Source organism: Cyphomyrmex costatus, unplaced genomic scaffold (genome assembly GCF_001594065.2).
Source record: "Cyphomyrmex costatus isolate MS0001 unplaced genomic scaffold, Ccosl1.0 scaffold457, whole genome shotgun sequence".
In the NCBI taxonomy this organism is placed as follows: Eukaryota; Metazoa; Arthropoda; class Insecta; order Hymenoptera; family Formicidae; genus Cyphomyrmex; species Cyphomyrmex costatus.
In genome coordinates, this window is record NW_017278823.1 from 234,169 (window position 1) to 301,818 (window position 67,650).

At 37.3% G+C, this 67,650-nt stretch overlaps 2 protein-coding genes across 2 annotated transcripts; one reads left to right on the forward strand and one right to left on the reverse strand.

Annotated features, from left to right (window-relative positions):
• Positions 1-38,384: 38,384 nt before the first annotated feature.
• Positions 38,385-53,279, reverse strand: LOC108777710 (probable ATP-dependent RNA helicase DDX31). Its single transcript, XM_018544666.1, has 9 exons — positions 53,119-53,279; positions 51,849-52,949; positions 51,505-51,771; positions 51,209-51,429; positions 50,491-51,040; positions 50,179-50,409; positions 45,893-46,235; positions 41,187-41,388; positions 38,385-38,617 (listed from the first exon to the last, which is right to left on the reverse strand). The coding sequence occupies exons 1-9, from the start codon at positions 53,182-53,184 to the stop codon at positions 38,479-38,481; spliced, it is 3,120 nt and encodes a 1,039-aa protein (XP_018400168.1). The 5' UTR covers positions 53,185-53,279; the 3' UTR covers positions 38,385-38,478.
• A 935-nt stretch (positions 53,280-54,214) lies between these two features.
• Positions 54,215-56,738, forward strand: LOC108777711 (uncharacterized). Its single transcript, XM_018544667.1, has 5 exons — positions 54,215-54,283; positions 55,028-55,178; positions 55,258-55,340; positions 55,814-55,964; positions 56,300-56,738. Exons 1-5 carry the CDS (start codon positions 54,215-54,217, stop codon positions 56,500-56,502), a joined length of 657 nt encoding a protein of 218 aa, XP_018400169.1. The 3' UTR covers positions 56,503-56,738.
• The last annotated feature ends 10,912 nt before the right edge of the window (positions 56,739-67,650 follow it).

Genomic DNA, 67,650 nt, shown 5'->3' on the forward strand with positions numbered 1-67,650 from the left:
ATATTATATGTAATCCTCGAAACCGACTTTCGTTTGGCACTTTTCTTTCTATTCTTAAAAACGAACGAATTATTCAGGTGACCTGTTCGAGATGTCTCATTGTGTATTCTAGGATAAATATTTTTGACAAATGGTTCTCTCACACAGGAAATACTTATTAACAATGAGAAACTGCAAACTCACCCATAGTATTAATAATATTTGGACATGTTTTATATTCTCATAGCATTGAAAGAATTATTCTTATAATGTCCCTAAATTAATCGTGAAAAAGGGTTTTTTGACTTGGTATAACTCTTTGTCACCGTTCTAGACGAGGTTAACTTATGCCCACTAAAGCGAATTGTTAAGTAAAGCTAACCGACATATTTAGCTTTAGAAGAAATCAGTCCAGTTGTCCAGATAGAAATAGGATAACCATAGCTGAATTACAAAAAAAGAATATGTATATACATGTATACATAAAAAACAAATAAACGATGATCTGGAGGCGGAACAAGAAGCTGGTATAACTTTTTTTATTACACATTAAATATGAGTATATTTAATAAAATTTTCTCGGAAAAAGTCTCGAGATAAATTCTATAAAATTCTGATTTTTATTTCTATACTCCAATATACATATCCTACAAAATTTGAGGGGTTGTACTGTTTAACAAAGATGTAATGCAAAGTGATTTTGTTGTAGAACGACAAAAACATCTTTTATCTTATGTTCATCCAGCGAAGATGTTAATCCTAGTCAATCAAGAAATCCTTTCTCCGAGGTGAGAAACAAGATTCAATAACTCGATGCAATCGCAATAGGAAACTTGTGGAAGCTTATCAGTGAAGATTGCCCGGTAAACTCGGGACATCCCTCTTCGCAGCCCGGGCACGCAGCAGATAGTAAAGGGAGGCAAGCGTCGTCGTCCTCTTGAGGACGTGCTTCTGTAAGTACCCGAACAATTCGTCTTTAAATCCAATTAGCCGCGAGTCGGTCGGCGGTCGTAACAATAACACTTTGCCCTTTACAATGCGGTGGCGCGGTTGCTTAATACCATGTTCGCCACGCCCCCGCGTGCAAAGTCCCCTCTGGTCCCCCCTTCGCCGCTGTCCCCACCACTGTGTAGCCACAACCCCTCTCCGGATTCTCTCATGTGCCGGTGCCCTTTTGTTTCGCGGTTCATTTGTCTTTCCTCCTATCTCTCTCTGTGCCGCCCTTTCGTCTTCTCTCACTCGTTCTCTCTCTCTCTCTCTCTCTCTCTCTTCTTTCTTCACGTCGGATCGGTTTCTCCTTCTCTCTTTGTTTTCCTCGGTCTCTCTTCCTCTAAGCGTTCCCTTTTCTCACTCTTTCTGTTCACGGTTCGGCCCACCACGGTATCTTCTCAATAGGATCTTCCTTTCCTCTGACCGCATTATGGTCGAGGAACTAGAGAATTGCCTAGTCGTCGTGCGGCCACAAAGCGATAGATTAAATATATCGATCGTAAAAGCATTATTAAACAGCATTACAAACATTGTGGTCATGGACAACTTATAGTGTGGAATCGTGAAACACTAAAATTTAGCTTAGTCTGGAAATCCACCATTTAAAGATTCCAAAAATTGGATTAAAAATCAATTGTAAATTTTTTTAAATATGCGCGGGGATGCTGTTAGATGTTCTTGATGACAGCAACTGCGCGTATAACAGAGATTCGAGTACCAACTATTAGATAGAGCATCGCAATTCGTAATTGTAACAATAGGAAACGGCAACAAACAGTACAAAATAAATAAAAGATAAAAAAAAAGGTCATTATTATGTACTCTCCCCTGTCTTCGTTAACCAAAATTTCTACACCTCTTGGTGAGGTAATAGCTCTCCTGCACGGCAAAATGTGACGTGATAGCCAATAAACTTACATCTCATTGACATAACATGTTCATTGATTATCTCATCGCACTTTGCCGCATGGCCAGCGTTTCCGCATCCAGTGTGTAAAAGCCATAAGTTACTGCTCCTGATTGTGGTCGATCAATGAGAATGTGACTCACAAAGGCAAGTTAGATGGTCAGATTTCTTCGATGTTACGCAGATAGCAATATAATGGTAAAGAATAAAATAAAATCTTCTATCTTAAAGAAATTTGGTTTATTTGACTCGAATCAATTTTAGTCATTTTAAACTTTTTTGATACGATGAGTAAGTATGCAAACTAGATTTATTTATTATTTATGATTTTCTGACATTGTTGTTTCTGACATGATTACAATCAGGGTATCATCCTTCATATTCTTCACAATGTATTGAAAGACTTTTAAAATACTAATTATGCATAGTTAGCCTAAGTAAATAAGAGGCATATTTTATGAAAAGAAAGTTTCGGCTTCTTTTAAAGGGATTTCTAAAGTGAATCTATCTTGTGAACTATCTTTTCAAAACAAATTTTCTAACTGCCTTTACGGATTAAAAAATTCTCTTCTTTACAATTAAAGTATTAACGATAATAGTTCAAACGGAGGAGTCAACGTATTTTGTGTCAAAAACGAAAAGAAGTTGGAGAATTATAGTTTTTTTTTACCGACAGAAAGCTAATAATTTATAGATCTATTCTAACAATAAATTAAAATAGAAATGTGTGGTAGAGAAAAATCTTTCACTGTAATTGTATTTTATATATTTTATATAATATATTTATATACTTATGATTTAGATTTTAGTTAGTTTAGAACACACACATTCAGCTGTGCACTAGCTGCAAGTTATGCAATATCGATCGGTAATAAGAGCGTTCTTAAGCACTCGACTTTTTCTTTGTGATATTGTATCCGATTTAATGACTTGATTACTAGTCTATTCAAATCAGGAAATTACAGAGAAGCTTATTAATCACCGCGCTGTTTAGTGCAAGGCATTAGAGAAGAGTGTTATTAATTACCGCGCTATTTAATGCAGAGGATTATGAAGGAAACGATGAGAAAAAAATTTCTAATCGATAAAAAAAAAAGAGAAACACAGCGAGGAACACTGTATGCTTCTCAATGATATAATGAGCGACCGCTTTAATAATAATTTAAGGATAATAACAATGACCTGATTTATTTTAACGAACTTTATTATTTCTCGAAGATTACGTTTAGACTATGATGATTTATGCGAGCATTACTGTTGCAATCTGTTGTTATAATTCGCTATAATTCGATCACTGTGAATGGTCATCTCACAAATCGATTGCCTGAGAAAACAAAAAAAATCGTCCGTCCCGTAACAACGATTTCATGCGATTCCTTTCAGATTCGTCAGGATAGGCAATTGATAAAAGACTATTTCGTCATAATAACGGCACGAACTCGCGGGCATTTAATTCCCAATGACTCGCCTCCCTCGCAGCAACGATTTATAAGCGATCTTTCGTCTGGACCGGATAATAAGGACTCGATATAATAAGGGCCAGATTCCGCGCGATTGATCACGACCTACACGGTCGAACCGCCGCCCGTCGCGCCGGCGACATCCGTCGTTCACCGTTGAGGGGAGCTTTTTTCGCGATTCCGACTCCGATCGCTGGCGATTGTCCCCTTACCCCTTTTATTCTAGATAATGACGGAACGATCTCGGGCATTTAATTTCCAGGTCTCTCCCGCGCAAGGGAAGACTCTCGTCGGGCGGGGGCGAGTCCGTTCAAATGACAGTAATATCGTTGCCTTGCGGTTTTGTGCACCACCGTCTGATTATAGTCCACTTCCGCCGCGTAAACAACGGTCTCGGACAAACCTCTCTTAATGGCCTTTACCCCTCCACGGTGGGCAGATGTGGGGTGCATTGTCTCCACACATTGGCACATCCATCTCTCCCCTAATTTCGCGAGGGTAGTTATAGCGAATAAATGTGGAATTTATCGTTTGTTTCTGCGACTTATGCGGTTGATTCTCTCTAACGTCTAAACTAAAATTACCGGTTTTATTCCTCGCGTGGAACTATCCTCATATAAGAATCCTGACGAAAATTATTGATTGGAGGAGACATATGAATTGTAAAATTCATTTGGTATGTAATCAACAAAGAGAAGGCAACGCGCCAAAGATACGTGAATTACTTATGAAACATATTATACAAACGCATTTTCTTTTACTGTTTAATGGATTATGCTCTCTGGAAACGTTACAGAGAAGTCGCCAGATTACGGTGGGCGAGTTCGCTGCTTTGACATACATATATATCTGCTGCAGCTGCTGGCGTGCTGAAATTCTAAGGGCCAATTATACGTATTCCGACGTGGAAGGTGGAGAGATAGTTGAGCGGGTCACGGGCGCATCCCGCGTGCAACGAGCTTTAAGGTACGGGACCGGGTAATGAATTGTGTTTCATTTCAGTTGCTCCGAAACGTGTAATTTCGCCTCTCTGAGTCCGCCTAATTAGGCGGGGACATCTGTGCCCAGAGGCTCTCATACGGCGAGCGCAGCGCTTACGTTACGTTTGCGCTGTTCCATTGTGCTGAAACAGCTTTACGGTGATAGTAAATTGCGGTGAGCAGCGTAAATAAAGACAGACATCTTGGACAGCAAAAAAGGAAGAGAGAGTGTGAAACGCGATCAAAATCATCAATTCTTGTTAAAGATTGTCGAGCTAGTTGAATGCCTTTTCGATGATATACCGATTTTTTCCCAATACTTTTGCAAGGTATTCATTTTTATACACAAAAAGAATTATTCTGCTAAATTTTTTTTAAATTTGAGTATAGATACGAATCTGAAAATTTTTTTAGATCAGTAAATATTTGTGAAACTTTAGCAATGCTGCGAAAAAATGTGACGTTCTAACAATCAGTTTGAGAGTCCTACATAATTATTTTGATAATTCAACAAAATTTATTTTTAGATCTGTATCTAGTTAAACTTTTAGATACTTCAGCAAAACCATTTTTTTTTCCAAGTTATGAGCAACCGTATTGGATTGGGTATGTTATACGCCAGTGTTGTTTCCATAGTGAGGCTAAGGGTTAACTAACTGCGTGTTTACGCCTGTTTTGCTATGTGTGTTTGTCCTGCAAACGCGATAATCAAATACCTTGAAGCCGATATTCTTGGCTTTTCCCTTTTCTTTTCATTTATGCATCTATTGCGCGATAATGAAATGTTTGGTTGAATTATAAGTCATCCGCCAGGTTGGCAAAACGTTTTCGAGAACCGTTCACAAAAGGCGACCCAACGATTTCCAAGCACGTACGTTTCTCTACCCCAGCCTCTGTAATTTCGTGCTAATACCATTCGCCGTGGAAAATTTCCACGTGCCAATCGCAATATAATCTCCCTATCTATTACGAACGACTCGAGACTAGCGTACACACAGCCACGAACTTTTGATCTTATCAACGCGATATTACAGAATCACACACGGAAACGCGTGGAGAAACGTATTTCTCTTATTGAAGAAATCAGAGATCTGTAAACGTCTAATCTTGAATGGAATAAACCATCGAGTCATTTTCTCACGAGATGTAACAACAATCTAGATATGATTATTGATTGACGTCAAACGCTTAAAATTTCTGAATATCGTAAATAACAATCTGCTTCATAATTTGCAAAATGCTTTTGATTAAAGATAAATCAATAATAAATAAATCAATAAATTGTTATTGATTTTCGATGGTGCTTATAAAGCAACGCATTATTTAATAATATTTAATAATGAGTAAATATATATAATATAAATTAAAAATGCAAATGATATGTTAAAAAAATAATAATTTTGAATGGGGAGGGATAATCAATTCTACCGCTATTGAGATAACCAGTAATTTGTTGTTACACCGTATCCGTAAATGATGAAATGCTATTTTTGCAGCAATCGCGGTCTTTCTATCTAGCACAAACGATCCGTCCGTTTGCCTCGCATTTCCGCAGATACATACTTCCGATCTTATCGCCATAATATTACGTCGCAATCTAAAATGTCCAAGTGCTTCGTTATCGGAGAAAACCGTATGTTCGTTCCCGATCTGTATCTAGATTTAAATTGCAAATTCTTAAACTTCGACGACATTCAGTCTTTGGACAGGTTCCATCGCGCAATTTGTAACTTTGTTATCCACCGTGCCGATCGTAATCGTTCTGTCGATCGCCGCGAACCTGGCCTTTACAATTGTGGAATCGCGATGGAATCGTATTCGATTTTATCGCCATTACGTTGCGGCGCGCATCGAGCGGTACAGGTGTCCGTTGACTGAAAAACGTTGTACGTATCTCGTTCATCGATAATATCCTAAATATAAATACATACGTATTTTATTCGATGCCAGCTGCAATTGCTTCTCTCTCTTCAAAAAAAAAAGATGGATGTTTAACGACTGAAAGAAATGACTCGTTATGATACTTTTTATTATTGACTAGCAAAAGAAAAAAGGAGAATGACTTGAACTCTCGTAATAAGTTCCTGACATTTACGTGCGTCACAGAACGTTAACTTCATTGGATAACCGTTTTCTTTGGCAATCGCAAACTAATCGTTTTAGTCATTACCGGAGAATAATCGCGGCACACTTATCCGCAACTAGTTATCTCTTCGCAATCACCGCGATTTTAGAATCGAAATTTTCAGGCGAGCGCGTGCACGCTCGTCAAGAAACTTTCTTTTCCTGAAACGGTAACGAAAACAGTGAAACTGATATTACATTACGGTTAATTATCTGCTTTGTTGCTCGTAGAAGGTTTTTAAATAAATGCTATAAATGAGTCTCCGTATTTCGGCGACTTTGTTAATTCATTATCAACAATAAACGTACTTTGTAAGCAAATACATATTATTTTTTGACATTGTCTAAAATTATTCCGTAAAAAATTAATGTTTAATTAAATTTTTTCCATTGCTCTTTCTGTAAAATACATATTTAACTGCACTTAATTTTGCTTACTAATGTAAAATTCTGATTTCAGTGATGTCACCATTTAAGATATTTGTATTGTCAAATACAAAGTTATTTATTATTTAAGACTGAGCTGATTCGAAATAAATTTACATAACAAAGATAATATGAAAAAAGATAATCATTATAACAAATATATATATATTCAAAATTTTTAATTCTAATTAATGATATGACTACATTTTGTCATTTTCCATTTCTTTGTCGTGATGATTTTTCAGGGGAATTATTTACCCGTAAAATTTTTATTTTTTCCCTTTCTTTTCATCCTGATATTTTTTCAAAAAAACCTATATACATCACATTGTATCCAAGAAATGTTCAAAAAACATATTTGAGATTGAAAAATCATTTACTTAGGCCTTCAAGAAACAGGAAATAACAATTGTTTGTCCGAGAAGTCATGGGAAAATTGATAGAATATCTTAATTAAACGAAATGATTGCACTGCATGTGTGGTATTTTTATCATTGTTAATCTTCAACTACAGCTGTAAAAATTATACACTTAAGTTTTGAAGTTAACAATAAGTTCTTATCATTTAAAGTACAAAATGTAAGTAAGAGCCTTTGTCTTACGGCGATTAATAGAGGATGAATCAACGTTTCCTTACCTACAATTTAGAGCTTCATAATATCAATTGTACAGACTGTATAAAATTTTTCGGTTCGAATAATCGTTACTGTAATCGAGGAGGCGGGTTAATATAAGAGATCCCAAAGAGTTAATTTACTTTTCAAATAGTAAGTTACGTTCCAAATTATGCATAAAGTGCATCATGCATTATTTGCCCTTGATATTCACCAAAAAATAAAGAAGGATAAAATGGTAGGTACCTCATATACCTTTTGCATAATTCGAAAAGCACTCTTGATTCAGCTAGAAATTTTTTAAAATATTCTTCATTGTATGCATTAATTGCTAGCATTTTTTCGTATTTTCTGCTGGTAGCATAAATCGTGCGCTAAATATTGTTTATCGTACTATTTTGATAAACAATATATTCAAAAATTCGAAATTTTTCTAAACAGAACCTTATCTAGTTACTTTGCGTTAAATATTATTTTTATATCGTACACGCAATTTGGATAATTCATTCTGTTAATATATTATGCATATTCACAAAATTAGAATTATATAATAAATAAATGTTTAAAACGTATTTTTATTGTTCAGATTTCCTTATATTGTGTATTTTTAACACGATAATAAATTTCAAAAAAAAGTAGCGGAGATATTAAAAGAAAGTCTATAGATCTAAGGGTTATATTTTTATCCCGCATTTAGCGCTAAATGTAGGTCGTTTGATTTTTAGTTTCAGATAACGTTGCATGCAATCTCCATATTAGACAAATATAAAGATAGTAATTTGTGGGTTTACCGAGTTATGAATATATGCATTGGTAAGATCTATAAATTTATGAATCCGCTGATCTCTGGATATAGCAAACTTACAGCTTTATCTCGTATATCTTCTGCTAGATTACTATCTTTGTTATACATATAGAGTATTCTTCAACTATTCCGTATGCTATCGTAATTCTACATAAATGTTCATTTTAACAAACGTAATATATTGAATTATTAAGCAACGTTTTGCATTTCCACCCCAACGATCAATATATCTCAAGCACAATTTTGTGTGCGACTGTTCTTTTTACAGTATGACTTAAAAAACTCATCATTAATTATTTCAATAATTACTGTGTTCTCTTTATTGATTTGATTGTGCACGCATATCATAGGTGTTAAATCTAACAATAAATAATAATTTAAATTTAACTTCTCATATTATGCGTCAATCATTCGGGGCAGCACGATACTCATTTCGTTGCCGAGATTACTGTATTACTATTTTAAAAAAATGCATTGTTTCTCGTTATTTTAATAATTATTGCATTTTTTAAATCAATTTAACTATACCAGGTGCCAAATCTAAGTGATAATTCAGATTCGGCATCTCACATTATGCTAATGCGTTAATCGTTTCAGACAGCTCGACACTTATCTCATTCCCGAGATGCAGGACGAGCGTGCCGGTTTCTCGAAACGACCTCGTGTCAAGAGCTCACATATATATACGTGTGCCCGGATCACCAAAGTGATCACGCTGCACCGATCGTGTTACAGTGTCTCTGTCCCTTCCAGTTCGTTCGGCCAGATTTCTTGCATGATCGCACTCGAATTATCACCGACATGTAGACACCTTCTAAATTGTCACAATAAGGAAAACGTAATAGAAACTTTTTGCAATGTACGGTATTCTCAAGTAAATCGAAAGCTACGGTATGCAATCGTTTACTGATGGTAATGTAAATTCAAGATAGAAATTACGACACCTTGTAATTTACTCATCTCAATCAGTAACGGAGAAGAGATTGCTCTTTATTGCATCATAAACGTATCTGACTATAATTTTTTTCTGTCATTAAAGCTAGACACCAACTTGTCTTGATTTTAAATTTATTATCGATACATAATTACACTATTGAAAATAAAATTTTAACTAAAAAACGTAAAGTAGACTTTTTGAGAGACATATAAAAATATTAAAATTAACATTTTATTTTTAGTGTAATTGTTAATTAATGATTAATTTAATTATTGATATATATTTTCATTAGTATACAAGTGTAAAATAATGTGTACAAAAAAACATATTAATTTTTTTAAAAAACTTATATTGTATATTAATATACCTTTTAGTTCAATTCATTTTCTAGCGTAGTATTGTAGCCATTGTGTTTCCGACGCGTATATTTTTATAAATCATCGGATTCGATAAATCTGGATTATTTTTTACGAATTTTCTTTGGATGAAGATTCCGCAGAAAATAGCATGTGATGGAAGCCTCTTACGGAGTTCCACGAGCTCATCCCTCCGTAAGAGACACTCTGGACCTCCCACGTTGGAAATATGATACCTGAGGATTGGGGGTGACGATCCCGATAGCTAATTGACCGTGCCGGCCGTGTCGATGATCTTTAAAAACATGCACCGAGTCATAATCGCCTGAGACACGACACGCTGTATCATTCAAAGTATAATGTTTTCTCTGCCAAAAATCTTCAAAAGATCGGGTATGATAAGGTATTTTTAAAATTGCGTCACATGTATTTTAATATTTTTCCAATGTTTCCACTTTTTGCATAAGTATATAAAAATGTATCGAAAAATTCGGGATCTGTATACTTTAATTCTACACTGCGAAAAAATTTAGGATAGAAATGAATGTAACATCAAACATTAAAATATAATGCTTTTTTACCGCCAAAATTTTAGTGTATCAGATAATAAATTCAGTGGGTATATATTGAAGAATATTGATAGATTTTTCACTTACAAAAGAGTTTTTAATAAAATCAGTCAAGAAAAGTTTTTTAATAACGAAACAATGGTATCACCGTTAGAGGATTAAATATTGCAACTCTTTTATGTTTCTTTTTAAGAATCGATTTATTTAATTTACTTAACTCAGTTATTTGTTTTTTGTATAATTTTAGAAGCATAAGACCGAGTGAATCGACGAGATCAATATTTCTAGAGAAAAAGTATTATGCGAAGGGCAAGGGAGAACGCGAACAATTTTTGTGGGCCTCGGTAAACGGATGGACGATTGTTTTCTGAGGCAATCACGCGACGGGCAGCAGTACGGTAGCAGAATCGTACGGCGGCACGAATTCCGCGCAATCACGGCGAATTATCCGACTGATTGGATCGTTTATGCTGATCCTTTGATCTCGCGCTCCCACCCCCAGGATCCCTCTCCTTACGCGTCTTCGCGAAGTGGCGTCATGGGTCCGTTAGAATTTATCCATCGGCCGAATAAGGACGGAATAAAATAAGGAACGCTGCCCACTCGTGGATCGAGCTGCGGTCAGGGACAATCAGCCGGCGAATTACCGATATGATTGCTACTGAAATATTCCTGCCGACAAAGGTCGAAATCCCTGAAGGAGATTCCACCGCGGCCACCCGCCAGTCTCATGTCGACTTTTTGCCTGCACACACCTAGATTGATATTTCACCAAGCGCGCGCGATGTGAACCTGTTGACATACATTGCACAGTTCATTTATATTAAATGTTAGAGCGGCATGTAAGCGAGGAAAGTAGCTATACGTAACTAACATACGTTAATTGGCATAATCGATTTTAAAGACTAATTTAATATTGACTTTTATCTCAGATGAGTATATGCGAAAGATAGATGCGAAAAATAAAGTATTGTTTAATTAAATCCTTTCAACAAGAATTCGATCGCAATTCAGACAGTACAGAAGCTTGTAGCAACATTGCTGCAACGCTTGCAATGTTCCTGCAATATTGCTGATCTGTATAACATATGTATAGGCCTGCTCTTTTTACCGAATTGGTGCACAGAGTGCAATAAGTTGAAGTGAAACAGATATACGTTTGTTTCATTTCAACTTATTGCACTGCATGTACCAGTTCAGACAGTGCAGGCAAAAAGAACAGGCCTTATGACATACATGTAGCTATAGTTGCTATCTTTTCATATTACACACTGTTAAATATCAAAGGAGCAATGGTAATCCAAATCCTTTGAATTAAAACAATATTTATTATTTTTAGCTTCCATATGTATCAAAATGTAAATTTTTGTGGTTAATTTCAAAGTAAACGATGTCCACAATAACATACACACTTATAATTAGTAAATAAATTTCAAGCAAATTTAATACACTTTCTAGAGTTGAAAATTATCTAGTTAAAATACCTGCAGAAACGATTAAAAATACTCAAAAATAACTCATATTGAATATAATTTAACATTGTAAATTTAATAGTATATGATGCTAATTTCATGATAACATTAACATTATTCAAAGAACGGAGGAGTTTATATTTCGTGGTTTTCAGCATTCTACGAATAGCGTATAATACTGTACGGTGATTCCGGATAACAATGGGAACGCGCGTCAAAGATGACGATAAGAGTAATAGCGCAATGGAGCTCCCCTTCTTACCGTCATTATAGTCGCTGCTTTATTATTGCGTCGCTGGGTAGCCTGCTCGTTATTACCCGCCGTTAAACGAGAGCAAAGGACTAATAATGAAGCGGGACCGAGCTCGCTGCCGTGAATTAACGCCAGCATAAATTCCCATAGACACCTCCTTAATCGACGTGTTCCTCCGAACACGCTTATACACACGCGCGCGCATTTCACACACGTATTATAGTATACACATATATATGTCCTCGTTCAGGTAATACCTTTGCATTGGATTAGGCACACACACTCATCTCCTTCAAGAAACACCGCGAACCGGCCGACAATACAGTAACCGATACAGTTACTCGCTCTTAATTGTTTCGAGCGTATATGAATAAAGAAATCGTTTAGCAACTGAAAACACAGAGCTAATGAAGGATAATCGTGATAACTGCCATTATTCAGAGGATCGTGAAGACTATAATAATGTAACGGCACACATGGAAGTAAAAAAAGCACACACAGCGCAATTGATATTTCTACAGATTGTTAACGAAGTTGTTATTTAAAGATGTTTAAAAATGTTAAGAGCAAGTGAATTTTTTTTAGGTTTATAGATCAATGTGTAACAATCTTCTCTCTCTCACACAGACACACACATTTGTTAAATGTATCATGGTTTTCCTACATTTACAATTAGCATTAAAATTTGAATTATTTATCGATAAAATATATTAGAAAATGAGAAAAAAAAAGTAAAAAAGAATGAGACACGTAAGTACAAAAAATCGATATAAAACAGGTAGAGTACGAGTGACGGAGTTTAAAAGAAGAAACTGAAAAAATTTAATATCTTTATAGAGATATAATAATATCATCGCTTTCTTACGCCTTTGAATAATTTGTGCGGCATACGAGATACGAGTTTAGCACGCGAGTTAGTCGCGGGGCCGAACCTAGATGCATTTTCGAAGCGAGAGCGCGCGAGCCGCGAGCGAGAAATTAGTGCAGCCGCAGTCGCGGATTTAAGCGGGAAACCCCGCGGGCATACACGAGCGGGATTTCTTCGGTGCAAGGTGGCGATGTGATGATGCGGTGACGGTGGTGGGTTGTAGTGGTGTTGGTGGCGGTAGATGGATTCGCGGTGAAGTCGGTGCGGAACGACGGCAATTAATAGCGGGTGCCTATAGAACGCCCGCGGAAGTAAAAATAAAGCGGCACGAAGCGCGCCCCTTTGGCGGCACCGTGGTCGAGTCATTAAGCAGTCCACGGGGGTGAGGTGAAAGAAAGAGAAAGAGAGATCGAGGGGGGGGGGAGAGGGGGGGGGGGCTCTGACGATGGGGCGAGGGGGGAGGGCACTGTATAATGTCCCGCGCGTTACCGCGGGAGAGCGAAATGCGGTGCATGCGTTGCATGCACGCGCGCACGCTCGCTCCGCGATGCAGTGGTACGGATCGAACAATAAAATCTGTAATTGCCCGTAATTGTCGGTCCTACGTGTTTGTTTTCGATCGAGAGCAGAATGGACAGGGGGGACTGCAGCGACAGTCGGACTCAATACACTCGCTAATATTGCGAATTGTTTGATGAATATTTATGACGTACGGAGTTAACGTGAGTCCCTCGTAATTATGTCGTAATTTATAGGGATGTTTTTTTCACAGTTTCCTTCTGCTCAGAACATACGCAGTAGAGAGACTCAAGAGTTATACGGTAAAAAATTCACTTAGGCGAGATCAGATTTTGCAATTAGAAATTATATTTGTGCATAATTTATCGATTATTAGAAACACGCGGTCGTAGAAACATTTCGATTAGTAACATTTCATAAAAGTATATTTATACCTATATATACTACGTAAAAGTGTCAAGGTGCGCGTTCTCTAAACTTTCACGTAAATAAAATATAATAGATGTGTGGATGCCGATTTCTCGAAAAGAGCGAAATGTTGCAAAAACGCGCGTGAAAGATATCTGCAGTTGATTGCAATTACACAGCCCCATTAACGTCGTTTTGACGTCGCTCGATAACCGGCTTTGACTCGCTCGTGAGTAGTCAACGTGCATCCGTGGACGAAATGGACGATTGATCAGCCGCGATCAGACGCGCGGCCCTCACTTAATGAAGGTAATTAAGTTTTTCTGCATCTCGAAGTCGCCACCACCACCACGTGCATGATGGATGTTTTGTCCGATCTCGTACGAAAGTAGTAGCACACAGGGAAAGGGCGTGAGGGAGGTGCGAAGGGGGAGGTGGGGGTGGGGAGGGGAGAGGAGGGCCAAATAGACCCAGAAGACGAATGAAAAATTAGTCCTTCGAGAGAGAGCGCGCGCGTTTTTGCGTCGTTCTCGCCATCCTTTCGTCTCCTCGGGCAACGATCTGATTGCCGTCTCAGATGCGGTGCATCGATGCGCCTGTTACGTTATTACGCGAATTAATTTGATTTATTACAGAAAACACAGGAGAGAACGATACGAAAATGTTCCTGGGTTCGACGTACTGCGGGAGATTGAGAAGGTCGAGGGACATCACAGAGGGACGAGCTCCGTGCGCCTTTATGATTGCGAGAAGGCTTTTGCGCACAAAAGAAATCTAAGAAAACGATCGCTAATCGTTTTATAATGATGCAGCGGATGTTTTACCGTTTTTTATAATCGTGTAAACTTCCATTGCGTATATGGTATCTATTCACGCGGTGAAAGATATCGATAGGAAAATTTTTATTTTATGTTTATTTCTACTAATGTATAGATTTAATTTTAAATTGGTTCAATATATTTTTTTTGTTTTCTTTTAAGACTAGAAAAAATAAAATAAATAAAAAGTAAATTAAACTAAGATTAAAAAATTGATCTATAATACATATATTGGTGAAAATTATGTAAATATTGATGACACAAGGATATTAACACATTTCTTAAGCAGCTAAGAATATTTAATTAATTATGCATTATTTTCGTAAAAAAAAGTAAATATTAATTTTTTACATATTACGTAGCAAGGTATCGTATTCTTAATACCTTGCTTTTATTTATGTAACAATAATGAACCTGTATTCGTACAGTCTTTTTAGTTTTGTAATTCTCGCCACTCGAGTGTTAAAGCGCAAATCACTCGATGCAAATATGCGTCAAATACACGATGAAGTTTGCTACCCTCTACCCGCGGAGAGGAGAGGGAAGGCATAGTAACTAAGAGCACGGTCCGGTCCGGCCGAAGGATCGCGAGAAAGAAATAAAGAAGATAAGAAAAAGAAGGAAAGAACTGGACGCGATGGACGAAGAAGCGCGACCGCGGCGGGCAATGAGTTCTCAATTTAGCCGGGTGCCTCCCGAGGAGGGATTAAAACGATTACCGAGATTGAGGGGAGCGAGATGGACCTCGCTCGCCTCGGCGAAGCTGCGAGGGAAACGATCATGCGGCTGGAATTCTCGTTCGAGACGATTACGTCATTAGCAGGAACGGCAAGGTAACAAGAGAGGAGATATGCCCATACGCGATATGCGTGCGTGTATTTACGCGTGCCCGCGCCGCGCAACTCCCATCCGTTTCCACTTCCACGTTACGTATATCGAGCCTCGTGCGAGCGTACGACGCATCGTATACGCAGGGCACTTGTCTGGTATCAACAGAACCGCGCATCAGAGCGCGATACGTACGTTACGTACGTGTACGTATACCTATGCGCGCAATGAATGCATGCCGGCACGCGGGTTCGCTATCATTTTATCAATCACGCTGGGAATAGGAGTCAACCTGCGGCAGCGCCTCGCGAAACGCTGGGAATGCATCGTTAATCGAAATAACAACAATACGACCTACTGGGACCGTTGTACTCGGAACGTCAGAAAGTTATGCGAATATTACCCGATGGAAAACGCATACACTCTCCTGAATCTAAAAGATATACGGATGCGAATCTAGTCACGTAATATGTAATCTCATTGCATTGGCGTTGATTATACGTCAACATGATGTGTGTGTGCATAACACCATGGTTTTTAAATCTACACCATGTCGGCGTTTATATTAAAATCAACTATATCAGTACGGTGAAAATTATATATCAACACCTTGTGCTAAATTTACGTATTTTTTAGATTGTGTATTTTTAATTTTGTTCATTTTGCCTGCGATTATCTTGTGAGATTCCTTGAGTATAAATATTTGAGCTCGACAAATGACTATTTGAAATGGTCTCCATATTTGTGTTTCCTTGAAGTATAATACATTTGAAATATATCTTTGAGACATATACTCGTAAAAAGAGTAGTTTTATCCAGAATATATAGAAATTACACGCTTTCGTTTACATTCGTGTCGAATATCGAATGAGGGACGTGGGACCCTACAAGTGCAAGATGCCAACAACTTATTCTGCATATAGAGTGTACGCCGTATTGACCAACGTAAACATTCTCTCATAATCGATACAATCGATGAAGCCCGATCCGAGCGAAGGGATCATAAAAATCGACAAGGGTTTATCGGATCGATGGATTCATCGATGAGATCGAGCAGTCAAGCCTGGATGCTGCGAGGGGACCGGTCAAAGACGGAATGCCGTCTTGCCGCAAGAGAAACTTTGTAAGCAATCGGCCAATCGACTCCTTTCGCAAGTTTGCGCAATGTAGATCAGTGTAAGACACAGCGCACGGTGTATTCATGCGCGATGTATTCCCCCTTTCGGCCTCAACTGACAACGTGTACTATGATTGCGAACGTCCGAGGAATTCGAGAGCGTTCCTATCGTATACTATATTATAATCGGGCTCTTCCCGAGATAGTAATATATGTATAAGTAAATCGAAAATGATTGAAGAAAGTAAACTAACGTTTAATTTTTATCCCATTAGCTTCTATAACTTGAAATTGAAATGTAACGTTACAATCTAGTTAGATTTGAAGGAGTTTCATAAATTTTTTTGCTATTATATCGCAGATACATTCATTCGTTATTATTTTCCACGATGAAGGGTAAGTCAAAATATTTAATTGTATTTTGCATTCCGGTGCACAAGTAAAAAATTAGTGTGGTTTCTTACATGTATTTGTGAAAACTATTAGAAATGATTTGATACTTGTCGTTAAACTAACTTACGATTAGATACGCATGCCGACGTATCTGCTAATATAATGATAATCTATATCGCGTGTGATAGTTCAGTTCTTTCCTTGTTTTCTGGTCGTCAACATCATCCGTGGCCACACGTTACGGGCTTCAAACCACAGAGACTAAGGTTCCCATATGTATCATATGTTGTCGACACGCACGCATACGCACGCGCGTGGATTCTCACGACGGGTGCATGCACGTCATCGGCTTAAAAGTCGATGGCGAAAATACTCCTCTGCGAAAGCATAAGAGTCTGAGATCTAAAGATTCGACAAATCAAGTATTCGAGGTACTGAAACGATCGAAATAATTAAAATATCAAGATTTAAGTTTCTTAATTATGGAAAAATATCGTTTGTGTAAAGAGGTTGCATTGATTTAAATAAGTTACGATTGTTATTATGATTGTACGTGTTGTGTTATGCATTGACATGTTATGTAAATTGTTATGTAACATTATAGACTGTTATTTTGAAAGGTTTGCTTATTGGTCATTAAGAGGAAAAAAGTAATTTATGAGATTTTATAATGGTGATTGAAATGCATTTACGTTTCAAGTTAGTGAATGTCAATCTCTTTTCAACAGAGAAGCCAGAAGACACTATGTTTGCTGTCAAGTTAAATATAGGATACTGAATGAGTCAGCTTGTACAAGTATTTCATGCATAAAAGTTGCTGAGTAGCTTCTCATTCACATCACGTGCCACTGAAAGCGTTTTGTATCTAAAACTTGCGTTTATACAGAGAGAATTTACATGATTTTCCCGAAATATCTAAAAATACAATTAGATATAGATCTGACAATAATTATGTTAAACCATCAAAATAATTATATAGGACGCTCAAAATATAATTTATAAAAGTTGAAATGTCAAAACTTTTTGTAACATTGTTCACTATGAGATTACTCTAATTGTTAGAAATTATTCTTTATCAACCTAATCAAATTATTTTCAGAAAGAATGGATTTGGCTAAAGTAACTAGAAAATAATTGTAGTGATTGACGGAAATTCAATAAAATTGAAATATTGTATAAACGTAAATCAATGTACTCTTTTCTTTGTTTTTAAAGAACGAGTGAGTTTTTTTCAGTAACAATTCATAATTTCTAATAGTAGACGTAGATGTGACAACGTGATAAAGGGTAAAGTGATATATATACAAGAAACTATACCGCGATACTCGTTAACTGCTGCAGGACAGACTGCGGTCTCTGCGGCGTTATATTCGTTTACCTTGCATTAATCATGGCGTTTTATGGTAATTCAATAGCGTCCTTCCTTGGTCGAGGTTCTTGCCGTCTTTCGCTCTGTAATCGATCCCATAACGTCGACATGATTCGCGGTACGACGGGGATCGTGCGCACCGGTAACCCGATCGATCTAACCGATCGATCGAACGATCGATCAGTTGTCGTCATCGCCCTCGACCGATTTACTATACAACGTTGATGAAAGTGTTCTCTTATGGGGCAGCAGCAGCGATTTGTTTGTTAGTTCCGTGTAATTTGTGCGTAGTTTTAAATCTACATGAAAAGATGTACTGTCCTAGCCTATCTTTTTTAATGATTTCATAGCAATTAACTATAACTTATGAGTTTATTGTGTAATTCCGATTCTGATTAGAAATGGTCTCATATTTCCAATTAAAAAATTCAATTTCAGCTTACGATTTCCTCTATATTATATAGTTATATTATATAAGGATAATCTCTGTTTTTCTAATAACTTTTTTATGATTTTAATAAAAAGATTTAATCAGAGAAATCTTTAAATAGTATTAAACAATAATACACGAATGATATTATTGTCCTATCTTAAATCATAATGTTGTCCTACATAAAATGCACACATGTCTAAAATTTGCTTCGTGATAATCTTTCGTACATTGCGAGTAGCTACAAAATGACGATCCATTAAGAATGATGACTTCTGACAGGATCGCTGCGGACAAAAGTCATTGCTCTTCTCGAAGGAGAGGTTTTCTCGGATATTTTTCGATATATAATACTCTGGGCGGTTAGCTTCGTGCGCGCTCCATCGCCTCCGATCATATCCTACAAGTGAGACATAGAGGAAGAAAGGACCCGATAATAAACCCAGACGTCATCTTTGAGTCGAAGAAGGGGGAATGTTCGTGGTTAAAGCGTGTTAAAATGGGTCCGACATAATTCTAGAAGACAATGCCTAACCTGTCAGATCTACTGATTAAAGTGAAGATATATCTCACTAGATAAAGTACATGCACACACACTATACTATCATAAATCTGTATTGCTGGTCATGCTCGAACATAGTTCTATAACGTGATATCTACTTTTATAAAGTACAATCTTGGCTAAAAATATTAAGTATCATATTAACTATTATTTAATGTTTTCATTAAAAAATTGATTTATGGCATTTGTTGTGAATTCTTTGATACAAGAACCCTTTAAAATTATATCGATAATAGGAAACAATTCAGATAAAAGATTTTTAGATTAATAAAAAAATGTAAGTGCATAATATTTTTGGCCAAGGCTGTATATATATTTATTTGTATTATAAACACAGTTTTTATTAAAAAAGCATACAGAATACAACTTCACACAATTAAAAAAAAATATCTTGCCACACTTGCAATGATAAATTAATAAGAATCGTATTAGTGTACACTGTACAGTAACAAACCTAATCTAATTTTTGTTAGATATCATATAAACTATCGAATCAACTGCATAACGTGGTTAAAGTGCTGATAAGTGTAGGCGTAAAAACGATTCTCGTACTTCAGCGTACTGAAGTCTCTCACGGAGCTACTCTGCTACTGTAGAACGCACGCGGGCTCGTTCCCAGGTTGGAAGAAACCGAATAAGAAGGTGATGCATCAGGAAGAAGGAGGTAAAGAAGAAGAAGAAGACGAGGAAAGGGAAGCCAATGATATTTTTGCGGTGGCGTAAAGTTAAGGCCGTAGCCGCAGAGCAAACGTCGGTCGGCCGCAATCTTCGGTCAATTTCCAAGCAAGGGCCAAGCAATCTCGCTGAGCAAACAAAAAGGTGGCCACCGTGGGTTATCTTTCGTAAAAAAAGAGTGGGAGGGGGCCGGGTGGGGGTAGACGACGCGGAGCGAGATGGAGAGAATCGTTGATCGACCCTTTGTCGGTGGCCCCGTCGAACGGAGATGCTTCAGTGGCAATCGCATCGATAATTTCACTTCGTTTCTCGACTACCGTATGCGCGGCTCCTCGTATAGATCTATTCAATCTCGCTACCATCGCATCGCATCGCATCTCATCGAATCCCTCCTCCTTCCAGCGATTTTTCGAAAATCTTAAACAGCATTCCGCAATTTCTCTCCATGAGAAACTTACGTCCTTCTTTAACTTTCAGATGTAGAAAATGTAAAAGGTCTCTCAAACGGAAAATTTTGTTGCAGCTCTCTCTCTCTCTCTCTCTAATGTAATTTTCATAAAATATATTTTTTACCATATGTGACCTCCATTTTTTTAAATAATTCAGTTATTTAGTATTATTTTGTACAATATAAGCTTTACTTATTCTTATTTGTATATTTATTCATAATTTTATATATTCGGTGTTACTGTAATATTTCACTGTAAAATATTTTGCACTGATCTCGATTAAAAAGTAAAAACAGGTTGAGTTAATCTCTGTTTAATGACTGCCTTATCTTCGACGCAACTTAATTGCCGTCGGCCAATCTTCATCGTGACAGCCATTGAGAATGAAGAGACGAGACTTCTACGCGACGCATCGAGCTTTCCGTCGCGACGGAGCAGTAAATTACAGTTGCTCTAGAGGACTATCAGTTTTCCATCACGACTCAATTACTGGCCGTCCAATTAATGTCCTAGAATTTTTCTTATCGAAACCAGACGATTTCGTGGGAGTCTGAGGTTAAGACACCGGTCGATCGATCTTTCTTATGCGTCAGCCTCGCGTCGAGCGGAAACAAATGAGCTCTGGACAGCCACAACTTCGGAGCGGTTCTTTTGAAGCCCTTCGATGCCCAGCAGTGCCCAGCAGCTTCAAAGATCGGAGCAGTATCCTCACAGTAGCCACGCTCTGACCTCAACGCTTTTCTTATTTTTTCTCTGTTCAATCCTTTTGTAATGTTCTGTAAAATCTGTCTGTCTAGCAAATGAAGAATGAGGTCAGACCACAAACATAGTGTTAATGGGCCCGAAAGGTTAAAATATTATTATCCATTATTCAGTAATGAACTTTTACGTTTGTGGTATCCCATTCAGCACGGACCTCCAAGGGGCGTTGAAGACACCTAAACGTCTAGAACGTTTTACATTCTTTGGGTAGTGTGAAATATAACATTCCTTTTAGACGGAGCTCATTATTTTTACATCGCGAATGATTTCAAAATAAAATAATTTATTAAAAATATGTTTCTTTATCTTAATATACTCAAACATGACTAAAAACGTGTGCTAAAATGTTATTATAGTTACTAATATGCTATCATAGCTTATTAGCGTTATACTGGTTATTTTCGAGTATATATTTAGAAAAAGGTTTTATCCTCAAAATTTTATTTCGGAAAATAGTACAAAATTTTTTAATTCCACGAGCAATATTAAAAAATAGAATAATGTATATAAAGACAAGTCGATTGAATTATAATAAAATTGATTTAAGTTATAGCAAATTTACTGTTTCAGATTATCCATTGTACTGAGATTAAATAAATATTTTCTTTATTTTATAACTAAAACCGCGCAAAGTAAAGAGAAAATTAATGAAGTCACATTGTAGAAAACATCTAGAAAGTAATCAGTTCACACAACACTGGCAATTTTTACATAAAATGTGTTATTGTATAAAGAGTGTTATATAAATGAAATTACTTGCTAAGAAAGGTTCGTGAGGAAAATTGACGGCGAAATGAAAATTGGATCGATAAAATCTATCTTTTACAAGCGTTACTTCGGACTCCTTAAACCTGCATTTTCAAATGCGGGCTCATTATAACATTGCAATTAAAACTGTAATCGTTGCCGATCTCATTATAAACAGAGAAAGAGAAAGTGCTAAATGCTAACAATAGTTCGTGATATGATTAATTCCGGATGATAATATTGGTTAATTATGAACCAGGAAGTGGTGTGCACCGTAATATGTAAAAATCACCGTTGAATTTCCCAGGAAGAGCTAAAAACTAAGCGTATCTCTCTGCAAATACGATACAATCTTTAAGAAGCGCAAAAAAATCTGTTAATGTAACATTTCCAAACAAGAAATACAGCCTGATTAGAAAAATATACATTAAGAAATATATATACCTATACAGAAAAAGTGGTTATGTTGAAGTGTATCTAAAAAATTTAGCTATAATAGATACAGATTTGAAAACAATTTTCTTTTGACTATTATAATAATTATATTTAATTAAATAAGACGCTCGAATTTTGCAAAAGTATTAAAACTTTTTGCTGCATTATCAACTTGAGCGTTCTACATAACAATTTTTTAATCTGTTTCCAGGAAAATTTTTTAATATTTTAGCAAAACCGTTGTACTAGGAGACATGTATAGTATTAGGAAAATTAATAAATCCATGACACGTGGCGAAAAAGAGGCGTCGCGGTGATCGAATTCTACGACGGTCAAGGACTACTCTGTCCTAAATCCCTTTTTATAAGGATAATAGAAAAGTTATCGGCAGCGGGACAATAGTAGGAGGGGTTTGTAATTAATAGTCTTTCCACAGCGTGTGACGTTTCGCCGTAACTCATTGGTGTAGGGGATAATAATGCTTTTCGCCCATCGAGAATTGAAAATCGAGTACGATAGACTCGCGTGTGCGTGTTTTTTTTTCCTTTTCTTTTTCATCGTGACAACTAATCGCTCCCAAAAGCAGATTGCAAGAGAAAGAATAATTTATACTCATGCAGGTCTCCATCGAACGACGAGCGATCGATGAGCGAGAACCGTCGCAAATATCACGATTTATAAGACGAAAAGCCGTCTCCCTATCGCCGTCTCCTCTTTACCGTCATGAGTTCGGACGGTAATTAATTAAGTTTGACTTACCGCATGAATTACAGGGGTTCGAGTTAATTAATTAATTGTAACTTAGCCCACCCTCGAGTGGCGCGCTCTAAGGGGATTTTGTCACCTTTTAAAAGCCGTTGCAAAGGCCCGACTTGCTGTGCAAGAAATAATGAATGTTCCTGAATAAGAGGCCCTTTTGAGCTTGCCATCGATTCATAAATCGTCGCAATAAAGCGCACTATATTCATATATAATCGCGAGCGAAATGACGACAATACCTATACTTTCCGTCAAACCGGCACGGGTAATCTTTTTATTATTAATAGTGATTATGTGTAGGAAGAAAAATTGCTTTGACAAATGGGAAGATTATTAACTGCATATATAAGAACTAGTATTTTTTCGTATACAACAGATGTAACGATACACACAGTTCAATGTTGTCGAAGAAACAAAACGATAGACGTATATATACATGAAACTTTAAATGCCAAGGAGACCTTCCCATATCGTCCTAAAGGCCGCTTTTGTTCTGGTTAAAATCTGATATAACCCTTGTAAAGACCAGTAAGTATATTATAACGAATGAGTATGTAGGGGGAGGGAAGGGGAGAGAGGTAGACAACGAAAGAGACAGTTAGGGGAATACGAGCGAATAAAAGAAATTCAGCAAGAGTAATGTCTGGGGAAGCAGTTAAATTCGTTGCATGTGTGCCCTCAAGAGATCTCTACTCGCCCCTGCACCCTTTGTTTCGGCGTTAGGCGGGCTTTTGTCTCAGTTATATGACCGAGGATGCCGGAGAAAGCGAGGGGAGTGGGGGGTTCCTGGGCCCAGTCCAATAAAACGAAAAACGGATCTCCATTTACAATGCCGCGGATTTACATAATTTCGCGTAATCTCCGCCATTTTCGCTCGTCGCGATATTCGCTCCCTTTTCGTGCTAGCGCGCGCGAAAGGGCGAAACGGGAGCGAAATTAATTTACGAGGGGCGGCCGTTTTTCCTGGGCGCGCAACCGAATCTCCCAAGAAGCGCGCCTTTATGCGAGCGGAAAATCCGCGAGAGGAAGATTAATCGGCCCGATGCTCCACGAGTGCGAGTCACGCCACGCGGTTTGCTGTTAATTACTAATAAAAAATGTATATCGGAATTAATTGCCTTCCTCACGTCCCGTTTTGCGGAGGCCATCGCGCGCGCACTATAAGGCGTGGAAATTAATGTAACTATATATATAACTTCAATAAATCCATTCTTCAACATGAGATTACATATAGTATAATCTTTGATTATTAATTTCTAAATCTAATTAAAATTCATGAATTGTGAATCACAGCGGTAAGAATAGTCTACTCCTAAGAGCTTTTCCATAAACAATTTTACGGAAATATCTCGTTATTTCATGGAGCATTGTTATGGCATTGTGTAATCCGGAGAGCTCATCGAAATTATATTCTCGTGTCAATGAGTTTCAATTCTCGTGCAGGATGTAAAGATCGGTTTCCGCAAGTCGCGGTGGTCGGTAATGGCTGCCGCGGTTCGCTAGGCGAGATGAATTTGAATGATTAAGAGCGATTGGATTGTAGGTGCTCGCCTCAATTATGAGCGAGGCACGCCATTCCCTCGTTATATTGCGTCGTTCTCGACCACAACTCGGAGGACGTGGCCGCGCGCTCACTCGCGAGCAGCGGCGCGAGGTTTTAATACATGTGAACGCTCCTTTATTAGTAGCGTGACCAATGAGCGCTGACGCTATTAATCAAACGTCTAACGCTGCCACGTACCACGGTGTATACAGGGTGTCGTACTCCGCATTCAATTTTAATGGCGCATTCTTTGACGAATTTAGAGAGTAGATTTTATCTCATTGAGAATTTCGAGCTCAACAGAGGACATCTATTATTAATTAAGTGGAGCTCATTATTTTCGGATAAGAGATAAGGTAACTATACCAAATATAGGCCTAATATCCAATATAGCCTACTGTTTATAAGTAGCTATACTTATACATAACAAAACGTATTATTATAAATTTGATTTAAATTTAATTTATTAGTTAGTGCATATGTTAATATAAACGTTGTTTATGTTGAAACTAATCACAGAAATAGATTGATTTACATTTTGATACACGTGGAAGCTAAAAGTAACAAAGTGTCATTTATCTTTCAAGGGATTGGCTTATCACTTCTGCTTTGATGTTTAATAATGTAACAGTATAAAAATGGAGCTCCTAACCACAATTATTTTACCATGCAATTAAAGTCACAAAAAAATTTTTTCTCTCACTACTATGGCCATAGCATTCTATATGGTCTACTTGCTGTTTGTAGATAGTTCCATGAATAATTAAATCATCATTACACTCAAATAAATATTAAACATGTCTCATGTTTTTAATTGATAATATGTTTCCCATTTTGAAATTAATCATCACAGTTTTCAACGTTAGACTCATTGTCATGAAAAATCGCAAAGCTTTTTAGCTAGAACGTATGGATGTCTTAAAGAAATTCTCGAAAAAATTAAATGTCTTCTCTCCGGGACAAAAGATACGTGACAGAAAGGGAAAATATTATCTATCGTACAAATTCGATTGCGTTTGAATGCAAAGCGATGATTTCGTGGAAAGAAACGTAATTGATCTCAGTACATTTAAAGATACGAATCTTCATTATGAAATTAATTACGCGGTTCCGCGACGGTAGGTGAAAGCGGAAGCAGGAAATAATTTCAAGAAAGCCGCTTCTGCGTACGCGCACTGTGAAGGAAGAATTCTGTTAATTATAATAATATATGACGTGTAATTTTCACCGGTTGCAGAAATCGGCGTAACTCGAAGTCAAATTACAATCGGCTTTTCGGAAGATTTCGACGTACCTCCCATTTGCCGAAAAATCCATCCATCAACGTTTCGAACGCGATTTTGATTTCGCAGGTGCGTCATTATAATGGACGTCGGCGAGATGCGCTATAACCGGTAGCAAATATTTCGACTCGCCCCCTCGATCCTCCTCGTGCTTTAATCACGACCGCGATCATCCACCTCGCATCGATCAATTAATCAAGTCGATTCGAGCGACGTATGAGTACTTAAGCTCCGCGCACCTCTGGTTGTCGCCGCTCTAATTAACGACTCGGGGGATCCATAACGCGGCACACAACATACGTGCACACACACACACACACACACACACACACGCGCGTGCAAAGTGCATACGACATACGATCGTCCGTGAGTAAGCATCTACCGCTCGGCTGGTTGCACAAGGACATATAAAATAATATGCATAATGCATACAAAGATATCGAATTCTTTGTATATGCGATTTTTTAAGGACAAGTTTGTCTATAATCTGGACGTGCCGCATCATTGGATTTTTATATGATACATTCTTATGGTCATGCATGATCGAATGTAAAACTCAACGCAATCTGATGATCGAGAAGTCTACAAATAACGGTTGTGAAACTCTAGGTGATACTACGTGATCGAATTTCAATATGTACATCGGATAAATGAAATGTTGCAGCGACAGCTGCAGTGTTACACTAAGAAAAATGTTTTGTTTATACCAATAAGAAAAATTTTTGATATTTTTATGACAATAATTATAGGTTATTATAATTTCAATTTATGCAACCGGATATTTTCTCATTTAGATATTAAAAAAAATATTTTTATCTCAATAAAAACGCAACATCTAAGGATAAAGAAATCGTTTACAGTGCTATTCAATTTTTAAGAAGCTGTTGATTCTATTACATCTATACAGAAATTATCTTCCTTAGCGATGAAATTTTTTAGAGGAATCATAGTAGGTAGTCTTCGGGTTTTATAGTTTATGTCACTGTATTCGCATTTCTTTGAAAAGACCACCGTGGAACATCTCGGCCTCACTTAGATACTTTGCGAGCTTGAAAACGCGAATTCCGCGCTAAAGGCGTCGTAAACGAGTTTCGTGGTCGATGAATAGCCCTCGTAATTCGTTTATCGCACGTTCCGGTGGTATTCTCGAAACGTGCCTTCGAGGTGTCGGCGACTTCGGCGTACGCGAATTAGCGGTTAATTTGGTAGTCGGATGCGTTCGCCCGCCTCGATGATAATAACGCCGCGAATATATAGGGTGTTCCAAAGTTCCTACATCAAGTCTTGGCAAATTTTCGGTCAATCAAGAGTCGATTTTTCCTTAATAGTATTACTTATTCGAGGTTGAATAAATTAGAAATAGTAAAGTAACACAAGTGAAGTTATTTATTAAACAATAATAAATCTAGATTGCTATATAAATAATTCAAATAAATAGAAAATAAAAAGCTAATACAGTCAAAGCTAGATTTTTTAATACCTAATATTATTAGGCATTGAGATCTAGTTTTAATCGTATTCGCCCTTTGTTTGATTTATTTATTAAAATAAATTATTAAACTAATAGAATCGGTTTTCATAAGCCTGTTAGTCATTTTGTGCTACTATATAAATAATAGATAAAAAACCCTGTCTAGTCTAATCATTGCAAGGTCAACGTAAGCGACACATGACAGCAAAAATAAAATCACGATACTTCTGAATGATGTTAACATTACAATGGAAATAATGATCACGGTATCGTATATAAATCTTGCAAAATTGTACGAGATATTTGATATAAAAATAAATATAAAATAAAATATATGGAAACTTACTTGGCTTCCGTGATACGCAACTTCGTCAATTTTATCAGTAATCGCGAAAGAAAAATTTTCACAACGAGATCTTTTAATGGAGATCCCGCATGGAATATTTAACAAACTGTGACGTCTTTAATCACGAGTTTCCTCTTACCACACAATCTGTCTCGTATATCGATTTTTAGAACGCTACCGATGACCCCTTCCTTTCTCTTTCAAGCTGCGATACGGCGAGCAAGAGAAAAGGTAAAAACGCGGGAAAGGGCGCACAGTCGCTTAAAAGAGGCTCAAAGCGACGGTAGGACAAATTACAGGGAAGTTTACCAATCCCACACATTTCTGCCATCCCCCTTTTCGCACTCGCACTACTCTTCCTCTTTTTCCTGCGCCCTGCACCTACACTTCAACCCCCTTGCTGGTGCTTCTTCTTTTTGTATTTTAATCCCACCGCAACGAGGCGCTGATAATCTTGGAAGGGGCTTTTTTAAATTGGCTCCTTTGACGCGATACGCCGCGCGATGAGTTTCATATCGGAATAATTTTCAAGCGCCCTTCCCTCCGGACCGTCGCGCGAGACCTACCTTTTTTCCATGATATATCTTTTTTTTTTCTCTACTTTTACTCAACCGTTTTTACAGCGAAGCTTACGGAGCTTGCGTCACCGGTTAAACGGTTCTCGACTCAATTCAACTGTTGTTTTAAATATAATATAAATATGATAGTTATTTCAAATATTTATGAATAAATTGTTATAAAACTAACAGAATAGCTTATTAATTTCGTCAGTACTTCATAAAACTCTTTTAAATAATTATCATAACGGTAGAACATAAAATAGATTTAGACGCTAGTTTAAAAAAAATAATTATTCAACTTATTAGATAGATTTACGGTTTATATTTATTAGATTATTTTTTAAACAATTATGTATTAATTAATTATATATAATCAAGAATAAATTTGAGTTTATTATTTCAGTATAATACTTCGGGGATTTTCATAGTGATAACAAAATTGTGATAAGACTACGACAGATTTCTTTCAACGCGCTTTTCGCTAGATATATCCATAATAACTCGCGTAATCTGCGGCGGCTTCGAAACAAAGAGAACGAGCAATGGCTGGAACGATAAACCGACCGACAGCCAATTAAGCTGGCGGTACATCGTTAAACTACTACTAGTTAGCGCTAAAATGTCGCTCGGCGAATAGGCAGGATAGTTTAAAACGAGGAAACGGACGTGAAAAACGACAATTAGCGCGCGGTGCGCGGCGTTATCGCGTCAGGAAACTGCCGTGAGCTGTGCAATAACAAAATTGTTACATAAAGTTCTGCAGACAGTGCAGACTGTACGCTCGTGACAATACGGGGTCTCAACGAATTTATTAATTTGGCAGTAAACCATAGAAGCAGAAAATACGCGAATGTGATCAATAATTAATAGAGAGAATTATAGTTTTTTTTTTTTCGTATTAAGTATATACATTTCTTTAAGTTATACTATAAAGCTGTTATATTTTGTTGTCAAAATTTTATTATTACAGCATGTTCGTAAGGACGACAAAATTTCAAATTAATCAGATACAAAAAGATGATAATTATCGCGCGATAACAGGAAACTGATGGCTTTCGTGTGGTAGATTTGTTACATAAAATGTTTTGAGCTGCACGTACATGTGGGAAATCTATCGCTGTTAAGAATTAAGAAAAATGTATTAATAAAATAATACAAAGATGTGTTACATATATTTTGCTTTGTAATTTTCTTTTACAAAAAATATTACAAAATAATACAATATTCTTCAACATCCCTATGAATTATTTCATTAAATCGGCAATATATATTCACATTATTATTGTTGTTATTATGACGTGAATTCGTGTATACGTTCTTAGGCAAGGCACAATTTCGTACATTTGTTTACAATACGAATTGATAAAAGCGAGAGAGAATATATTAAATTAAAGCAATTATAAACTTTCTTTTCCAGCTTTATGAGAATTATTCCGGATTTTAACTACTTCCGTTCTGTCACGCTATATTTTTTTTTCAATGCCCGACACAATCGCGTTCGTGCGCGCGACGTGAGTTTCGAATTTCCCGTGGCATCGCCAAAGAGGCGCAATTCGGGGAACAACCAGTTCGCGAGCCGCGCACTGCACGGTAAATAACGATAGAGATACGCCCGGATAAGCGGGCACATTGTTTTCGAAATAGTAATTTTCATCTACCGCGGGATATAATAAGAGATAAGAAGCTAAGTGCGCATAACTGTATGCTCTGACGCACGCTTAAAAAATAGGGGAAGAGAACGGGCGCGATTTTCTCGACGAGAGATAAGAAAGTCCTCGAGATGCGCTGTTTTCATCAACGGGGGGGGGGGGGGGGGGGATGGCGTATTTAAAACACGGGAGGAAAAGAAATCAACACGTTCGTTTGAGAACCGGGAAGATGGCAAAATAAAGTAATTGTCGCTATTACGGACGCGACCTCGCAGATGCACGCAAATGCACGCACACGCGTGCAGGTGTGTATCGTATCCTCCTGGACGGTTGTGAGAACCCGGGCAATTACGGGGCTCTATTCAGCACCGGCTTCTTGTTTATAACGAATTAATTTAGATGTCTTAATTGCCATCGGTTAATTGTTCTGGAACGCGATGTGCTGCGAGCAGAGCGCGGCGCGGACGGCTGCCATCAAAGACACCCGGAATCCGTCGGACGAGATCGCTTTGCTTTCACCACGTTCGCCGCCGCCGCCGCCGTTCGCTTCCGCTGCACACGAACGTTAAACCTCGTGTGCACGATGAATATTTAAAGGAAGATATTTGGATAAGTGGAACGGGGCCATGCGAAGGGTATTTAAACGACCTCGTCACGTTCCGGAAGTTCACTGTATGCGCCGCAAAATTTACACGAATTTTCACACGATTGCTTTTGCGAGAAAGAAACGTATTCATAATTGATCGCGGTAGATTATTAATGAACCGTCGGAATATCTCAAAAGGATACGTGGATCCAATTTTGACGTAGCAAAAATCTTCGGAGAGACATTTTATTTGTAAAAATTGTGGAATTTAAAAAAAAAATTAACCCAAAGAAGAAATTAATGAGAATAATTGTTCAGTAAACTAGAAGTCTAGTTTTCTTTTTACATAAAAATTGTATTTGGTTCCAATATTGCTTCCTTTCTTTAAAAATGATACAACTAAAAAAAAAACAGGATTTTTGAGTGATTATATAACCGATCAGTTAAATAAACATTACCCCGTCAACCACTGAAAGTAAATTAACGTAATTTTATTTTTAAAAAATGGTCAAAATCGTCATAATTTAAAAAGAGTAGTTCAATAAAAATCAATCATTATCAAAACTATCACGAATCAAAAAGAATTGTTATTTAAGGATTGTGAAACAAAAATGATAAAAGTGACATTTATATAAAAATATTTTTTTTACGATATTATTTAATTAGTCAATAATTTTTTGTCAAATTGAATAAAAAAGTTTTTAGTTTAAAGCAGAGAGTATTATTAATATAAGAAAAAATTTTTTCAGTATACTCCAAAGTCTATTTTGGAAAAACTGTCATTTGACGTGTATATACCATACACATGTAATATGTCGAAGGTTAAAAGAGCTCGTTGGCCGATTGTTCGTCAGGATTCATAATCTTCTCGCGGTGATTAATATCATGAGGAAGCGATAAAAACTAAATGCTACGAGCCAACGATTACAAGCTCGCATTATTCTCGCTTTCCTCCTGGGAAAGCTAACGCGCATCGAGCGTGTTAATTATAATGAACGTTAAGTAACCGCGCTATACGCGGACTATTATCGTATGTGCCGTCCAACAAAATCGCGCGCAGTCCCTACGTCGCGTCGGGAAAAGTAGTTTACAGCTTGTTACTTATCGCGATCAAGCGCAGTAATGCGCTAATGCACGAGAAATCCTATCGACCAGCAAATCTACCACGAATCGTGTGTACAATGATATCCGTGGCGATGCAACGCGGCGTTGCATCACGATTCTCGTAATTTTTCATCAGTTTCAACAGATTATCTTTAGATTGTCTCACCGTGAAAAACGCAGTTAAAAGCAGTAAGTAACAAAGGGTAACATTATTTTTATCGGATGTAAGATATCTGTACTCAATATGATCCGTGTCCAAGCATTGCGATTTTTGCAAATGACAATATTGAAAACTGATGGTCAGATTCGAAATAGAAAATACTTCTGAACATTAATTAAAAATGTGGAACATTTTCAATATTTAGAGGGTATTATATTGAGAGAAAAATTCTACATTTAAAAAAATAGATGTACAGTTGTTCTCGAAAATGATTATAATTTTATTTCGAAGAAAACTATGTATTCTTTCTAGAATATAAAACTATAAATAAGAATTATTATTACTATAATATTATGATAGTAATAAGTATAAAAATGAAGTTCCCAGCAATAATTATTTTACCAAGAAATTATAGTCACAAATACCAAAAACTTTTCTGTATATGGTATAATTACTTTAAATTAAAAAATTCAAAGACTCTTTTATACAACAATAATCAATAACATTAAAAAGGGGCGAAGTAAGAGTCAAATTAAAAAAAATCTAAATTTCTTTGATAATTTATTACGGGACGAAACGCCAAAATTACGTGATATTCTTCGCAATATATTACAATAAATTTATCAAAGAAATTTAGATTTTTTAATTGTAATTTGACTCTTACTTTGCCCCTTTTTAATGTTATTGATTATAATTACTTCACATAAGAGTACAAGATGAATTAAATTGATACATTAATACCTCGAAATCAGTAAAATATAAAAAATTATATTCAACATAAAATCTACGTTAACTTTCAAATTTATTGCAATTAAATTCCGGAATTTCAGAAACGACATGTAAAAAGCGTTTGGTTTAAGTAAGACTAATTAAGAGATAAATTCCATTAAAAAGAAACTCGAGAGTCGCGACTTTGATCCGCGGCTTGCGACATGATCTTGCCGGATTAACACGTCGATGACGTTGAGTACACTGCACGAACGTTAAGCAACACCCACCGAATGGCGGAAAGTTTAAGCGACGGTAGCGGAGAGCGCAGAATCGCGTTGCAATATGCAGACCGTATACATGAGAAAATAACGAGAGAAGAGTGCAGGTTGCAGGCGTCGCTGCCGGCGGCGCAAGGCTATGGCTCCTTCGCACGACACGCCAATAAAACGTTTCCACGGGATATGCGCAGCCCGTAAAATGCTAATCGCGCCGATTCTAACGCGTCCTCGAATGGATTTCACTCGTCGACTTCGCGGAAACGGTTGCTCCGTCTTCCTGCCTCTACGATAGAAGTTTCTCTCTCTCTCTCTCTCTCTCTCTCTCTCTCTTACTCTCTCTCTCTCTCCTGCCCTTATTACGCCGGCTGCGAAAATCGAGAACAGAGAATTGCGAGGCGGTCGTATTGGGGAAATTTAATCCACACTGTGCTTAGTGTAAAAAAGATAGGGTTAATGACCGTCATAAAGCGCGAATAAAGTACTCGCGAAAACGAATTTTGTTTCTGGATCTCTAATTCAACGTAATTATAAATTAAAATGCGCTCATTCGAGAAAATGTTCGAAGCAAGACGTTATATTGTGTCAATTACTTTCGTACTGGTAATGGAAGTTAATTCGGCCTTTTAGAAATTGCAAGGAGTTATCGAAAAAAGTGCTTTCAAACGAGAAAAAGTGAGAGGCTCGACAAACCGCAGTAGGCAATTTTCGTAATAAATTACCGTTAATTCTGAGCGTGAAATCGGAAAACGATGAAGACTTTATACACCTTGGAATGCTTAAGAAGTAACATGGTCACGCAAACTATATGTTGTTTTAACATCCGTAACGTTTGCAATATCTTTTGTTTGAGTAAATAGTACATCATACGACACAAACATATCTGCAGATAAAACGATGATTTCTTAGAAAAGCACTACGATTAAAGCTAATGTACAATCAGGCCTTTCTTCTACTTTCCTTTTTAAAACATTATAGGCCTGCCTCAAGATTCATGATAATCATTTATCTTGATAAGAAAAAGGGGGAAATTTTCTAGCGAATTGTCTTATATTTTTCATTGTACCAGCGATTGAGAAAAAACCCAAAAACTTAAGTTAACGAAGTAAAGACAAAAATTACACACAGATATAAAATAATTTTGTTGGATTATTCAAATAATTATATATGTACAGGGCGTTTAAGAGCACGATGAACAAAGTCGAAAAAAATTGTAACATTTTAACAATTATCTTCATTGTTAAGTATCAAAGGAACAATGATAATTCAATTTTTTGAGTTAAAAATAACATTTTTTTATTTCAGAATACGTTTATATTGACATATATATTTTGTTAATAAATAATGAACTGAATTAAATAGTCAAGTTTTTAATACATTTCCTTGAAAAATTGTTTAGTTAAATTAACGATATATTGAACAGAAGAGAAATCTACAGAAATAATTTTTAAAAATAATTCAAACGGGGTATAAAATGTAACAAAGTCAAGTTTCCTATATACATGTATTTCGATGGTACAGCAACATTTTTTTCAGATCTGTATTTATAGTTAAAAATGTTTAAGTACTTCAGCAAAATTGTCTTTTTTTTGTATATATAAATCAATGACGCGTCAATGAAACATTGTGAAATAATTATAGATAAGAATGCGGTACGTCAAAGACCTTGCGTATTTCGATCTCGATTTCGAACGAACACACCGGCGCGAGGGATCGATGCCGATTCGAGCCGTGAAATTTAAAGGCAACAAGCGGGATACATGCGGTAATGACTCGTAATAAGCGTCCGAGCGCGGCGGTATAAGCGACTCGAAAAAGTCGTTAACTGGTCGGAAATCGGTAATCACGTGGAATAATCGACGCCTCTTATAAGTGCTTACGTTTTTGTGCCCCGTATTAGAAAGAGCCGTATGCGCGCGCGCGCATCGCGCGTCACCGCGGGTGTTTCACGCGTAAGAAGCGGTCGTCGACGAGCGGGTGTGGGGCGACTATAGTCGGTCCCCGCAGTGGGGTCCTTTCTTGCCCAGGTCCCTGCGGCCCTCCTTTTTCTCGTCGCGTTAATCGGACTCAAGCTGCGCATATCTCGCGGTAATGAGGATTATCCTCTTTCCGTGCAGGGGCGGATAACAACGTTTTCTCGCGGAGGCCTGAAGCTGACTTTTAAAGCTTGCATAAACGAAATGAAAGAGAAGTATCACATGATTTCTATAAAATTAGAACCTTTTCTTCTAATATATATATTTATTATGTTAGGTATTTTTAGTCATAAAAAACATATCTTTGTTTTGTAACATCAAGGTAGTACATTCTCGTTGTGTTCAATTATCTTATTTTAATAATCTAATATTTCTATCTATTTGTATATAAAGAGATAACATAGAGAGATAAATATATAATAAATAGACAGAAAACTATTGCACACACACAGTGCTCACCATCTATTTATATTTGTCCTTTTTTACTTTTATAAAAAGTTTACGTATACATAAAGGTTATTTTTTAAATTAAAACTGCAATTTAAATAAAATGCAATTAAAACGTTAAATGTACTTTCAAAAAATTAAAAAATAATATTACCTGCTTAAAGTGCATTATTAAATATTTCAAAGCAAATCTCATTATATCCCAAGGATTATTCCAAACTGAATAAGCCTTTCCAGACTATTGACAGTTTTCTTAGTTTGCGAATAAATCCGCCCCTGTTTCCGTGAGACATCTTTTTATTCGGTCTCCACGAGTCGCGTTTACTCCCCTGGAACGTACCTCGCCGAACGAACGAACGAATGAACGGGATATCCTAATCGTACGGTTCATTATGAGCGCGCGCACGCTCGCTCGCGATGACTATGACTGATGCCGCGGCACGACGAATTGCGATGCGCATTACGAATAAATATCGCACTCTTTGCTCCGCTCGCACGTCTAATGCGGCCGCTCGCAGATGGCCACTTGGGTGGGTTTCGAAAATGTGCGCACGCGGCGGTCGCCGGCGCGAAATAACGTGCGCGATTAAATTAAATTGCGAATGCGCGGCTTTTCATCAGATCGCGCGATAAACATATGTCGGCGTGATGTTGCCCAAGACGATCGATTTATCACCACGATCAATCACGCGTCCGCCTTAATTCGCGGGGCGTTTAAGCGCCAAACCGCGTAACAACGCGCTCTAGGCGGCGCTCGAAAACGTATCCGTCAGCGTGGAAACCCGCGCGATTGAATTAAATCGCGTGCCGTCGCGAATGTGGCGAAACGCGAATCGGACGCGTCAAAGTGCGGCGTGTACCGATCGTACCGCATTAAGCAACAAGAAGAACGGAGCGAGAGTAGCGTTTCTTGGCAAAGCACGCTGAATTGCATTGCTTTTCTTGCTTATATAAAACAAGTTTTTGAATCTATCGATAGAATCTCGTCGCTAGACGAGAAATATCGATCAAATATAATCAGGAATAGATAGATTAAAAAAATAAATTTTAATTAATACAATAAATAAACATTAATTACGCTCCATTAAATCATATTTCAAAAAAAAAAAAAAAAAAAAAAAAATTATTGTTTCTCCGCGTGAGAAATAGAGCCTTCCCTTTTTCTCAATTCTGTGGAATTTATACGAAACGAAAAGAAAAGTCCAAGAACGTCGCTGTTAATTTGAGATTCGCATAATTTGGATGGAGATCGAATTATGTCGCGGAAATCGCGGTTACGCTCGCACGGGGCGGTGCAACGTGCCGAGGCGAGACGTACGAGATTCCGTGGCCGCCATCTATCTTCGGACGCTCTGGTAGCGAAGAAAGAGGGCATAATTAAATTAAATTAAGCTCGGGACGAGCTCTCCTCTCGGCCTCCTTCCGTGACTTCCTTTCCGTCGTTCCCGCCGCCGCGCCGCCACCACCACCATCACCACCACCACCACCGCCGCCGCCGCCACCGCCACCGCCGTCACCGCCGCTGCCGTCCTACCGGCGGCGATAGTCGTCCGACGCCGCCTTTATTTGCAAGCAATTTGCGCTCGCGGATCGCGCGGCAAAAAATCCGAAAATAATGCTCGCGTATTAATCATACCTTCCGCGTGCCCGCACCTCCCTCTTCCATCGTCCGACGTGACGTCTCTCCTCGCCGCTCTTCCTCCGCGAAGGGTTCTTCCAGAGGGGCCCCCTCGTCGATGTGCCCCGTGTCCGATGCTACCCCCTTCTCTCTCTCTCTCTGTCTCTCTCTCTCTTTTCACCGCAAAAATGCGTTCCCGTTCGTTGCCGGCACATAGCTGTGCAATCACGTGCCGAGATCCTTTGTGGTATACACGTGTATATATTTGTATATGTGTCTCTTAGGCACCCTTGCACTGCCTGAAATCGAGTCCGAGGAAGCCGAGAAAGAAGCACCGCAGGACACGTTAGCTCTTTAGCACCCTTTGGCAAATTAGCCTCGGCGACGAAACTCCTAATTCCATCGCAATACACATGTAAGCGTGCACGTATACGTAGGTGTTACACGCGATGTATGCAGTATAAGCTTTCCGACGTTGCTGCTAGCACGGTTTTATACCGACTCCAAAGTGCACTGAGATCAAATTAAATGTAGAAAAAAAAACATCGGGCACTTGGACTCGACATCAAAATGCAAAGTGCATTCATCAGGACATTACGAAATTAAGAATCTTGAGCCGTGTATATCGAATTATAATAATAGTAAAAATTTTCTGAACAAAAAATTCAGAAGTATCTGAAACATATTTAAAGACACAGAAGACGCAATTAGAATAATTAAAATAACAGAGATGACATAAATATAGATCTTTGTCAAACTGAGATACCTACTCTGATAGAAGACAATAAGTAATGAAGCGATATCTAATTGCAAAGTATAAAATACTTTCGTTCTTAATGGCCGTTGAATTCGATTCTAACGATAGAGCGAGTCGCAATTTCGTGACCACATGGAAGGTATATTGAAGTGGAAACGAAAGCGCAATTAGCGTGATATCGTTATGACGCCGGCAAAATGGCGGTTTTGTAAGTACGTACTATCAGAAGGCGATTGCTAATTATCGTGAGGAGAATGAGATAAGCGGAGCCGGGCAGTGAAAAGGGAGTTAAAACGTTGCGCGATCTCGTGACCGCGAAAGCGTATTCGACGTAGTCGCCTATACCGTGCGATTAGCGCGATATTATTACAGGTAATTTCCCTAAACCCGACATTTTCCGTCGTACTGCATTTTGCCGCAGCGTATTTGCCACCAATTAGTAATTATTGCAAAAAAACTGAAAAACGTTACAGGAATGATCTTAAATGGCATCAGAAACGTAAAAAACGAAGATAGTGTAATAGAAACTGCAATTAAATAAAGATCCAATCGTTATTAAGTAATTACAAAATTTGTGATGTACATTATAAAATTATATCTTATTTATTATGATGCTTACATCCAGAATTCAAGTCTGAAAATTCTTGATATTTAATAAAAAAAGATAATTCCATCGAAATATTCAAAATATTATAGTAAAAATGGCAAATGTTATTTAATCGTCATGTAGACGCAAGATATTTACAGAAAGTATATTTTTCCATGTTAAAACCGCTAAAAAGAAAGTTATCGAATATTTGGAAATATAAATAATAAAATAAATGCAAACTAGATTAAAACATTTATAACAAAACATTTAGTACAAATCAAAGTTAAAAACGTGCTGGTTCACAGAGAGTGAATTACAGATGTGAAATCGCTGTTCCTGTTTACAACATATACAATCGAGTTAATGTACAATTGCGACGAAGCACGGGGGATCACTTCTTTGGCTTCTTCAGGGGTTCGAGACCGCTATCGTATTCGGAGGTGTTAAGCATTCTGACTCTCTTCAACAACCCCGCTCTTTTCTCGTCGCCGTGTCCGGTCCTCTGCTTCTTTTGCGGCACCCCATCAGATCTGGAAGCGAGAGTAGCCGCACTTTAATTCTCACATTAGGACTAACCCGCAATTTTCGATAATTCGACGTAAACGACATGTGGTGAGGACAGAGCGCGGTAATCGGAAATTGAGGCAAAAAAAAAATTAAAGAAAAAAGAAAACAGGACGCGCGCGCGCGCGCGCATCAAAACGCGACGATACACCCCGCGGACGAACGGAGGTGGGCTTCCACCAACTGCCGTACCAAATTTCATGTCCGCCACTACGTTTTTGTCCACCGCTGAGAGTCACGCACGAAATGCGCATTATCATGCTTTATGGTCTGCAATAGCACAATTCCCGTTTAACCGATAATTCATATATAAGTTTCGCTATTAATTTTGCGGCAGTCGTATAATAATCGACATATTTTTTAACTACAATAGAGTTGTATACAAAGTAATAAATATATATACAACATAAATAAAAAAAAAATAGACAAAAAGATGTCGTTCAAAGTTATCACGTTATAATATTCATCTGATAGAAAAAAATATGTACAAACTATATGAAACATAAATAAAGTAATTTAAACAATTCTACCTCTTCGAGTTGCAGAATGACACTTCCAGCTACAAAGTAACGAAGCTATGAAAATTTTCGACGATCTTACAGAGGTCCTGCAGTAGACTGTAAAGAGGACGATGTGAAACTGCGTCAAGCATACATACATACATCGACAAACGCACTTGGACTAAGATACGCACACAAACGTGTAGGTAATCGCACCCACAGAGGCGTACACCATAGTCGTCTCTCGATCCATTGGACCGTCAGCTCAGTGCCCGCCTTTCACCCATTAAAACTGACTCGTTCTCTCCCCGTGCGGAGGGCACCAGCCGGTTGCCCGTCGTGCTCACCCAAAGCACGCCCATTCAAATCGCATTAAACACGTTAATGCGTAATGCCGGTCTCGGGGAAAAAGATTCGCCGCGCGTAACGCGAAAAAAGGGCACATAGAAGAGACGGTGTAAAAGGGAAGAGAAAGGAAGGGAAAGAGAGACGAAGAACGTGAATATGGCAGCGCAGGCAAATGATCGCCGGAGAACACAGGAATTATAAAGCTCGGTAAAAACGCGAAAGGTACTCGCGTGATGTAGACGACGTGATACATGAAGTAGAAGGGACGTTGGCGTAGGAATTACGAAGTACAGCGCCTGTGGTAGTTGGACTTGGCTCGTTTGCGACCGCGAAAAGAAAGAGTAATAGACTAAGTGTGTTCCTATGTATATGTGTATAAATACATATACATATATAAACCGCAAAGCATTGCAAGCGACAAATGTAAAATGCTTTAGTTACGATAAGATTAGATATTCATGACTATATAGTTGCGTTCTAACAAATTCATAATTAGAATGAAAATAGAAAAATAAGATACATCTTTACCCGTTTAAATGATATTATAAAAATTATGTTCAGTAAAAAAAAAATTGAAAGTAGAACAATGCATGAATGGAGGGCGAGAAACGTTCGTGTAAAAAAAAAAAATCAGAGCACGCAAGAGGGCACACGCGAGCGGGGAAGAAGTATGCGAACGGGTAGGTAGGTGACAGCTTCAGGATTTCGAGAACACGAGCGAGACGAAACGACGCGACAGGGGGCAAAGAGAGGAGGGAGGCTCGTGCTCGTCCCGTGGTTTCCGTAAATGGCGCAGCCACGACCGGAAGTGGCGGTCGCATCAGTCTGTTTAATAGCCGTATTGTATAATTATGAACAATGGAGAGATAGAGAGAGATAGAGAGCAGCCTGGAGAAGGGCAGAAGCCAGCAGAGTGCCATGTGAAATGCACACCGCATGAAGGTAGAACGTGAGACAGAGAGAGAGAGAGAGAGAGAGAGAGAGAAAGAGAAAGGCAGAGCCAACGAGAGAAGGAATGAGACACATTTGTCGTGAGCGAGGAGGAGGACGTGAGTTAGATGGAGTGAAATAGAGGGAACGCTGCCCGGGGGAGAACGGGGACAACGAGGACGAGCACGATGAGAGCCGTATGGCTTATGGCTGCCAGCCACCGTAGAACACGTCCGCCCGTTCGTCGTACATGACGGATGACACAGAGCGACAGTTTTGATGCGTCCAACCTCTCCAGGAGCCGAGGCTATCCCGCACACGGCGTGTGCGTGCCCTACGCCTGTATGCGCGCAAGGGCGCGCGGCGAGGGGGGGGGGGGAGGGGGGGGGGAAGGGATGTGCGTCGCGGTTAACACGCCAAGCCACGCGTGAATCCGTCATTAATACCGTCACTCCGGAGACGATGGGCTTCGCGATCGCGCGGCTGAAACGTCAGCTGAGCGGGTCAACAGCCGGACCATTCGTGATGTCCTCTCCCAAAATAGGAGCATATTGTCTACCGCAACTGTGCGTGACGCCAAGTGTACGCTTCCGAAATTACGCTCGTACGTGACGCCTCGATAGAAACAAACGGAACTTTAGAGAATATGTCGCTGAACTCCATGATGATTTCCATACATTCCAGCCTAAGATTAATTCGGGTGAAACACATTTACATTTCGCGCAAATTAAAAGAAAAAGTAAATTCTGATACTTACGGCTTGTACGATAGACGGTTGTTGTGCCTGGGTTTCGAGATTTCTTTTTCGCGTAGCTTCTTGCCGATTCCGCCGATTTGTTGCGGCGGAGCCCTCAACGCGAAACTCTTGGCATAGTGACCCAAATGAAGCTCCTTTCGATCGAATACCTCGCGCATATCGCGCGGATAACTTGAATAGAAACGCACCCAGGAGACGTAGGCTACAGAAAAGAAATATTCTTACGTAAAATGAAACAATTATCTATCTTTTCATCTACCTACTCATTATTCCCATTGCAGATATGTATATGCATCAGATTATTTGCAGTCACGTTGAGTATGATAAAAAATATGTGTACAGCAATTATTATGGTTAAATGCGATAATTAAAGGGCTTCCTGGAAGAACGTTGCATCTAACATTTTTTTAAATAAAAAAAAACATGCAACGCTTTTCCAAGTAACCTTTTTCCATTACTTTTCATAATAATGATACTTGGAACGTTTTTCCAGGAAGTCTTCCAATTATGCTTGGAGAAATCATAGATGTATTATAATAAGTATAGATTGCATATCCTGATCTTAACTTTTGTGCTTAGAAAGAACTGAACATATCAGCATCTCTCCTTAACTCAATGGGAGAGGAGAGAGAGAGAGAGAGAGAGAGAGAGAGAGAGAGAGAGAGAGAGATATATATATGCTTCAAACTACTTCTGTCTTTCTAAATTGAGAGAGATAACATCATAGGAATAGTGCGTATTATCATGTAGTCTCTTAAGATGGAGTACGTGTAAAATGCGGATAAAATCGAGAAATGTCGCGTACATCAAGTACACTTATCTCGTCTACTTTTCAGAGGTCACGTGCAATTCACGAATGTAATGATCAGTTACATGTAGTGCGCCCTTATTAATCGCAGTTCCATTAGGTGGTTCCACGGGGGTTGGGCCGCACGATTCCATGGGGTGTGTGCGCGCCCCGTGGCGAGCTATTAAGAGGCATTAACAGTGAGGAGGGGGGTAGTTGAGTCAAGTGCTGCAGCTAATAGTCACCCTCGCGTCCCTTCTTAACGTCTCTTGCTTGTGCGCACGGGTGAGAAACCCAGGGGATCTCTGGTTCTAAGAGAACTAGACATGTGCACCACCGTTGGCGTTCCGTGTGAAAAATCTCTCGATTCTGATAGGGAAGATAAATTTGACCTCGGGTTGTTCATATCGAGCGTCACAAATTACTTAAATTTCTGTATTTTAGCAAGAAAGATATTTCGCGGAAGATCATCACGGGTGCGATTCATTTATTAACGCTACAAAAATGCTTCGAAGAATTTGAATGACCAGTCAGAAGAAAGAATTTTACTAATTGATCGAAGAATGTTTCAAAAGCGTTTATAACATTAAGTATCGTTGGATCTTAGTCTATATATGAATGATTATAATAATGAAACAAGGTACGAAATAGAAAAAAAATATCTCGCGTTTTTTAATTGTCAGTTTTCAAATAAACTGAACGCTACCGTATTTTCATGTTTAGATGTGACATTTATTTTTCTTGAAATATAATGAATGCAATTTATATATAATATATGGCTAAATAGATTTAGTACCACTTAAAGTTTCCATCTGTAAGTATCTCTAATTTTCATAATTCTCTTGCAGTAGGACTTATGTCTCAACGTTTTCCGTCCTGATTTCCGTCTGCTTCCAATCTCGGCACCTCCCTTCTGCGCATAAGAAACTGCTTTCGTCTTTCTTGTGGCTTGGTGTCAGCGTTGAAAAGGGAGAAATGTTTTTCTCCATTTAGCACATAAATCACACGTGGGGGCGGTGTCTAACTGAGAAGCCAGAGTGGCGGGAAGAACGGGGATGTAAGAGTGGGGTAGCATTGTTCCTAAGTGATGTAACTGCGTCTTATTGTATTTGTATCCTGTATCGCATTGTTAAGAGTCTCTCGCCACAAAGCGTAAGTGGTTTTGGCGGAAGTCACATTCAGTGGTTGGATTGTGTCGACCACCCTCTGTGAAAGGCGCGCGAACGATATACAGCGAATTCGATCTAACTCGCGACGAGTGCGTGAGATTAGCTCAGCACCGTTACGATTGTCGTGACAATAAGTAGGAAAAATTTATATAAAAATATATACGTATAATTTTTTTTTATACGAGTGCTGTTATAAAATTTCAATTATAAACTGATAAAAAATGAAACACAGACACATGTATGACCATTTTTAAACTGCACGATTAAAAATACCAAGCATTTAAATTTACGTATTATTGCCTTGAGTTTAAATCAAGTAAGTCATTTAATCGAAATAAGATCAAATCTATGATCTGTAATTATTATCTGTTACACCATTTCTGCTAAATTATAATATTAAGAAAATATTTACAGAGAATTATGACGAATGGAATATAGCCAACCGACACGAGACTCAAATCGTATATATGGGATAGGAGTGAGGGATGAATCTCTCAGGTTAGTGGCGAGGGTCGTAGCTCGGGGGCTTGTTCTATAGAGCTGTACTTGCTATTGAAGGCTGTTCGGCTCTATTGGGGTGATAATATTACGAATTAGCGAGATTTCCACTTCTCCGCTCGTCGACCGGTCTTCGCATCAGTTGCGAATTAAATAAATTTCGGAATTGTCAAGAAGAGAACGCAGAACGTGTTCACGTGCCGCGCTATTTTCTATTGTGCTTCTGTTGTACGAACATTTTTACGATCTTAATTCCTATACTCTTGCCTTGTATTATGTATTCTGATGTACGACGCTGATTTAAGTATAGCTGATTTTTTTTTTAGCTTAATTGTGTATAAAATGTAAAGTAGTTGATATCAAATGCATGACTACATAAAATTGCAATAAAAATGCAAATAGAAAAAGAAATATAGGAATATCTGAAAATAATTTTACTTGTGTTAAAAAAATATTCATAAAAATACTAGTAAATGCAAATCATATGTTATTATTCTTGAGATAAACGAAAATATTTCGCAGTAAAATATTTGTAAATATTATTGTCCTCTTTGTTATAAGAGATTTTCCTAAACATTTTGAATTATTTTTGTCTCTATGGGCATATATTGGAACAAACGAATGATAGACAATAAACGCAAATGTAGATATATCGAAACCTAGTAGATATATCAAAAGATGTTAACTAATTTGTTATCCACTTCCTGCTTTCCTCTCATTCGTTCTCTCGGTTTCCATGCGAAAAGTGCAATACCGAGGTCACGAACGGCGGCAGCAATTAATCTATCAATCACTCGGTACGTGCGGAGGAACGGTCAAGTGGTTAGCTGTGTAACGTCACTCAAATCTGGGGCGGCTAAGCGCTCAAAAACCGTGGCTAACCTTCGTGTAAAGCCTTGGCTGATGCGGGATAATTTCGAAGCTTGAAAACCTCTTAAAAAGATTAATGGTCCCGAATTTCCTTTTTGGAAATGTGTTTGTCGTTTGCGCGGTTATGGCAATCGACGTAACACCAGTCGTTAATGTACTTTTATAAAAGTAATTTTCGTAAGATAAGCAAGATTATATACTATTACTATTATTGCCTCACAAGCAAAAATTGCTAAAGCTTTTCATATTTGATAGCAAAAAATTTAGAATTGAGTACATATTCATATTTATAAACGACAAAGTTTGCCTTGTCTTAAATAAAGTAATCGAGAAGTGGTTTAAGGAAGCAACAAGTTAACTGACGATATTTATATGGAAAAGCAAATAGATTTGCGGGGAAAAAAAGTCATCGTGAATGTGAAGAGGGCTAATGTCTTCACTTCACGAGTATTAGACCGGGTATAATGGATTTATTATTGCAGCAAATAAATTCTTCTCCATAACGACCCTAATAGAGTAACCGTGGCATAGCAAACAGGATCATCCCTCCTCGTCCATAGACTATGTAAATATCCAAGTGGCGAACGAGGCAAATGTGAAGGGAGACGGAATAAGAGCTCCATAACGTGTACGCGTAGGGGTTGCTTTATATGCGAGTGGGGTGCTCGCTGGAATTGGCTTAGTCTACCCTGAAAGTCAGCTCGCTTTCGTTACAATCCAACTGCGTCAAAGTAGATGTTCACTCATCCTTCGTAACTCCTCATCAACACTTTGCCTCTCATGAAAGCAAAGATTTAAGCTTTTATTGCACGCGAATATAAAATGTACATGTGAATATGATATGTTAATAACTGAAAGAGGATTATGTAACTATTTATTGTAGCACAACAAATACCTTGTTATTGTATCTGTCAGTCAATATATACACATATATGTGTGTGTGTAGTATTTATTTGTAGTATTTAATATATAGTATTAAATTGATACAGAGAAGGAACAATTATGTTAAAATATTTAATTATAGATACAGATTTGAGAAATAGTTTTGGACCATCAAAATAATTATGTTGAAAGTTTATTAATTATTAGAATTTTTTTTACTAAATGTTAAAATTTAATAATAAATTTTTAGCAACACTGTTATTAATGTTTAAGCTTTTCATATAGTTATTTTGATCAATAAAATTAATTTCAAATACGTATTTAGCTAAATTTTTAGGTTTTTACTTCAGTAAAATCATTCTTTCTGTAGAAATATATAATAAATAATAAAATTATAGTCAAATTCAACATCTGGTTTAAAATTTCGAACGATTAGTCACTTTATAAAATCAAAGAAAGAATATATACTTTTATTACATAGTGTACTACATTGTACTTACCTTTACATGCTTTTGCACCAAGTTTCCGATTCTCCAGTACTAAATCTTCGAAATCGTTTTGGAGGGCGACAGCGGCTCCCCGCACGGAGTTATGCTTGGAAAGAGGCCCCAATAGCTTATCCAAGACATCGTTCATGTCCTGCTGTTTGATTCTGATGCGCCTCGACTCGAGCATCCGCACGAATTCGATTTCCGAGGGCGTTAGGAAGATTGTCGCCGTGCCGGAGCAACCTGCACGCGCGGTTCTACCGATTCGATGAACGTAGTCTCTAGCCGAAATTGGACCAGTATACTGAACAACGCAATCAACATTCGGCATATCTAATCCTCGAGCTGCAACATCCTGAACAATTGAAAAATATACATATACCTTACATACTCTGGACTTAACTGGCGATTTGAACATCAAATGTTTTTCAAGGAGTTTATATTGAGAGAATATATAAACATAAGGATAAAATTATCTAAATCTGCAGTTTAACAAAAAAATCTTGCAATCATTCATAAGTTACACGATGCGTATTTCACAAAAAAGGTGTAGTATTTCAGATCTTTACTAAATCGGGGTACGAAGCACTTTGAACTTGATATTGGACAATTCGAATGAGAACCAGAACCTCGTCATTTCGCTACAACAATTTGTCCGGGACAATGTTCTCGGTAGTTATCGCTCTCCGACTGTACGAGAAGTGGCTCGTTCCACGAACAAGAGCGGCAACGGCCAGTCTACGACCTGCTGGTACAAATGTCTTACAAACCGCGGCGATTTCTCGTTTTGTGGCGACGTGAATGCACACGGCTGGCAGCGAGCGCCCGCTGCGAGACCCCAACGGCGAACGTTTGAGCACGGCCCTGATTTCGACGTTCGGCTAGTCGATGATTTACCGCGGCGAGAGCCTCACCGGGTATCTCTGCTTGACGGGGCCCAGAGGACTAATCCCAGACCATCAGTAGGGGGCGTCGTGGCACCCCGGAATTCTTTCGCGGCACGATACGGACGTACATCCGTGTATTCTTATTACATCTTTTCCTGCTATTAATTCAACATACGTCGACGACGGCGCGATCCGGGCGCCAGCGTGAAGGAGTACGAGAAAGAAATTCCCGACCAATCGAAATAAATGTCGATCGGACCGAATCTCTTGAGCTCGCCCCATGATTCCGTTACATTTTATCGTTTGATGAATATCGATAAAACAATTTCTAACTATTTATTTCGTGCGATTAAAAATATCAAAATGAGAACAAAAAATACTAAACGAAAAAAGAAATCAATATCTGATATTGCAATTTTATATGATATGTTCATACATGAAATATCTAAAAATTGAAATAGGCATAAATATAAAAATAATTTTGTGAGATAATCAAATTAATTGTATTGTAGAAAAGAGTTATTGCTAGAAAGAGTTTTAATATACCAGCAACTAGTTCGAGCATTCTACATAATTATTTTGAGGATCGGAACAAAATTATTTTCAAATCAATATTTATAGTTAAATTGTTAAATAGTTCATCAATTTACATAACATTTTATACATTATACATATAGAAAATAAATAATAAAAGTTAGTTGAGCTTTTAATGTTTAACGTTAACTAATTAACGATATTATGATGTAAGTATTACGATATTATCACTTAAGGTTCATTTTGCCCAACAATATTTCTCTAAAATTTTACGTAGGTCTGTAATTACTTATAACGCTCATAATCATAGCAAGTACATTTGGCACATTAAAACGCTACAAGCGCAGGATACCTGCCACCGGTTTCAACACACGTAAAGAGAGCGGCACGCTGAAAAGCGATCGATGGCGGCGATTAAGACAAACGATCGTTTAAGAAAGGGACCGGGGATCGCAGGCCGCATAGGATCGAGAACGGATCGCCCGCTCAAAACATCTCACTCGGGCCATAGATCACATCGTGGATCCGGATCCACCACCGCTGAGAGCCGCGGAATATTCCGGCCGCGGGTGCCCTCGTGGCTTTTCAACGTGGAAATTAATAATGCGGCCGTTAAACCTACGTGGTAGCGACGCCGTAAAACGTGGGCGGCTGCCATCGCGAATTCCATGGATCAACATTAAGGAGTTAAATATACCCAATGTCTCTCTAAGTATACAATAAATTATTCCATTTTCTTCCTTCTCCCTCTTGTGCTTGCTTCAACGTCGGCAATTACGTCAATATGTTCGCGCAACTGGGATTCATCGATTTAATAACAAGTAAACATGTAGTATGTTTATAGCAGTGTAATTACTCATGTATTTTTTGATTTTGAATTTTTTAATATTTTAATAATCTTAATAAAAATCTACTATGCGTTTTTAAGATTATTAAATTAGATATTTAAAATCAAACAAAAACTGTAGTAAATTTGGAATTAATTAAATTCGATTTTTCAAAATGTGTGTTAAAATTAAAAATGATCTTACACAGGATGATCCTATAAAAAAATAAACCATAAAATATAATTCAGAAAAAATGTTATGGCCGGTTTTCTGTATTATATTTTATAATCAAGAATTATAAATTGAAGATTGTTTAATTTATATTAACATAACGCAAGTAGAAAAAAATATCTAAAAAATAATGTATTTTTAAATATAATAAATATAACATAATTCAAGAAAATTAATTTCTTACTAGATAATTAAAACGTTACAGAATATATACATATATATATTTGCATGCTTCTAAAGAAGTACATGTAAAATATATATATCATAATGTTAATCATTTTACATGTTAATTGCCTCGCTTCATCACATATAGTATTATTATTATTATATTCACACGAGTAATTTCTTTATTCAAAGTTTGTTTTGTCAGAGAAATTATGGCATATGCGAAATCCCAGAGTAAATAAAACTGTGAGAAAAGAAAGCTATAAAGTCTAACGAATGAATGTCCGTTATATTCAGAATCAATTTTGTAGATTTTGATCTTGTTCTTTTTTTGTAGAGCGATTCATGACACGCGCAATTCGAAAGAATGGGTCGACAATTAATCGTAATGTATACAGCTTAACGAGGATAGTAGAAAGAATAATCTGAGGACCTGCGGCGAGACTTCGAAATTTTTAAATCGGACATTGACTCTACAAACAAGAGATTGCCTGATGGAAAAGAATTAATTTTTACAATGTATATGTTGTCATTCGTTTGCGTGACGCCGATCGTGTAGTTTACAATTTGCACATTCTGACGCGATTTAATTTTTTTTCTTTCTTTGGCACGCGTTCTTCTGATATCTGCGATACTTTCAGACACGTGAAAGTGCCATAACAATATTTCACGTTAAAATCTAAATTGGTCGATGAAGAAATGAGACCCGCTGTGTCGTGTTATTTTCGACAGTCTATCCCCGCGTCTAATGACGAAATCGATCGCTTTCACCGGTAATTACGGCAGTTAAAGCAGTCGCCGAGAGTTCAATGTGAATCAGAAAGTTGCTCTGTTATTCGACGTCAGATTAATTCGGCCGATGTAATACGAATGTAATTAGCAACGGGGAGAAAGAAAGTTATCCGTTACTTCGCAAACATTATCGCGTCATGATTAATTATGCTGTTCGCGGAATGCAATTAGTGGAACAGGCACTTCTGTGATCTATCGCAAACAGGTAAATATTTTGCGTTTACTATTCGAATCGAAAATAAGAAATATCTTTCCGTTAGAGATTTTATTCAAGAGTCCTGCGGTTTGTATTATATTTCACAGGAGATTAATAATTATTAGTAACAGAAAAAATTAGTAATAGAAAAAAATTGTTATCGCAAAGTTTGGACTCCTATAAACAATTGCTTTATGAAGTAAAGCACCGATATAGGAAACAGACAAATGATCGTAATTATACTCATTACGAAGGTTTCATGCGTCTGCATAATTTTTAACCTCCGAACACAGCGTGGGTCCAGAGGTATTAAATTCCCTCTTGAAAGAATAAGCCACGAAGTAATTTACAGCTCAGGGAGTGCCGACAGATATTCCTGGCTTTTCTTTCGTTGTTATTCTTTCGTCGCTATTCTCTCTTAATTTTTCAACGCTCTGCCATCGCTTTTATACGCTTATATTTTTTATTTATAATAATTAATTTTTTGAGTACACACATATTGACTCCAAGTAAAACATCTTATGACAAGCAATGTACATTAAAAGTAAATGAATAAAGAAATTTAAGTTTTATGATGTACAAAAGAATAAAAATTTAATCACGTCCAGAATATATTCGTAAACGTTTCAAGATTTCATGCTATTACCGATAAAATATACAACTTACTGTGCACAGCAGTACTCCACTTTTTGCTTGACTGAAAGTTTTGAAGACTTCTGTCCTTTCTTTCTGTGTCATATTACCGTGTAATTTAAAGAATTCTACATCAACCAGTGAATCAGAGTCTTCGTCATTATCGTCTATTGGTTTTGTAAGAATAGAAGACAAAATTTCGGTATGATAATCTACCATATCTTGTGTGGCCATAAAAATTAGTATTTTATGCTGTCCAGGAGTCTATAAAAAAAAAAATAGAAAATGCTTACAAGTTACGATAAAAAAATGTTATATTATTGTTAAAATAGAGATATTTCCTACCTGACATCTCCCGGCGATGTAAGCACTTAAAGTGACCATTCTTAATTTAGGCGGAGTGACTATGTAACTTTGAATCACACTTTGCGGAACTATTAGGTCTTCGTTAATCGTGCTAGTATCTCCCCCGCTCATCTCTAAATTCTTTTTAGCCGCATCAACAAAGATCGGATCGTGCATCGTAAGACCCGCCAATTTTTCAACAGCTTGGGTCAAAGTCGCAGATAATAAAATTGTTTGTCTTTTCCAACGATTTTTATTATCTTCCTCGATGTTTTGAATATTTTTCACTATCGAATTAGATTTTTTATTTATACTAGAATGTTTTGTATCTTTTTTCATCTTTTTTGATGAAACGATACTAGCGGCACGATCACTATCACTTTTATCAATATTACTTTCTTCTGTTTTGGACTTCACATCATCTTCTTTTAAAGTTTCTTCAATTTTCTCATCTGTAAATATCTTCTTACTATTATTTTGTTTAAATATTTTCATAGCGTCGTATCCTTTTTCATCATCAGAGCATGATACTTCCAAAGCACTTACTATCCTAAATTACACAAAACGTATCATTATAATTTTTTAAACGATGTAATTATGTTCACGTTATTATTTATACTTTCTTATTATTAACACATATTAAATAAAAATAATAATTTACATATGAAATTAATATACTGTCCTCTTTTATAAAATAAAAAAAAAAAATGAAACCTACCCAGAAATATCCATTTCGTATCCCATATCAAGCATTCTGTCAGCTTCATCTAACACGAAATATTTAACGTTATTTAATCTCAACGCTTTTGTGTGCTTTATATGATCTAATAATCTACCAGGAGTAGATATTAATATATTACATCCTTTACGTAACCGAGCTTTTTCCGCTTTTCTCTTTTCTCCGCCAACTATGTAACCTGGTACGATCCAAGTAAAAGGCTAAAATTATTTAAAATGTAATCTTGGTATGTCTAATAAATGTTAATATATGCAAAATTTATTCGTCTAACTTACTTTAACCAGTTTTATAAAGCACTCGTACGTTTGCAAGGCCAATTCTCTTGTTGGAACAACTACAAGAGCCAATAAACCACTATTTCTATTTAGTTCTGGTCTAATTTTGTGTAACAGTTCAACAATGGGTAAAGCATACGCTAATGTTTTTCCAGATCCTGTCTGAGATCTTATTAAAACATCCTTATTTAAGAAGATTTGAGGAATCGCTTTTTGTTGAACGGTTGTCATTTTAGTTATACACATATTTTGCTCTAAATTTGATATCTGTGAGAAGAATTATAAATTATTTTCCAGCAAATATTTTCATTACAAATATTAACTACATATATGTAAATACTAACCATATATGGATGAATATTAAGATCAGCAAAAGTGATCTCTGTAAAAACTGGTTCATTTACAGGTTTTACAAATCGCTGACCTATGGTTGGTACATCAGGATTATTACGAAATAGAGAGAAAAGTTTTCTGTGTATTAATTTTGGAATTTCATCTGATTCTTTGTTGTTATTTACAATTTTCTTTTTACATCTTTTTTCTTTCTTTTTGTCCAAAATATCTGTCTCCTTTGTGTTTCTTAAAGCAGGAGATTCTCTAGTTACTTTATATTTTTTATCTGATTTAAAATTATCTTTAGAAACATCATATTTTTGAGTTACATTTGGAGCATTTGATTCATTTTGATTTTTTAATTGATTTGAAAATATATCAGAAAGTGATCTCTTCGATTCACTTTTTAAATCATCTCTCTTTTTTGCTAACAGTGTTCTATCAACGTGTTTTTCTGTTGTCTTTGTAAAACATACAGTTGATTCATTTGTAGAATCAGAGTTTGCAGTAGAAGGAATCTTATCAGATTTTAAAACTGCTGATTTATTATTTACTTTACATATCTTGTCTACTTTAAAATTATTTTTAGAAATGTTATGTTTTTTAGTCGTATTTAATAAATCTGATTCACTCTGACTTTTTAATTGACTCGAAACTGTAGTGTTTAGTTTATTTTCAACCTTTGAATTATCTTTCCTTTTCACCAACGCTTTTCTACCAACATGTTCATTTGTTGCATTCGTAAAAGATGTAGTTAATTCATTTATGGAATCCAAGTTCAAAGTAAAAGGAATCTTACCAGACACATCTTTCTTGCTTATTGCATTAATCGGTTCAATTTGTTTTAGCTTTGCACTTTTCGCTATTAGATCTTTATCTCGAGATGAAATTTGAGGCTGCTGTATGTTTTGAAAGGCAGAGTTTGTTTCTTTCAACTTTTTAGCAAAAATAGCTGATAATGACTTCTGTTTTATTCTTTTCTTGAATCCTGTTTCTTGCGTATCCGTGGTTTTTCTTGATTCCTTGCTGTTTAGTACTGCATCTTTATGAAAAGACTGATTTTTTAACCTTTTAATTGAGGTTTTGGAAGACTTAGTTCTTCTCAGTGCATTCTGAATACAAACATTTATTTTACGTTATCCATCGATCTCTTTGTTACGTTTTTATTCAGTTTTCTACACACAACTGACAATGAATAAAATCTGTGCAAATTCTTTGCACACATGCAGTAAGTTTATAAACCTTTCCTAACCTATAAAGTAACCCTAACCAAGCACCTACCTTTTTCGTTGTTACAACTGGACCCGCCGTCACATTTAAACAGATATCCATGTCTTGAATTGTCATTAGTACGTTTGTTTCACAAATCACTTTTTTTCTTAGGTACACGGAAAAATAAAGTACGCGTAAAATTATAAGACAACACTCTAAACATACTTATATACCACGTTGTAGAAAGAGCATGTGGCCAACGGCGCGAAGCTGGCGCATGCGCGTATCTCAAAGCGGAGTATAGATTGTAGTATTTTCGAGACTATAGTGTATGTTTGAAATTCATATATGTATATATTTCTTTTATCCAACTAATACTAATTTTTATATTATAATTAATATTATATAAAATTATTTTTTTAAATAAAAATCATATGTATTTAATACGTTATATTATATGTTTTCATATTTCTTTTGGAAATAAAAATCATATAAACTTCATACTTCAATATTTTTCTTATAAATACATAGAATTTTTATAATGTAATTAGAACGATTAATCAAAGTTTAATTTTTATAATTGAAAATAAAAGTACACGCAATCGAAACTTACAACATTTCGATAAAAAGTGTACTTCATCAATATAATTTCTAAATATAATTTCCTTTCGATAAGTTCTGCAGAATTTCTTTAGAACGATCTCGTTGAGAAACATAATAAAACGCTGACGTGTTAGATTAATTATCATGATTACAATGGTGAACCAATAATACGTTCCTTCCACAGTTTAGAACAGCTAAGACAACATTATCCGCTGCGACAGTCGCGCAATATGGAACGATTCTGTTCCTCGTGAGACCTGATGCTCAAGTCTTGTCAGTGAATCGTCACATTATTCGACGGACGAAACAGCGTTAATTATTCATTAACAGGTTCGGCAATTGTTATCGAGGTCTCGCTCGCGCGGTACAAAACGGTGAGCGAGATTAATTTCGGAGATTGTCACTTTAAATGTGTATTTAGCGCCGTTCATGTGTGTTTACACTTTTTACAACGTGCAAGTGTTGTTTGGCAAGGTAATACGAAAAGTGACGTCCACGCCGTAAGATCCGGCTTCATTTTGTATCCGCGAGGCAAAGCGATCGCACGAAAACATTTTTCGTCATGACGCGTTGTAATTTATGTTGTATCGATGTGTCGTTTGCGGCGAGGATAATCGGAGCATATACGATGGTAAGTTCAAGGTTTTACGATCAGGTGTTCGACTCTATATTCTTTTCATACGTTCGTAGTATGGCGCTGTCTAATTTTCACGGATTACCTATAACTATATAGATATCTACTAATATCGAATGCAATCGTGGGGGAAAAAAAGAAACGGGATATCGAATGTTTGTAATAATTATTGTCACATTGTTGTAATAATTACACAAGAATATGTGCAAAAATATAAAACCTGCTTCATTCTCATTTGACGTAAGCATGCACATAATGACTGCGTTTAGCAGAGAAACCAGCTTTGCAACTGTTGTAAAATTCTTCAGTATAATTGGTTCTTACTTTTGATGCCTTATCGATCTAAATGTATAAACCAATCATATTGAAGAATTTTACAACAATTGCAAAGCTGTTTTCCAGTGCCGATGCAGTCAATGTAATGAATGGATGAGAGAGAGAGAGAGAGAGAGAGAAATCATACATATCTACATTACGGAAATTTTTGTATCAAGTTGCATTCATTTTTTGTGTTAGAAATATTTTGATTTTCGCATTAATTTAATTATTTCATTAAAAGATAAGCGAAATATGATAATTATAATACTTACAAGAGTAATTCAGAAATGGTTGTTCGAATATTTTGGTACAAAGGTATATTGTGTTAAAAATTTATATCAATTGTTATATTAATTTTTTTTTTTTTATTTCTATATTCATTTGTAACCCATTCAACTTTTCGCGTATTTATTCCTTTTTCAGTCCGTTACGATTTTGTTAATAAACGTATTGGTAAGTAACTTTTTTTCAAGAAAAGAAGATGGTGATTTTTTCGAATCTGTCAAGACTTGGGCTATACTAGGATTAAATTGGATGCAAATAATACAAAAGTGCACAGGGGTGAAGTATAAAGGTAAGACTTGATCATACTTATTATTAAATGCGTGAATTGCTTCCACAAACGTACAGCATAACGCAACGTACATTTTTAGCGGAAAGTGCCTTGATATCCTTCATCATATATGCCGGCTTGTTTCTGTCGGCTAGCATATTCCTTACTATAGGATCGCTATCGGTGAGTGTTTAAAAGATAATTGTGTAGTTAATTCTAAAAAACTAATTGATTTTTTAAGTTATACATTTATGTAGTTTTTTGTGACATCACGCGGATAAGGAAGATTATTTAACTAATTTGTGAGGTAATTCCATATGTTTCATTTTGTGTCTTTATATATTAGTTTTAAACTTGTTTATATATAAGTTTAATTTTAGAAATTATTAAATTCCAATAAAAGTATTCTGAGGAATTTTACGAACTTTTTAATTATTTTCTTCGCAAAAATATTTAGTCGCAAAGTAGAGAATTCTTTTACACTACTCTGTTCGCAAGCGATTTTCATTGTTTTCTTATACGATAAAGGTCGTAGCGACGTCACCGAGCGAATACAAATTCGTCAAACGTTCTTTATCCGCGAGATGTATTTTGGGCACGTAACAGCCTTGTCTCAACTCGCTAACGACTACGTCAACTTCCGCATACGTTCACAGAAGAAACATACGGCCGCCGCAGCCGTGCCTTGGATGTATTTACAAATGTGCAGCGTAATAGATCAGGCCGTGTCGCTATCTAATCATATAATACATGATCAACGGACTACATTATATTTTTGGTATACTACAGTATGCAGCGTCTATTTGAGTAAGTACTCTAATCTTTTTGCGACTTTAATGTAAATATTATATTCTGATCACTGAATTCTGAATATATATATGTATCCTGAATATACCTTTATCTATATACTGGATTGAATGCAAATAAACGCTGTTAAACAACTTTATTCTTAAAAATATCTTATCAAAAATATTTATTTATTTAGCGTTATGAAGGGTGTGTTGTGAATAATGATGCGTTATGAGTAATGATCTGTTACTAAATCTGTCGTAAAGATAAATTGATTTTATTAAACAAAAAAAAAAAACATGGCACACATTCTGTACAAGATTGACAATAATTACACTTGACAATAATTATAGTGTTGAGCGTGTATTTCTGGATGGTTGTGGAAGCAGCTCGAAATCAATGGTACAACGAGCAAATTGAGAATGCAAATTGCGGATCAATCGTGTTAGACACCGTGTCAACGACCACGAGTAGCAATCTGAAGTCACCGTCCTTTCTCTCGCAAAATTTTTCGATGTTTGAACAATCGCGTCCGTCGACGATTTTGCCTATATAGCAGGAAGTCCGATGAAGAAGCACGAACAATCCTGAAACGATCCTGATAGTTGGACTTGCCGCCCGAGGTAAACTTGCCAGAACTTACAGAGAATTGAGGACGATATTTACAGAACAATACGAAAAGAAGACTGAGAAGTTCCTTTCTTAATACTTCATTATTGTTATAACTTACAAAGCGGTACAACCATTTTATACAATATTATTGATGCCTTCTTTAGACAATTCAAAATTGTTTAGAAGCCCAATGCAGCTTCTAGATATATCGATAATATTGTGCAATACACCAAATATTATCTAATAACATTGATCGTCTAAGAACCGCTTAAAACGCGCTGTATATGTAATATATTTATTTACTAAATATGAACCAATTAATTTTGTGATATAAATAAATACCTACTTATAAACACATCTCTCATGTTTAACTGTGCGTAAAAAAACTTTCTCTTTAAGATTTTTATAAAATTATATTGTTTTATTAATATAATTTTTGCTTTGGTATTTTTATTTTGGCAATTGATTGATGTGTAAAATATTTGGTCCCGTTAGTATATAGAGTATAAAGATTATAATTGTCACAACGTGCGCGCAAAAAAAAATTAATAAAACTTTAGTAAAGACTATTAAATTAAATTAAATGTAATGTGTCCAAAACAATATAAATTCCAAATAAAATGTGTAAAAATGTTTGATCGCCAAAAATATGTGATTCTTCAGAGATTATGTTTATTCATCTATACATATGATCTTAATGTATTATATTTATGTTCGTTATAATACGATTTCTAAGAATTTAGATGTTGAGCTGGTATAGAACATCTATTGATCTTTCTTGCCTAATGGAATATACGCGAGCCACTAAACTTCGTACTGCGGTAAATCCCAGTTTCGAAACGGGGGAAATGTATAATAATGCGGAGAGTAACTTCATAAATCAGTCGGGAGATGCAACTAATAGAGTGTATCAAATGCGCCCCCCCGGCGGAGCGTGCTTGCATAGAAAATATGAGAAATGGCCGCGTTTTACGTCGAAATACTTTTAAACTTCCTGGATTCGAATTGCACGCAAGCATATTCGCAATACAGGATCGACCGTCTCTTTAGATAGAGGTCGATTTGTCCGAGAATGGCCACAACTTTTCGCAATACTCTTGAGAATGGTGATCAAATGTACAATGGATGATAGAGAAAAGCTTTCGGTACAATTTATTGGAAATATTTTGTCGTATCGATTTCGTATAATATATTTATGTTTGCAAGAAAGTATACTCTGATAATAACACATATAACATCTACATGTTATTATAGAAATATATTTCAAAGAGAGATGGGGAAACGATCTTTATATATTATTAAATTTCATGTAATTTCAAAAGTAAATGTGAGATGATTTAAAATTTTGTTTGTTAATAAAAGCATTTTCAGAAAATTATTAGAAAGAAAAATTTTTTTCTAAATAACACAACTTATCAAATTAAATTAATTTTCTGTTGCTAAAGGAAGTAACCTGAAACAATTAATACATCTGCTAAAGTAAGACGAAAGAAAATAACAAATGTTTTTGTTAAACACGATCAGTTCGATATTTTGTTAAAATTATCGTTCCCTCTCGTGACGAGGAGTAATACTTCTGGATTTTTCAGTCGTCGACACGGTCCTGGCGCCGAGGACAGACAGAAAGCGGGTTGCGCGACGTGGTTGGTTGCCGCTGCTTTTAAAAAGAACTGAGCGAGTCAATTTGTAGGCTGTCGCAAACTTTTAAAACACTAGTTGACAGCCGTTCCACCCCCGTCGCGACGCCCGTCCAACCGTCCTGAAGGATTCCTCCTCTCTCTCTTTCTCTCTTCTCGCTTCCCTTCCGATCTCTCTTTTCCTCTTATTCCTCGACTGCGCTACCGATGAAGGACCGAGGCCCACCCCTGCGTGTCGCTGCAGCCGATGGATTGTAAAATAAAACTAACTTGGCTCTTTCGTGGCTCGGGAACGGGAGTACTGGCGAAATCTCATTCCCGCGGATCTCTTTTATTTTCATGTACCCCTTTTTTATTCATTCCCCGCGCAACGAAGGGAACCGGACGGTTGTTGAGTACGATCAGCGAGTCACGTCTATTTGAAGAAATATTTGCCTTCTGCAGGAAGCTCAATGAGACCTTTGTCCTACAGAAATTCATGCTTGGTTGCTAAAAATATCGCAACCCTTTATCTCTTTATTTTAAGTCATAATTAACTAGCATTTGCCTGTTTCAAAGAAATATATATATAATATGTAGCATTGTACATTGTAATACAAAATACAATACAAAATATCAATTTGTTTGTTTTAATATTGCAATGAAACATCGTTTTGAAAGGTTTATTCACAATTAGCGGCATTAAATGCGCAAATGGATTAAACATAGTAGATTATTAATATTCATATTACATAATATTTATTGATTATATCTGATATAAATTCTGATCCAGGAGTTGCCATTCCGCAGAATCTTTCTCAACAGTCATGTTTCCGCACTTGGAAATTTTACCGTCCTTCTGGGTGATTTCCTTCGAAACAGATTTTACGTGACCTCGCCTACTTCGAGTCGTATCGAGCCGAAGAAGAGAGTACCCGCTCGTATGACACACATAAAACGTATATCCGCGACGTAATTAATCTTCTCACATGACACTTTAGCTGGTTACAGGGCAGAGCTTGCCAAGAACCAGAACACAACATACCACTTAAGCTCGCCGCCCAGAAAACAATTAATACGGAAATTGATTAATAATTACCGCACCCCAATTTCCACCCTCTCGGACTCTCGCCAGTCACCATAACGAGAGACTGAGAAGAAAGAAAGAGAAACGGAGAAAAAAAGAACACCAATAATCTAGCAAAAAAACACGCGCACCCGGTAAGGATCGCAGTGTTCCGCGATATTCGTTATCTAAATTCGACAATGATTAATTTAGACAACCCTCGAGATGTTATTATTCTGTTTTTAATTAATCATATTTTTCTACGTTATCACATTCTTTATTCATTCGAGGAGATTTTTCTCACACGCAGAACCTACATTTAAAAGACTTTCTTTCCTTTCCTCGATAAAATATCTTTTCCGCGGATAATCATTTTCAAAATTCCAGCCAAAGTTTTTATGTTGAAATCGGCGTCTCTTATCGAGAAAATTTAAACCATCACTCGTTGTTCCGCTTTCTTTGTGGCATTTATACGCGCTGGGAGAGCGAAGAGCCAATTTGGCATTACTTTTCTAGACAGACAGATTTTATTGATCTGTGCATCGTGGCGGCTCTCTGTCTCCTTCTCCCTTCATCTCGCTCTCGCGAATGAGTGAGGGCCAGCGGAGTCAGAGCCGAGAGAGAACGGCGGAACTGAACGCCCCATAAAGCTAACCAATGCTAATACTTCTCGTCTCGGCAGTGGCGTCGGTGCCGAGCGGCGCGACGCCCGGCCGTCGATTCGCCTCGACGTCGGCGGGGAAGGACGCACCGACGCCGCTGGCCCGAACCGGAATCGGCAATAAACGCGTAACCGAGCCTAATTCGTAATGTTGGCCCAGTCGTTGTGGACCATTGTGAATTCCCCCGTCCTGTTCACCGGGGAGATGAGTATAATGCTGGGGTTATCGCAGGAAACTGCCAGTAACTGTGGCAAGAGGTATGCACTTTCCTCGTATGCGCGCCGCGTCCTGGACCATCCGGCTCCCTTATTTCAGTTTTATCGCGCGTCGCACGCCGCACTAAATTGATATTCGCAACGTTGAGCCGAGCTTACTAATTTATAGACGAACGAGAGGAAACCGCGTCTTCGATAACGCAATTTTTAGTAAACCAAAAGCTGTCGATCGTTCGTGCGACGATGTCGCGATTGTGCGGAGAAAGCAACGTATAATTATTAATTATACGCAGTATCTATACACAAGCAATTATATTTTATAAAAATAAAAAAGTTATAGATCAATTTTGATACAGAATAAATGATTCACAATCAGTCAAATTGCAGATTGTCGAAAATGATGTCATGTAATTAGACTTAAGTATGTTTATTTATATAACTATTATAGAGATTATCAGAAAATTAATATCGCTTTAATAAAAAGTTAACATTTAGGATCAAGCTATTAATAATAAAAATATGTTCAGTTGATAAACTTCCGTGTGTAAATCTCAATTTCCTTCAGCAATGTTCATCTTTTCCCGTTCATGAAAGTCGATTCATCATCGACTCTGTAATTGCGGCTACATTAGTAATTTGCAATGCTACATTAGCGTTCTTCGCTTTGCCTTTATTCGGTGATTGTCTACTGAATAACTCTAAGAAATTTGTAAGATTCAATTACTTATGGTAAAATAAAAATTGCAACACTGTATTGGACTTTCATTGCTATGAAAGTCTATCTCATCAGCTGTTATAGGTTTATTTGTTTTTCACATTATGGAATATCAGATTTCCTAGATTCTTAGGAAATTAAAAATTTGTAAACATTTCATTGGCAAGACGTTCTGTCTATAGTACATATAATTTCTACATACAGTTTTTAATTGATGAGCTTAACATATATTTGATCACCGTACTGTATTTTAGGGGAGAGATATACCATTCTTTTTTTTTTTTTTCTTTATAACATTATTTATTTTTTTAACAATATTGGAAAAATTTTTTAATTAGTTTATTTTTTAGTTTTTGTTTTTATTTGTCGGCTTTCCTCTTTTTTAGCAACGATTTCTATTTCATCAATAAGCAGAATTTTTCGACCACATCTTCATATTTACAAATAAAAATATATAACAAGAAAGGTTCATTAATTCTAAAATACTAATTAAAAATTTCTCTCCTGCACCGAAACCCTATATCTATTGATAAGAATTAAGATAAAATTTTTGTTGTGCGTTTGAATTGTTATAAAATAAAATTATAGATAGAGAAACTTTTCTTGTTTAATTCTGCAAGTTTCCTTTTCGATTCTCATTATGTGATTAGAAGAAAAAAAATGTGCTCTCTGTTTAATTTGTTCCCTTTTTTAATAGAAAATTCTTCTAATTTTTGTTCTATCAACGATTTGAGTAAGAAAGAAATATAAATTAAGTCTTTAAAAAACATAATAAAATACTATTATATCATATGATAAGAATAAATAATTAAATTTTAAAGACTCTTATAGACACAGAGCATTCACTCTTTTCTTTCCTTTAGTATAAATGCTTTATTAGAAGATTACAATTAATTTTTAGGTAATTTGATTATCAGATTACTAACTATTTTTATAATAACATAATTTTCATAATTTTAATTTGTTTGACATTACTTGAAAAATGCATATTACAAGGACAATTAAAAATACAAATCCGACATTTGATGTCAATAAATATAAAAAAATCAGTTCGTACATAAACTTCGTAAAAGTGGAGAAAATTTTACTTTACGAAAAATGAAATAAAACCGCGCAAATCCTATGTCGAAAAGTTCTGGTAGGATCGTCCGGGAATTTCGGCCAAACGCCTTAGCATATGAATGCCGCCTCTGTCCCGCGAGATATACGATTTTTTCCCTGTTCCCCCGTAAATGGAAATTCGAAAACGCGACTGATGACCGGAGGTTTGGCGAACACGGGACGGGGAGAATCTTGGTATATATCTTCTTCGTTGGAATGAGGATGGCACGTGCTCGTTCTCTCTATCTTCGTCCTTGAAGGCCGTAAGGACGGACCGGGGGTGCGGCGGAAGTAAATTTGTGAGCGCGATGGACAGTCGCCGACACAATGGCTGCGTTTAATAGTACATTAAGCACACATCGCGGAACGACCTCGATCATGACCGCCGTGACGAACTTTTCCTTGAACAGCGAGGCACAATGATCACATCCGGATGCAGCCCCCCCATATAGGGATGTTACAGGCGTGTGCAAAAATACTGTTGAACGTAACAATATTAATATCATATTTTTTAATTTCGAGTTCAATTTTAGAGTATATATTCAGTACATTAAAATTTTTCTAAGTATTAACAATTTTTTATTTTGTGACAATCGACATGGAAAGACTTACAAGATTTAACAATAACGGTAATTTAATTGGATTATTAAAGTAATCGGATATTCTTCAGATAACGCAATCAAAACAAACTCTATCAATAATATCAAAGTTGCTGGTACTGCATGGTAAAATTATCAATTATTCGTATGGATGTAGCTAGATCTCAACATGAAGCAGATAAAAATTGTCAATTGCTTCAAAGAACTGAAATGAAATAGCTTGTATTTTCTACTGTTCATAAAATCGCGGATAAATGTAGAAGCAAATATTTGGCTTCAATTCGTCGTAATCACTTGAAAATGATACGCTACGCTATTCCGTAAAGGAGAAACAACTCGTTTCTTTGTGCTCAATTACGGGGAAATACTGTATCTTGATCTGTACGAAGTATCGGCGTATAATACGTACTCGATGTATCAGTTTAGATTGCGTTGCAACGTCGGACTAAATTGCCGCAATCGTTATCCACCGCCAGGAAAGAACTGTTCGAAATGAGTTTCCTTCGATCGACTTCCGGCCTCGGGCCGAGCAAGGAGGCATCGACGTTCTCGCACGTACGTCGGTTTGCAGCGGTTTGAGCAATTGCACGCGCTCCGCCTCGTTACCGCGCTACGTAATTGGTAATTGGTAATTGTTGGCAATTGGCCGCGCAATATCGCGCGCCAATGACGCACTTATATCGATGTAAATTATGGGGCGGCGTACCGTGTCCGACGGCAAATTCACCTTTAAAGCGGTCGCTCTGAATATTCAGCGGGCAATTTTAATTACCATTCAATGGCGCATTGCCATTACGCGCGATGCCATGCTGGAAATTAGCGTAAAAATCGCTACCAGGCTTTCACGCGATCGCTCAAGTGCACGTGCGTGCGAATTGAATCGCAATGAGCACTGCTAGAAATGTTTGGCAACAATTTCGTGTAAACACTGTAATCGGGAACGCTTCTAACAACATCTTGTTGATTCCAACGTAGACATAGACAATAGCCTAATCGTTCTTCTTCACGCACAATACAAGAATAGAATATGCTTTCCATTATGCATATTGTATTATAAATTCAAGATAGTAACGATATTAAAATTGATTAACGGCTATAATCGATTATAATTCTATTTTAGTTTTTGTCAGACAAAGCAATCTCGTTTACAAAAAAAAGTGTAGTAACGAAAATAACAATGTAGTTACTGCAATCATAGATGTAAAAGATTAGACTTCGACCTCGAATCTTATAATTAGCATCTGTGCTTGGTGTGGACGAAAAATGCAATGTTGAATCATAACAGCATTTTTCTTCAACTCGCAATGCTTAACCACATATTTTCCAAAGCGATGCTGATCATTCATAGGAATGCATAGTCTATTCTTAAGGCAGTGGCACTTACACATCAGAAAAAGCAATAAGCATAATCAGTAAGCAAATCAACATGTTTGATTTACTACTGCTTACGTTATTACCTTTATGTTTCCACTGTGATTGGCCAATTCGCTTATTGCTTATGTTTTACTCTTTACGTTTTTCCGTGTACGTCTATGGCTGCACTATGCTACTCTTGCTTCAAGAGTATCAGGCACATAAAAACGTAAGCAGTAAAATGTAAGTATAGCGTATACAAATCAACATTGTAGATTTGCTTACATTATTGCCATATGGTCTTTCCATAGATTGCTTACTGCTCGTGTTCCTAATGATCTTGATCCTCAACACCTTGAAATTCGTAAAAATTTAGATCAGTTAAGTAAGCATCGATCACTTAACGTTCGTCTCGTGGAAGGAGCACGTATCGATCATACCGTCGAAAGACAGAAAGACACTGCGGCGTTATCTCACGCGGCGATTCAAAGCGACGGAAGTGAGCAGGGGGCAGAGGCGGAAGGAGCCGGTTTTTCGGGAACGACTGCCGCCGTAGGTGTCGAAGGGACACGAGGCTCGAACGAGCCCGCAATTAGGCGGTCCCGGGGTCGACGACGGGCGCACAAGCGACAGGGTCGGGCATTATGCAAAGCAGATTTTAAATTTAGATGCGGCCCACTGTGGCCCATGCACAGCGCACACACCCGCGTCGCGCTGCGCGCAATACACGGCAAATACGTATACGAGCGTTCGTGTGGCGCGCGCGAACCCACGCGGGCCACACGTAAGAGTCTGTAAGCGTGGGTCGTGTCGTGCTCGACAAATTAGCGCGTTTTAAATCCAATCCGTGCTGAAAGGGGGAGTCGTTGTGGATGGCTATGCCATGAGGATGGGAACGAGAACGCGGGGGAAAGGTGGCTAGAAGGGTGGCTGTCGGGCTGTTTTGCATTTCTCGCGCGCGCGCCGAACATTTGAGGTGTAAAATATTAAATCCAGGCACCTCCGCCATATCGCCTACGTCCTCGGCAGGGAGGAGGATAGAGAGAGAAAGACAGAATGAGAGTAGGGGCGAGCGGAAAGGGGTTGGAAGCTGCCCCAGAAGGGGAAGGAGGATACGGCGAGGCGGCTCTGCGGCGCGCACTCAGCAAGTTTACATTTAAATGTAAAAGTGCCGAGTGCCGCTAGGCGAAAGCTGCTGTTTTGCATTCGAAAGCTCATGATTGCCTCTGAGCTTTGCTTTTGATGCCGAGGCATTTCGCGCTGTCGACGGACGGAGAGCTGCGCGTCGCTAAAGTCTGGTCGACTTTGGCTTCGGTCGAGATGGAGCGCGCTATACAGAAAGGCGCGCTCCCCGCTTTCGTTCTACGTCTTTTCACATGCGGACGCTTTCGTCAATTCCGATTCGATTTTGTTGTAGCGAAAAGCCATGAAAAGTTTATTTCGAAACACGTGTTTATTATTCTCGAATTTTCTGAGCATTTGGAAATCTGAGCTTTTGTAGAGAGTAACTTTGGTAAAAACCTGAAATTGTAATATCAAATTAACGTCGGGTAGAATGTTTTAGCAAAACATATGTCATAATGATGTCATTCGATATACTTTGACGACGATTTTGTGATGAATTCTTGACATGTTCATTTTTAAGTGGTTTTAACTAATAAATCACTTTTTGAGAATCAAAATCCCCGTCAAAAGTATGCTTGAATGTATTTAAGTTTTTCATTTTAAATTTAATTTCAACAATCTTTAGGCGGAATTAGATTATGTACGACTCGCGAGACAGCGTATGCGTCAATAATATCGTTGCATATTTTTCATAGATATAACATTTTCCGTATAGAGAGAATGCCATCCCTCGCGTAAGTACACACGAGTCTGCGCGCGGGAGTGCACCCACACGTTTGTCCGTTTGATTTCCGGGATCTAATCAATTCTCGGAAGGCGAAACGACAGACGAGCGGGTTACGAGCAAGCGAGGCGAGCGAGCTGGCCGTTATTCCTCTAATATGTATGTTTCTTATGAGCGCCGGTAAAAGGGCTCCGTGCAATTTCCTATGATAGATCGAGTCCCGCGGACAAGTTCCATTACGGCCGGCTCTGAATTATTGAGCTGGCAATTCCCTGGCGACACGCGGTACGCCCTGCATCAAAGTGTCAACGGGCTCATTAAGCCTCCAAATCAGGTGAACTAACGCGGTAACCGGTCGACCGTTTCGTTCGTTCGGGTTCACCGATAAACACCCTAGTGGTTTAATTTGAATTTGTTCACGCTATTATATGTACATTAGGGATCTCGACACCTTTTCGTACAATGACTGGTCGAGTTTCGATTTCAGCTTCCCCTATTCGTCGATCTGAAAGAAACATTTATATGAAGTGATAAACATTGTAAACATGTATCTGTTAAAAATTTTATAGTCTCACTAAAACTTTAAGTTTGTGTGTTACTTTAGTTCACCATGTTCGATTGTTCACTCGCTGTATGATATATGGTGAAGAATCTTTTACCCTTCAACATTTAGATCTGACATGAGTTCATACTTAATTTTTATCGATAAATGCGCACATTTAAAATTATAAGAGTTATTACCAGTTACGAAGTGTGTTGCATGATGCACCTAAAATATGACGCACCAGCTTTCGCAAGTGACAAGCGTTTCGTATTGCCCGATGACGTTATGAAATATCAAGTATGTTTTATCGTCTCAATCGAGGATCTCGGAATATACGAAACGATACACCACGAGGGATGGAGTGTAGTGTTACTCTCGTCGCGGTTTTATTTCATTTTTTTTTTCCTCCTTCGTCCCTTGCGGTCGGAAAGGAGCGCGCATTTGCATTTCTCTCTTGGCGGATCGAAAGGCGGAAGATGGCCGATGCAGATTACGACTATCTGTAATCCCTTGAAATAGGACCTGTTACTATAAACTGCTGTGCTTGTATGTATCTGCGATCGCTAGTAGGGCCAAACTGACGCGATCGCTATCTGAAGTTGCCCTACTGGTCCATATGCTGGGCTAATAAGAGCCCTAATAACGGGTACTCCACCCCTTCGGTATGTGGGGACTGTCACTAAATATTTTTCTTTCTCAACGGTTGCTCTGGGAATTCGCCCGTAATGCCGTGACGCATATGTCCTCGACTGATGGCTTATTTCGACAAAAATCGATGTTTGTGTGTCCTCGATATATATTTGATAAAAAAAGATTTAAGTTAGATTTTGCCTAACCACTTGATCGAAAGGTGTGTTGAAATCAGATATCTTTTTGGATGTGCAAAAGATAATTGCGTTACCTTCACATGAAACTTGTATACTAATATATTTTTGTTTAGATATCGATACATAATTTTTATATGTACTTCTTTCAACTAAAAGTGTTTTCTAAAACACAAATTGTAAAGATAAGGAAAAATTGTTTTGCATTTTTCTCAGACACAGCGCGTGAATAAAAATGTTTTTACACGTCAGTTTTATCAAGTGTTAAAACGAGATCAAAGCTTACATAAAGGTAGCTCCTACATTTAAGGCCGAATATATGTTTTTCTTTTTTTTTGTAACTAACTCTGTGTGTTTTTACTTCGAATGCAAATGGCTCAATCACGCGTTTGGAAGGTACTGCAGCGGTTGGTGCTTACCCGCGTAATTTATTCGTAAGGGCGTTAAAGTTTCATAAGTCGTGCACATAAAATGCACTCGAGAATGGAGAGTAAGAGTATCCGTACCCCCCCTCCCCCCCCCCCCGCCCCCCCGGCGCCCGCCCGCCC

Excerpts from the sequence above, each read along its gene's own strand:
- LOC108777710 (XM_018544666.1), bottom strand. The coding sequence starts at position 53,184 with ATGACAATTCAAGACATGGATATCTGTTTAAATGTGACGGCGGGTCCA. Across the intron at positions 52,950-53,118 it reads CAGTTGTAACAACGAAAAAG|AATGCACTGAGAAGAACTAA; the intron begins GTAGGTGCTTGG and ends GTTTGTATTCAG. Across the intron at positions 51,430-51,504 it reads GCTTTATAAAACTGGTTAAA|CCTTTTACTTGGATCGTACC; the intron begins GTAAGTTAGACG and ends AAATAATTTTAG.
- LOC108777711 (XM_018544667.1), top strand. The coding sequence starts at position 54,215 with ATGACGCGTTGTAATTTATGTTGTATCGATGTGTCGTTTGCGGCGAGG. Across the intron at positions 55,341-55,813 it reads TTACTATAGGATCGCTATCG|AAGAAACATACGGCCGCCGC; the intron begins GTGAGTGTTTAA and ends ATACGTTCACAG. Across the intron at positions 55,965-56,299 it reads AGTATGCAGCGTCTATTTGA|TGTTGAGCGTGTATTTCTGG; the intron begins GTAAGTACTCTA and ends CAATAATTATAG.